The following is a 61673-nucleotide window of genomic DNA, read 5'->3' on the forward strand; positions in this document are numbered from 1 at the left end:
AAAATTTATCTAGTATATGCAAAACTCAAAGAAAGGATGAGTGATATCTGATGAATCAAATAGTAGATGCTAAATGACATGCTTGAGTGAACTGTTTAATTACTATAAATATTTAAATTGATCATTTAAAAATCATTTAGCACTTAATTCATGAGTTGGCCTAAATTAGTGATCAAGTATTTATAATTATTCTTTTAGACTAACCCCACTTGACTCTATGACTCAAGTGGAACGAATCTTACTTCTCTTTTAGAGTTTTTGACACTTTCAGGTTTAGATCTCATTTGAAGATTATTGGGCTAAAGAAAAGAGTTTCAAGAAGGCCCAACCACGTTCAGAGCTGTAGGAGTGGCCTAGAGTTACAGCTTGCATGACTTTAATGAGCCTTTAATGAGCCCTTAATCTCATTAAGGCCAAATATTCAAAAAAAGGCAAGCCAAGTGAGCGACCATAATGAGGAGCAATCAGAGGGCTCAAACCTGTTTGGAGAACACCTCTTTCACCAGGATTGAGGCTGCAGAAAAGATCTCGACCATTCAAGGCTTTGGGAGATCCAAGGGTCATCATTTCTCTCTCTTCCCTATATAGACCCCTCACAATCCAATGTAATACTCACTCTTGTTTCAATCTAAATCCAAGATTTAGTGGCATGTGTGCAATTTTTCTCTTATCCCTTTCTGTTCACCTTTGTTTGCAGGTTAGTCTTGGAGCAGCTAGCCAACATCCAGACGGTTATGACGCCTCCAATATCTAGATGGTTAAAATTTATTTTATTTATTTTATTTTATGTTAAATTTAAAATAATTTTCTAAAAATATTTAAAATGCCCAAAAATCAAAACTTTGTCTAAGATTTACTTCTAGCATTAATTTTCATTTGGACAAAAATTCATAATTATAATTTTATTAAATCTAGTTACTTTCCTTTATAGGTAATAAATTATAAGTATGAAACAAACTTACGCATATCTACCAAAAAAATATTTTTAAACTAAAAATTCACTAACTATTACTTTGCTCTCTGAGGATCGACCCTTACTCTCCCTAGGCTAGTAAGTTTTATAAATATTTTTGTTTTAATTCAGATTACCTAAACAATTATAATTAGTGATTACTTAATCATTAATCCAGACCAAAATCTGAGTTATCCATATCTAACAAATTGTAGAAGTAGATAATAAATCTCATTCCTTAAGGTTCAAGGTATTCCTTGCCCCTGAACTTGCACCTAAGATATTTTTCTCTATCTTATCTTCAAAACTCATACTTGAGATATGTGGGCTGCATGATGGCCCTGTCGGGCACAAATGATACCTTATCATTTGGATACCCTAGTACAACCAAAAAGAATTCTTCATGACCGAATCCTCTCCTCTACTTTCCTGCCCTAAAGTTTTCATTGAAAAAGTTTTGTTGGGGTTGGTTTATTTCATTTATTAGCATCACCACATGGGATGGGAGATCAGCAAACCAAATATGTTTTTGAAATTATTAAGCTGACCATATATATGCCCTAAAAGCAAGAGTTTAGAAAATGGGTTCCTGCTATTTGATTGAAACTTTGAATAAATTCAGTGACTACTCGGGCTTTTGATTACAAAGTTAATACATAGGGAAACTTAGGGAGCTGGCTCTGACTTCTCAAATAATTAAATTAAAAGTGGTTCAAGCTACTATTTGGAGATACTGTTTTTTGATATCATAACTAAATAATGTTCAGAATGAAAAAATATATCATGGGAATTAAATGATTATAATCTTCGACTTGACAAGCTACTTCATGTCTCTTTCTTGCTAATCTCTCTATCGTATCCCTAACAGGTTTTGCCTCCAATGAAACTAAGTTATGTCCCTCTTTCAATCCATCCAGCTGGTTAGTCTTGCAACTAATAGCTAATCATTCATCAAGGTTCTGAAATAACTTTGGTTAGTATTTTGTGCCTCCAAGATGATGAATTTTTTTTACTGTGTGACCTTAAAAATAAATCAAAGATTATTTTGTGGTTCAGAGCTAAGATAGTAAGGGAAGGTTTTGAAAGAACTGATCAGATGATTTACTGTGTAACCTTTCAATTATTTTCATTTTTGGATAACTCTCTTGCTCATTAACTTGAACCTTTTATCTGCTTTGTATTCAAAATAACCAAGTGATGCTTCATTGATAGCAGCTTGTCGTTGAAATAAATTTTATATGCTGCAGGCCAAGACCGTCAACTTTGTTTTGTGGATATTTAAAAATCTAACATTGAACTTTGAAAAGCTGAAGATGAACGATAAAAAATGATGGGAGTAGTCATAATCATAGACTTTCATGACCTCCTAATGGGTTGAGTATTACCTTCTTCCATTTCATCATAAAATAAGAGTTTCTTCTAATCTGTTTCATTTTTGTTTCTTTGCTTATCGACTCGCGCCTGAGACTGCAGATAATCTCTTCCTGACCTTAAAATCTGCTTCCAAATTGAGTTCAAATAAACTACTATGAATGGTAGGCTTGTAATGAATCTCTTGTTTCATTACATCCATTTTTAACGTGGGCCACTAAGGATCCGCGGTGCTTTTGTATTTATATAATGAATAGGTTGAATGGGATATGTAGTGAAAGTAAGATGCTATGTGTTTCGTCTATCCTTTGACTTTGACCCTTCTGGTCTTGTTCTTTATTTAATGAATTTGGAATCATTCTTTCGTCCTTTTGCATCATTTAACTTCTAGATAACTCGTATTCTGAAAATGAATCTGATTTAATTCTTAAAATTCATCTAAAGATTTTTTGAATTCCTCAGAACCTCATAAACTTATCCCTTAGAACCTTTAATAAAACTGAGCAAACTAAACTGAGTGAATTTATTAACAAAAATTATTGAACATTTTAAGTGCATCTCGAAGCAATCAAACATACTCAACCAGTCAAAGTTTTAATCATAATGCACCATGGAAGAAATAAAGAGGGAAATGATTTTATTAGAGAATATGATGTTAGAACTTTCTTGAGTTTCTCCTTAAGTAAATGAAAATTTGGGGAAAATATGAAATATGAAGGCACTTGGCCCGAATGAACAAGGTACAGGGTCGAGAATGGAAATTAGAAAAAAAGGAGAACATATGAATGACCATAGGAAACCGTATTGATGTACTAGATCTGATAATGCTCACATGTTGATGTGAATTATTCCACCAGTTGCTTGGAAACTTAATTATTGTCATATAGAATTGCCCGACACAAATTGAAATAAGAGCTGACTTGAGATGAAGGTTTTATAAACATTATTGACTCATGTAACTAAGGAATGAAATGAATACAAACATTAAATTAGCATCCTACACCCGAAAGGTACCCCACATAGGTCTTCCCTTAAACCACACAGCAACAAGTTAAGCAATGTAAAAATGTACCAATTTAGTTACCAAAAAATGAAGATAAATGGGGATGTTTTGTTATTGGGGACAAGGAATGGCCTATAGACATTACTACTCGTAAAATTATATTCATCCAAGCTGGAAAAACATGTGCATAAGACATTTTCCATCCTATTGAAATTATGGTGCTGCTACCCAAATGAATATACATTGCTGTAAAGAAAAACTGATTAAAAATTAAAATTTGTGCATATATTATGATACAGAGATGAAGGTTTGGTCCTTTAATCAGAAATGAAGAACTTATGGAAGCTACGTTATCCATTATTTCTTATACCTTTGGTTGAGGCGCTCTTTATTTTATCCTTCCCTATCCCGAGGTAGGCCGTCACTTAAGTAAAACGTTCCATTTAAGGCATCAGAGTGAGCCTCCTTTCTGTCATTATACCAAAGAAAGCGCAAGCTCAATTGGTTATTAATAAAGTCTACATGCAACAAATCGGGAAGGTCAGAACAGAATCTACATGCCATTCATACAATTGGTTGGGATGAATGTATACGTCAATGGAAAAAGGAATAAAAAATTGATGACAATCCCAACTGGTCTCACTCAATGGAGTGAGTGGACACCTAAAATGTGTTCCCCCATCTATTTATACTTATTTAGATACTTTTCATAAAGTCCTATAATTTTAAGTACATCCACCTACGTCCATTAATCTTATGTGTTTGATCCTCTAGGTCCATCTAATAGTTTACTTAATAACTTTAATGTACTTATAAAGGTTATTGACAAACCTTATCAATATACTATATCGACATATAAATATTAATTAATCAAGGATCAACTTAATCTAATCAATAGGTAAAGTTTCCACTTGTGGTGTTCCAAGTCACACCTCGTGCTTTGCAAGATAAAAAGTAGTGATTAAAATCTCTCATAGAACCTTCACCATCATCTGTTGTGATGAACGTTGCCGGAGACGAGGAATCCAAAGATTTTCTTTTAAGATCCTTTACCTTTAGAAGATTAAAATCTTGATCTTAGCATAATTAAGAGCTTCAGTTCACTTTTGAAAGTACTTGCATTTCTCCTAAGTAAAAAAAAAAACAGTTATTCTTTAGTTGGATTTTTGAGAAAAATAACCACATCTTATATAAGTGCCCTGTGGGGGCATGATTGGTGTCCATGCACCTCTCTTCTCTAGAGCCACCAATCACTTCTCCCTCTCTTAGTTACCTTTGAGATGGGTAATGCTGTAGAGATTGATGGGAATCTCAGTTACAATATCTGGTGCCTTGAATTGTGTGCAAGGATATGATAACTTTTACAAAGTGGCCCACGTGTAGGAACAACTTGCAACATTACACTTGAAGAATGCCAAGTCATAGATTTGACTATGCGTAAGGTCACATGATCAAATATTTGTGCCCTGTTTATTTTTCTCCTATGTAAAAGTCACAATTATCTTTAATTTGTTCTGATGTGCAATATTGGATTTCATCTGTCCCATTCCCCAAATGTCCTACTGAGTAGATATAGCATAATTTGTTATGATTCAAGTTATATCATTCCAGGGTCATGGCAGGTAATGCATCAATTACAAGCTCACATGTTTATCATCGAACTATTTTAACATATTAAAAGATCACATGGTATCTTCATAAATTTATGGATATGCATGAAAAATGACAATACATATTTAATGAATAAAAAATCCATTTATTATTTTCCCTAAAAATCCTTTGATTTTGGGTGAAATATTGGGGAAATTATTTAAAAAACCCTTAATTTTATGAGTTCCCCCCAAATTTTGACATATATTAAGTGTGTTTTAGTGTGAGAAAAAATAAATATGAGTTTTATTTTTTAAGGAAATTTATATAAAGAATTAGGTATTGATAGGCTAAATTAGGCCTGGAAAAACTATGTCAATATTGAAGACAACCAAATCATGTCCCACAATCAGGCGGTCACGGCCTTATAGCCAACCTTATGAACTTGCCATACCATTTCTGTGGTGCAGCAAGCCTGTCATGTCTACCATGCTAGTGGAAAGTGGAAAATTATCTAGGGATCAAGGTACTTTTAATGATTTGTTGTAGCAGTTTATTGGTTCTCAACCTTAATAACAGTTATGTATTTTTTTTGCTAGAGATTGGGCTAAACTTGTACATCATCACTTAAAATTCTATATTTTTGGATTTATGCTGAGTCAAGAGCAAAATGAGGTATTTTTAGTAGAAGTAAAAGACAAATCAAGTCAAACCTTTAGGAGAATCTCAAAAAATAAGTAATTGATAATCACATCTCCTAAGATGTAATCAAATATCCTAATGTTTGGTTCTTCATATAAGTTATTTGAAGCCACAAAACGCCCAATCTCCAGACGAATCACACACTGGATCTTATCATTTTCTTCCCTACCATTAATGATACAGATCTTAATTAACAAAAGAGGAGGGCATTCCAGGATAAATGAGGAGAAGAGTAGGTATGAAAGCCATATAATTTGATTGACATTATAAAATTGTCATCTTTCAGTTAGCTGCTAGTAGACATGGTTGTTCGGTTCCTTTCGTGCGAATTTTTGCAAATTCTTCATTCTGTTTGGTTTTCCAAACATAACAATATCAAATTCGAACTGATCATCGCACAGGCCTGTGTGCGGTTCTATTGTTCGCTTTGTGCGAATTTTGTTCAAATGTGCAAAATTTCGTTCATTTTTGCACGAAAAAAGAACAGAACGAAGAACTGAACAAAGAACAAGGGCCTGTGCGGTTCTTTTGTGCGAATTTTTTGTTCGATTCTAACTAACAGAACAGAACAACCATGTCTAGCTGCTAATGATTGGATTAAAATTCCAAAGGGTAAATGGGTAATTATTGAAATTTACCTCGAGTAATGAGTGAATATGTTCCAAGTGAAGATAAAGAAATTGCCCGTTGATGGGAATCGGGTTCTATTTTTGCAGCAGCTCGATCTAGTGGGAGCGTTCTATAGACGACGGATCACGTCTAAAAGGCGGAAGATTGGTGAAGACGATGCAGAGACTGGGAAGAGGAATTATGGGCTCAGCAGTGGCTTTAGTATTATCATTTTTTCTGGTATTTTGGGCCGGGGGAGCATTGGCGGAGGGTGTCACTCCGTCGGAAGCGTTAGAACTCAGAGAAGAGGTTTTTATGATCGATAATTTCATCAATTGTTTACCTTTTCTTCTAGGAATTGATAAAAATTGTGTTTTTGGATTTGCCGAGTCGTCGGTTGTGGTGGTGAATGCCGGACAGGGTAGAGTTGACTTTGGCAGAGGGGCAACCAGGGCATGGAGTGTTTCGTTGGGATTTTCTGGTTTCCGTGGTTCACTTTGTGGCTTCAAAGTTCTTTAAATTTTTTCAATTTTTTGTTTAGCTTCATATTTGTAAAATTTCTTATCAATTTTTTGTTTCTCTTAGACTTTGAGATATTCCATTGTTCAATATTTTATGTTTGGTTATCTTTTGATTTTAAGCAAGTATCCTGTTTCTAGCCGATAGTTCTTATTCTCTTTTTCTTTTAAATTTCTCCAATTGGAGGAAACACTTTGTCTTTTGCATTGTCATTAGAGGAGAAGTTTCTCACATTAGAGAATTTGATAATTTCCATGGACTTTGGAGGAAAATTGGATATAATTTTCAGTTTTGCATTGTCTATTTGTTTACTTGGACACATGCCCCCAAGTTCTTTGATTGTGTTACCAAGTATACACGTTTAGAATGGAAAATTTTGAAATCATGACACATATTGCCTTATGGATCCTGTGGATAGTAGTTCCTTATGTGGTTTTTTATTGTATTTTAAGTTTTGCTATACTGTGCGGTCAAAAACAGTTAATATTCTCTGAATAATTTGACCTCCATTTCGTTTCAGTGGTGAGACCAGACATTTAATTACTTCACTTCTTGAAAATTTTTGTTTAGCTGATTTTATCTCATATAATACCTCTGTTTAGAGTGTCATCAACAATTTTTACCAGGGCTAAATATTTGTCTTCTTGATTTTCATAGGTTCGCCAGATGTTCTACCATGGCTTTAATGGGTACCTGCGTTATGCTTTTCCCCTCGATGAACTGAAACCCTTTTCTTGCTCTGGGGAGGATACACTTGGTGGTTATGCCTTGACTCTGGTTGGCTTGGCTTTACCCTGTATTTTCTCCTGGTGAACGATATTTTTTGATTGATTTGTATTATTTTATCTTGTTTCGTCTTCCGACAGGTAGACTCTCTTGATACATTGGCTTTACTGGGAGATCAAGAGCAATTTTCCTGGTCTGTTGAATGGCTTGGAAAACATCTTCGTTTTGACATTGTAAGTGCCACATTTGCAGGATGAACAATTCACTGTCAACTTGTGTTTATTTTGCATATGTTGCAGAGCTGAAGTATATTTTGAATTAATTCTGCTATAATTTAGTCATGGATATGATATTTTTGAAGCTATATCACTCTTTTTTTTTGAAAGTAAAGGGGATGATCACCTGGAATTGGTGATCTACCCAATACTATATAGATATACATACATGTTTCAAGCATGACCAAACCCACCCCCCCTCATGTCTTTCTTAACCAGCATGCAACAAGACACTACACTTTGTGAATGATGCCACCCATTGAAGCTGTCCTCCCTTTAAAAACAATCTCATTATGGTGCAGCCATATAGTCCATAGCTCCGCAAATATTTTTCCCCGCTCAGTCTCTCTCCTCAATGTTCCACCATGGAGTGAGGTCCACAAGGTCCCATCTGAAGTAACGTTCATCCCTGGAGTCTGTATGCTGGCCCACATTTCCCAACAATATTCTTCACCTCATGTGCTCAGAACATACTTGGTAGGAGTGTCCAGGAATGGCTTCTTCCTGAAGATTTGCGTGACAAGTCTTCTCCTGAGTAACAACCAACCAAAAAGAATTCATCTTTAAGGGAATCTTTCACTTCTATATGATCCTGCATGCGCAAATGGTTGCCATGTCTTCCTCAGTCTGACCAACTTTGAACTTCGCACAAATTTCTCCGACAGAAAAAGATGCACCCTCCCACTCCCAGTTATCCTGCCCCTCTGTGGATAGGTCTAGTATGGTTAGAGAGTTTTGGATACAATATATATCTTCTACCCTCTGATCCAATGTAGCCCTCTCCATGATTGAATTCCATGTGGCATCCCATAAATCCCAAACTATGGCCATCGGGTCCTGTGTGAGGCCAAAAACCTGAGAAAAAATTTCTTGTAAAATCCCCCAAGCTGACCAATCCTTCAAAAGAATGCACCATCCCCGAATTTGGCATAAAAGAACTCCTCAACTTTGGGGATGACCTGGCTCAAACCCTACCAAAATGCCGATGCCTCTCTGACCAGAGCCACCTGCTTTTCCCAGTCTAGCCGCCTACCATAGATGTCCTTCAGGACTTTCAGTGCCACTTTGTCAGAAGTGCCAGGTTCATTTTTGTTACTGGAGGACACCCAATCCCCCTAGGTTGATAGGTCTGCAAATCACATCCCAAAAGACAAACACCATCCCCCTAACCTCTCCAGATCTTGAGTCTTTTCAGAAAAACCTTCGAATCAAACCTTCAAGCTGCTTTTGGAATTGTAGAGACCAAGAGATAGAATATAGGAATTTCAAAGAACACCAACCTCAGTAGCATCAGACGACCCCCCTCAACAGTACCCTGGCCTGCTACCCCTTCAGCCTCCTCTCCAACTTCGTGATCACTGGTTGCCAATCTGCGCTGGAATGACCTCCCCTCGTCAGTAGTAGAACCAAATAACGAATGGCAGATGCCCCGATTGGCGTCTTCAAGGCGTCAAAATATTGAGGTATATTGCTCTGTTAGGATGAACATACCAACATAACTCTTTTTGGATTCTGGTGGATATTTTTTGAGAATTTTGATGCATAACCTCCTTTAAATGATCCCGTGAAATTATTGTCTATGTACAAGAATCATAGAGAAACACAATAACCAATTGTGAAATCTCATTAATGAAGAAATTCTGTTCATTTTTGGCGTTTAAACCGTTTCAATGATTTTTTTGGCATTTAAACTTGGGAGCGCATCTAGGTTCTCTTCCTTATATTTTCTGGAAAATTTTCTGTCATCATGGAAGATTCATTTCGTTTCAATGCATGATTTCTCAGTTTTGAAGAACTTTTGATTCGTTCCAGTTGCAAGAAACGAATCTATGATGCTATCAAAGAACAATTGACATATCAAAAGATGTCTATTTATCAAAAGTTTTTTTACCGAATGAATATCACAGAGTTGTTAGATCTCTGGGTATATGTTCCGGGTTTCATCCCAGATGGATTTATAGGGTCTTGTGTTCATTTGTGATATTTTTTCAGGATAAAATTCTTTTCTCTGAATGTCTCCAATATGATTCTTATCCTTATCTGGACTTCTTAAATCCTCATAGTGATCCCCTGTTCTTGAGTATATTTTTTGCTGCATTAATCTTTATAACTAATGATGTTCATACCAGACGCTAAATTTTTCCTTCTTTTACAAAGCCTATAGTTTCTAGAAATATTTGGAACTCTTTGTGCTTAGGATTCCCAGTATTTTTGTCTTTCATTGACCTTTTTTTGTCCTATTCAATTTACAGAACAAGACAGTGTCTGTGTTTGAGACGACTATCAGAATCCTTGGTGGTTTGCTCTCTGCTCATCTTATTGCGAGTGATTATGCCACAGTAAGCTAATTTCACCTGTACTGCATAGAAAAAATATCTACTTGAATCCCTTCCCTTATTTTTAACGGGTGACCATTCCTTTCAATTTTTATCGATACTGTTTTGATGTGTATGGGCATGCCCATTGGGCCCTAGTCCACTACACTCTATCAAGTTTATATTACCATTTACTGTTACTGTTGAACTGAATAGAAATTTGTATTTGACTTGTAATTAGAACACAGAGTGGGTTCTTTAACATCAATAACCTCCACTGCGTTTTTCTCTGGCGTACTACAAAGTGTTTGTGACACTATCACTGTCCTCACCATCATCCACAACTGTTGTGTGCATTGTTTGTCTATTATGTGCGCCCTCTTCATCAATCAATTTTACTGCATCTGTTCAGTCAACCTTTGATGGTTCCAGTACCTTTTTGGAAACTACAGCTATTTGGTCTACTGTAATTTACTGTCTGATCCATCACAGTCCTGTCTGGCTGCAGATTGCTCTATCTGGGGCCTGCAGGAGGATCTGGTTCATTGGTTCCTGCCGGTGTAATCTGATTGGTCCTTGTCAAAGGTGTAGGTTCTGTTGTAGAGGACTGGTCAACTGATGAAGGACGGATCTGAGTCTGAATGAAGAGTTAGGATGTGGAGGAAGCAATCCCTTAGTTGAACGAGCCTGTTCCTTGTGTCTGACCTCATGAGATTCCCTTGTCATCCCATGGAACCTATCTCCCTAGGAGAGGAAAAATTTGCGTTTGGGAACCAAATGAGGTTTAGGAATCACTTCTTGAAGAGATTACATGTGAGGTCGACCAATCGATGAAGCTGGGAGATCATATAATATAGAATTTTTCTTATCTTAGCTTCAGGTCTGTGACCTTATCACGTTGCAAAGTATCAACCCCATCAAAGATTAGCTTTATACAGATATTTTTTGAAGAAAATTCTCTGTGCAGAGTTCAAGCTCACACATAAGCTTGGAACATGCAGGATATGGGTACACATTCCAATAGGTTCAATTTCAATACTACCAATACCAGCCACAGTTTGCAAGGTACCATCGGTGATTTTTACTTTCGTCATGCTACAACAGGGTTCCTAAGATGTAAACATTGTTTTTAATTTGGTCAACTGGTTGGTAGAACCGGAATCTAAAAATCCAAGGAGCAGAACAATGGTGGGGTTTTGTAGCTATTGACAGGCTAGGAAGAATACCTGACTGGACAATAGATTTTGATCCATAATATTCATATTTTTGACCAGGTAATGCACCGGTTGCAGTTGGAATGGTGCGCATCATTTTGTGTCTCTCACACTGTTATTTTTGCTGTCTGGGTTTGATACCCTGGCAGGTTGCCCATGGATCTTCCAAAAATTTTCCTTGGTATGCCAGTGATGTCTACAATAACTACTCCATAATTGGTCCTTGTCATCATTGCGTAAGATTTTTTCTGGCGTTGATTCCAGATGTGGACTTTGGGTGATGATTAGGGGATTTGAGAGTGCCATTCCTCCAGGCAAATGCTTGGACAAACAGGCAAACTTCTCCCTGGTTGTGACCTCCCAGGTATCTCTCTTCTTTGCGTTTCTGGATGACAGTTCTTGGTTTGAAATGAGCATGAAGATTTTCAAATTCTGGACATAGACCAGTGAGGTAGTGATAGAGATGATCTCCTTCCATAATGCCTGACGCTTGGTAGCATACACCAAGGCTGTACGATATTCCAATATATGACACATAGATCGATCTACCTAGGCAGCTATTGTTGATTCATCATCCCATTAGAATATTGCGTTTGAATGGTATCACATATTTCCTTGATATGATCATAGTCCATATATGACTGCCTGACGCTTACTAGCATAATCCATAGCTGTGTGAAAATTACATCTTCGCAGTGCCACTTGGTTTCGTAGGCAGAGGTGGTTTGTCTGTCAGATGATAGGCTTGGCGTCTAGGTCGGAGAGTAATTTGTACATACTACTCTACTGATAGAGGCTTTGTCCAGTAAAGAGATTTCTAAGGGTCACTTGGGAAAGATTTGTATACCTTGGCCATGGGTATAACCAGATAAAAAGGAACAATAAACGATTCTCATGAGGTAGAGTTCAGTAAGGGGTTGGAATGGTCACCCATGGCCACAACGGTGGTGGAAGTGGTGGGGAAAAGCAGCATTGTGCATTGGCTATAAGCAGTGCCGTCTAGAGGCAGGCAGGCCACACAAAGAAGCAGCATCAAGCATTGGGTAGAAACAACTTCTGCTAGAGGCCGGCAGGTCACCCAGAGAAGCCGAGATAAGTAGGCTGATGAGAACCAGAAAGAAGTAGGCCAATGTGCAGCATGCCAAGCATACCAAGATACCAGGAAGAATCATGCCAAGAATGTCAAGGACGTCAAGTCTCATCGTCTTGTGTGGTTTGTGCATCACTGTCGTCTTTAGGGCAGCATGATAGTTGGAGGGAGGCAGCGGCACCAAATGTTGACATTATTTAGGATAGACCGAATGTTATGGTAAAAGCCAAGACACAGAGGGTGTCACCGTTGTCCTTAGGGTAGACCAGAGATTCTGGCAAAGCAAAGGCACACCCCGATGGTTGGAGGACGGCAACATCGTCATCATCTTTGACCTCAGGAAGTGATTACCCATCTCACAGGAACTTGGAGGGCTCGGATACTATGACAAGTGACCTCAATCACACTGTCAGGAGAGATGGAGGAAGATGCGTAGATTGAACAAAGAAAAAACTTTTCACTACTCACTAAAGAAAGAAAATATATGACACAAGATAAAACAGAACTAAAATGGCTATATTTGCCTAAAAATGTGTACATTAATGTAGAACTGAGAACATGTTCATCTGTTCATCTCCCTCATCTTGGTGGCAGTCTTACCATTGGCATATCTCTCTTATTCTCTCCTGTCTCAGCAACAATCTAACCAAAGGACATTGCTCTCCTGCCTCTCTCTTTTTGTCGTGAAGGGTCCTAGACCTATAATTCTCTTCCTCGTTGACACATTGTTTTCATCTGAGTCTATAACTTATTTTTTCCAAAGCTGACACATTGTTTTCTGAAACTATTTTAAGTTTGATATACTTTCAGGGAATGATGGTTCAGAATTATGATGATCAATTACTTCATCTTGCAGAGGATCTTGCACAGAGATTACTTCCTGCATTTAACACCCCTACTGGTGCGAGTTTGACCATGTTTTTTCTAAACTAAAAGTTTAAGATTGGAATTTTTAATGTTTGGAGCAACATGAGACTTTGAGAGATCTTATAACGACCTGAAATATTTGCAGTTCAAAATTCGATACATTTAGACAATTGTAACATGCATATTCTCATTTCTTACATTACTTTTGCAAAATCACTAGGAGAATTAGTGTGATTCATTATATAAGTATCTATCTTCTATTGCATTTGTCACAAGTGTCAAAAGCTCTTGGGTTGGTATCAGCCATCACTAGTGGATTGTTGACCTTGGTGTGAAGCAACCACACAGTCACAGCTTTGTCGTGATATGACTACAACATTGCTAAGATACTGCTGTAAACCCTTCAATCAATGATTGAAGCTATCCAACCATGCCTTTTTGCAGCGGTGGAAATATGATCTCATATCAAGTTGACTCCTACTAGAATGCCATCAACCAGGACAATCTCTTGTCTACCATGTCCACATTAGTTTCTGGAAAGCATTCAATTGGTTGTTTGACTGATCAGCTATAGTTAAAAAATTATCCCTCTTCGATCCTGGGGGTTGGTTTGAATGACTAACTTGTATCCTCAACACTGGACATTGTAGGTTATCTGTGTTAATCTTTGACACAATCACAAGATGGAGACTTGGAGGAATTGACAAACGTGGGCTGATATATGTGGACGATGGTGCTGACACTGGACTGATTGTGGAAGGAGTTATACCACCTCCAGTTTTGAAGAGGAAGCTGGGTAAAATCCTGAAGATCTACAGTTGCCTTAGACACCCTGGCTTAATATTTTTGGTGCGATTATCCCGGTTTCTATTAAAGATGTTGATCTATCAACTATTGTATGTGATGTTTGTTGTATTGCTAAACACAAACAATTGTCTTTCACATTCAAAAATACTAAAAGTCCATCAGCGGTTTTTTATTATCCATAGTGATGTCAGGGGTCCTTTTCCTATTGCCTGTATAACGGGCTATATATGGTTTATGGTTACAGTTAATACTTGTACAAGGATGAATTGGGTCCATTTTACACCGGGAAAATCAGGAATCTCAGAAATAATATTCAATTTTAATATCATCCAGCAACAGTTGTATGTTTGAAAGAAGAAGCAGCGCCCTCATAAGAATTGCACGGCTCACTGAGTTGGAGGTTTAATCCCAACAGATATCCAATTTGGAGTAGAATTGAAATTAAACTTCCCAAGTAGTACTCTCCATTGTCAGTTCGGCAAATTCATGAAGACATAGACTAATGAATCCAGGTGTCCTTCAGGCGGACCATGGAACTGAACAGAGAACAGACTCGTATTTAGAACAAGAAGAAGAAATAGAGGAAAGTAAGATGGAGATTGAGAGAAAACAAAGATCCTCTCCTTCCTTCTGGTTGCAGGTGTCTTCTGCTCCCAGTCCTCAACACAGCTACTCTGAATAATAGAATCTTGAAAAAGGTCTCCTTCCTGCCTCTTCTCTGCTTCAGTTTATTTGTTGGATCTCCATGGGCTGTGTGCCCATGAGCGAGATTTCACACGTGGCCTGACTTATCGGGCTCTCTTGTTGGTATGACGCCTAAACATCTTAGAAAAGAACGTATCAGGGTTCTATGCCTAGTGGAACCAACAACGAACCCTTGTCTAAATGAATAAAGAGGTTCATAATCATATTGTGAGTTTCCTCTGCCTCATCTATCATCATCCCACCATGACCTTATTGTGGAGTCCCTCTCTCTTCTCTGGGTAAAGTTCCAGAGATACTCTCCTTCCTGGCAACCTTTCCTAGGGCGACGCTGCCCATATCATGTTCTCTCCTGGAAACCGTTTCTCTCTACCTGCCATCGAGAAATTAGAGCCCTCGAAAAGGCATTTCGGAAATCTTTCTTCTTGTTTCTTGTGGGGATTCAAGATTACAATGGGAAGACCACATTTCTGGGCTGGTTTTCAGTATCCAATTTGTGCAATATGTTACAGACCCAGTTTGATGATCGATGGTGAAAGCGTTCCGATTTGAGAACGCAAGAGATTTCTTTCACAAACAGCTGTCATCTTTCCTCAACGGCTGACATTTTGCAATATTGCATGCAGGGTGAGAGGCCCCTAAGACTTCGAAGAGATCAAGAGAAGGCTACAGAGGAATTTCCCGCAGCTGGGAGATGCAGAACTTTGGAGACTAGACACCAGAGATCTCTTCTTATGGGGTTTGTCCATGACAGCATAAGTGCAGTGTGTAGATGGAAGCAGAACTGGACTAATAAGATAGCGCCAGGTGCAGTCAAGTGATGGGACATCGTAGATTGAGGCATAGACAGCCATCTTGGAGTTTTGTAGGATGCCGATGGGATCCTGGATATGGGCTGTACTAGCCCCCCAGTTAGACCCTTCGGCCGACTCTGCCATATTATATTGACAGGGCTGGACTCGGGGGGGCCCAAATCTTGTAGTATTGGAGGTTATGGTGGCCAATGGTCTCACCACCACCATGGCCCTCACTACGATGATCGGAAGATACATGCAGGGTGAGGGTGTCAAAATGCCATCCTCCATCAGCGCTATCACCTGATACACAAGGGAAAGCGGCAAGGAGAGGCCAGGGAAAGGCAGTCGTTGCAGTTGAGGCGCGGCATATAAATGCTGGGTCCTCTGCTTTCTAGATCAACTTCGCTTCCTCTATCCTTATTCTGCCGCTCCTCCTAGCTTTCACACATGCCCTTCCTTTCACCCATCCCTCAGTATCAGTTTTCCCCTTTTATAGACCACTCCTTTATATTGCATGATACCTCCTGGTGTGAGCCTCCTGAACCTCTGGTGTGCCTGTGCTCCTTTGAGCTTCTTGCCTCCTTTGGTCACACTTGCTGTCACATCATGGTTCTTGTCTGTGTCTCCTTGGAGCTTCCTTCCGTTATCAACCTCACCGACTGTGTGTCTCTGTTTTGTTACCTAGCTTCCTTCAGTTAGTGAATGGGTTTCCCTGTTTTACCTCCAGTGGCATCAGTGCTCTGTATGGTATCGGCTGCCTGCTTTTCTCCTGTAGCTTTGGGCTTTTGTTGTCACCCTCCTTAGTCTTTACCTCTTGCCGGCCATGGCCCAGTGCTAGGCTCCGGCATCTGGTGAATATCTGCTATATTGTGACCCATGTTTGGTGCAGCTGCTTGCCGACTCGATTCTTGGCTGATTCACCTCTTGACATATATATGTCTTGAGCCATTGTTCGTCTGAAGCACGTGGAGTGACCCCCATCTACCTCTCCTGTCTCCCTTTGTTGGTTGATTTGTATAATCTGTCTCATGCAACGCCCCCTGATGATGGTGGTGCTGGCAGAGGAGGTTGCACCATCAGTCTTGACATTGAACTGACCTTCTAGGCTGCTAAGCTAGGCCAGGCCTGACAGCTGAAATCCACCATAACTTCTGTCTCTTGCAGCGAGTCTTGGATGGTCCTTGCATCAGTATGGTGTTAACAGGAGGTTCACCAATCCTGGGTTATCTTCCTCGGATTTTTCAAAAAAATTAGTATTTTTTTTTGAACTATAACAAGGATGAACACCCGATGAATCAGTGAACTTCCCATTTGGACCATAGAGGCCCTATACCATCCTTCCAATCATCTTCAATATTTCCCTTCACCTCCTGTCGCTTGGGAGGACCATGCTACCATAATTCCTTCTGCTTCATGTATTACTCCATCTGTAGAAGCCCTTCTTCCTCTGAACAGCACCTCGTTTCTATGTAACCAGATGGCCCACAACACCGCTAGAGCTCGATCACCGTCCTTGTTTCCTCTTCTCGCGCAATTTTGTGCCGAGTCCCAAAAAGCCAATTCAGATGTCACCTTCATCCTTGAAAGTGGCTGGCTGGCCCAAACCGTAGGAGCAAAGGAGCATTCAAAGAAAAGATGGTTGCAATCTTCCTCCCCATTCGTACATAGCACGCATTGTGACGAAGTATCTGGATATAGCCTTTTGCGAAAAACTCTTGTCATTAATCATTTCCTTGCTAGCAGCCATCCAAAAAATCTCGCCTTCAATGCGACTCTTTGGCGCCTTATGAACCTGCATGCGCTGACTAATGCCCTGTCTTCCTCTTGCCCCTGTCGGATCATCATATAAGCGTTCCGAACCGAGAAGGGGCCATTGTCCACTCCCACCTGTCTTTTTCTCCATCCTCTGGTCGTAACTGTAGGGATTGCTGCATATCTATGAACTCGGACACACGCTGGTCAGATAAGGCCCAATGTATGATCGGGTTCCACGTGCCCTCCTAGCAGTTACACACGTGGGCATTTTGATCCTGGGCAAGTGCATACAGTTGGGGGAATATCTCACCAAAAATACCCCGTGGCGATAATGCATCTCTCCAGTATCGGAATGCCGTCGCATCGCCTAACTTGGCCAAAAAAAACCTTCTACTCTTGGAAAAACCTGCCTGAGCCCTTGACAGAACGGGGATGCTCCATGATATGGATCTGCCATTCTGTCCCAATTCAGTCCCCTAACATAGATGCCACACAATAAATTGATAACCAAATCCTCTCGTGGATACATTATTCTCTCCACCCATTTGGTTAGGAGTGCCGTGTTCTTTCTCTGCATGTGTAGGACCCCCAGACTGCCTCTCTCTTTGGGACGACATACCTTATCCCATGCCACCATGCCAAGATCGAAAAAACTTAGTATTAACTACCAAATGCCAGGAGGCCAATAGGATTGGGGACTTTCGATCTATATCATTGTCCAACTCTGTCTACCTTATATTGGTGAAAGTGTTGGCTAATCGACTCCGACAAGTGATTGGAGATTTGGTTGGACCTTTCAGTCTGCATTCATCCCCGGTCCACAATTAGTAGAGAGCGCAGTCGTAGCAGGGGACATCATAGGGGCGTGGCACAAAGAGGGGAAGAAAGACTTTATGTGGAAAGTTGACTTTGCGAAGGCATATGACACTCTGGATTGGGACTTCCTGTGGGCTTCAATGAGGAAGAGAGACTTCTTGAGAGAATGGGTGAATTGGGTGAGGTGTGTGACATCACATTCTTTCTCGATCTTAGTGAATGGCAAACCAGAGCGTGGGTGGATCCATCCTCAAAGAGGTGCTAGGCAGTGATGTCCTTTGGCGCCCTTATTATTTGTCTTAGCAGTGGATGCTTTGGTCACATGTACAGTCAAGGTATGCGCACACGGTCAGCTGAAGAGATTCTAGTCTGCGAGTTTCCCAATGGGTATCCCCCCACTTCAGTATGCTGACGACACGTCCTTCTTTATCAAAGGCTCGGCAGAGGAAGCTGGCAATCTCTCAACGCTTCTAGACCTTTTTGCGGACTTCTTAGGACTACAAATTCACCGAACCAAATCTGTTTTTGTGGGTTTTGGTCTGACACTAGAAGAGGAATCTCGATGTTCAGAGGCGTTGGGGACTCCCATTGGGATGCTACCCTTGCCATACCTTGGACTGCCCTTGAGGAAGGGGCGGACATCAAGCACGGATTGGGCGCCGGTGATTGAGAAGGTGGAGAGGCGATTGGAGGGATGGCAGAGCCGTGTGCTGACGAGAGCTGGTCTGCTGATTCTATTAAGATCATACTCTCTACAATACCAATATTTTACCTCTCCGTCTATAAGATGCCCAAGGGAGGCTGTGAAATTCTATAGATTAAAGGTATTCAAACAGAACTGAAGATTGGTATGGAGATGTCAACAGCACCTTATTGTTACTGCACCGTAGTAGAACTATTTTCCAGTTTCTGTGGGTTACATTCTATAAAGTCTATAGATTATCCCCACTTAACAGGCCCATCATTTTAGGCCCACTAAGCATCTTGTACAAAGGTGTTCTCTCCAACTTAATCAAGCTAGGAAATCTTTTGCATACCGTATCCCTTATACTGATAAGAAGATGATGACAAATGGTGATCTCTGTACCTTGACAGTTAGGTCTTGATGTAATTTTGGCATACTACTACTATCACTGCTGTGACTTTGTTGGACACTTTTGTGATATTCTTAGAACGAAAACTCCTAATCCTGGACCCCCTTTTTCTTTAATGAAGAATGACTTGGCTACCCTTCTCTGATGGGTATCACATCGTGTATTGGGTTTCTGGTGGTAAATTTCCTGGAGTGAGTTAGAACCTTGCAAACAATGGCTGATCAAACATAAGTCAGTGGAAAAGAAAAGTGATTAAGTTTTGCTAAATTTGTTGACTAAATGTAGCCATTCACTGCATGGACAGCTATCTATCAAGCATCTGCTAGTGGTGGATAGGGAGTGGATGTGTGAGAAGGAGAGAGAAGGAGAGAATGGAGGCAAGAGCAGGGCAGCAGGAGGAGACCTGACACCCTGGGAATCAGGCAAAGCTGGACAACTTAAACCCTAACTCCATTACATGCTGGGGGTTCCCGATCCTTTTATGGAAGAGGGAACCCTTAGCATATATTACTTATAAACCGTGTCTTCAACAGAAAAGAACATCATTTGGGGAATTTTTTTTTTTGAAGAAAATAGGGCAGACCACCCGAAACCGGTGGCCCACCTGATACTATTAAAAAAAAACAAAGTCATGTACACATCATTTATAGATATGACCGCACATCCTCCTTTTATCCCCCTGCCCCCCAAAAAGATATTAGCGCCTCAACGTCAAATATGGCACTCTTGACTGAAGCCTTTCCTCCCTTGAACACCACTTGGTTTCGGTGCAACCATACTGCCCACAGTATTGCGAGAATTCTCCCCCACTCCATTGTGCTCCAGTATCCACCCGTCGTGACTGATGCCCAAAAATCGTCGCCTGAGGAGATATTCACCCCTGAAATCTGTTGCGAGGCCCATACTCCTTGAGTGAGGTGACATGTGAAGAAAAGGTGTGAGCAGTTTTCCTCGCCCCCAGCGCACAAGAGGCAGTCGACGGGCTCCGCTGGTGCCCACCTCTGCCGATAGACCCGTGTGACGAGTTTCCGTCTCCTCAACAACCAGCTGAAAATTCTCACTTTAAGAGGAATCTTTAGTTTCAGCATTATGTGACATGCCTACTTCTGGGTCATCTCTCGCCATCCCTGGAATTTTCAAGTATGCATCCTTCACCGAGAAAGGTGGCCCCTGCCATACCCATCCGTCTCGATAATCTGCTGATGGGATGAGAGGTAGGAGGATCTCCTGCATTCCCAACAACTCCTCAAACCAAAGGTCTGATAATGTCTCAGAGAGGGTTGGGACCCAAGCCCCATCCCAACATTCCCTGACTGTGGCAGTTGGGTTCCTTGTTAGAGCAAATAGTCTGGGAAACTTCAACTTCAAGGGACCTTGTTTTGACCAATTATCATGCCAGAAACGAAAGCCTTCCCAATCTCCCAGTTTGGCATCAAATAACTCACGGATGTGAGGGATGATTTGACGTAGGCTGTGCCAAAAAGGGGACTCCCCCCTACTTCTCACCCATCGCCTTTCCCAATCCATATCACGGCCATATATGTCTCTTAGGACATTGAAAACAAGACCCTCCGCTGGTGTCATAACTCGTTCGACCCATTTAGCCAGCAATGCCAAATTCATGGATTCCAAGTGGAGAACCCCCAGCCCTCCTTGTTTCAGAGGTCTACAGACCACATCCCACATCCCACGCTACTAGGGGTATCCCCCTAGGATCCCCCTCTCCCCCACCTCCCCAAAAGAACCGCCTCATTAATCCCTCTAGCGCTTTGTCACAACTGCCGCTGCTTTATATACCGATAGGTAGAATATAGCAATCGCTGAGAGCACCGACCTCAAAAGTACCAGGCGACCCCCTCGTGATTACTCCTTGTTCTGCCAGCCCTCCAACCTGCGGGCCACCTTGTCAATCACTGGCTGCCAGTCTGCAGCTAGGATGCGTCTCCCTGTTAGTGGAAGACCCAAATACTTCATTGGTAGCGAACCTCGGGGTGTGCCTAACTGTTTCATTTGGGGAAAATAATTGGCCCAACGAAGGAGTTGATTGGGAATGTACCCATTGCATCCTGATTTGTACAAACTAAAGAAAAAAAATATGCACTCATACACTCATGCTTCCTTGCCTTGTAGTGTTTCTCTTCAAAATAAAATGTCTACCCCTGTGGCTTTCATTATCTTGTTTCAGTTAGATCATGTGTTTGTTTTATAGGGAGCTGCCTCTTTTCTGTTATAATCCATTTTTGAATGTCAATGAGTTGATTATTCTGCAGGTATTCCATTTGGATCTGTTAACCTGATGTATGGAGTTGACAAGGATGAAAGCAAGGTATTCCATCTACTACAAACTTAGTTACTGAAACGGTTAATTTTAATCTATAGATAAACTGGAAATGCGGTTTTCCAGTTGAGTGATTCCTCTCCTCAATGTCTGTAGTTGTTATCTGCAAACCTGCAATGTCAACACTGATTGACTAGGAACAAGCATGAATTGTGCAATCATCAAATGCTCCGATAAAGTATTACAGAAACAAATCCTTTTCATATGCGTGTGTTTCACAATAAATTATCAAGGATAAAACCCTTTGAAATCTTTGGCCTTTAGACTCTGAAATATGACATACCAAAAGGCTTTTCCATACCGTAAAATTTTGATATTTATTTGCCTGGCTACAGGGAAATCTGTCAATAGTGTTAATTTTATGCTAGCTGAATTTTATTTCCTCGTGTTCAACTTTTTTGTTGAGTATATTTTTAAGAACTTGATAACGATTTTATAGACTGTCTTTCAACTATGATTTTTTTTTGTTAATTAAAGAGGCCACGTAAATGATAAAACCATCATAGCTTATCGCACCAGAGGAGCTCTCTACATGTCTTGTTCTCCATCTAATTTGACGGATCTATAAGCTTTATTGGTTTCAATTTCTACTTGGAAAATTGATACGACTCCGACGCATCTAGGCTCTTTTCATCCTTTAGCCCAGTAGGGGCATTTAAGTCATTTGGAATTCTGTAATTCCTTTAAATAGAGCAGCCCTCCCTTGAGGAGGGCAGCCAAGAAGTATCATCGAGAATGAGTCTGGCTCCCTCGGCGACGTCCATTCTGCCGGACCCCTCACATAGGCGACGTCCATTCGGCCTGCCCCTACTTGCCGTAGTCCATCCCGGCACGCCGACGACCATCCCGGCGCCTTCTTCCTCTCTTCCCGTCTTCTCCTAATACGAACCAACAAGGTTCGTAACAAAAATTGTTGGTTTGAACGTATTTCATCATGAGCTATGATTAACCTGTTTTTACCTAGAAGGTTTTTGGGGCTGATCACTGCCATCGCAGCCGAAGTCCATGCGTGATGGTGCCGTGGTCGGCGCACTGCCTGCATAGTAGAGAGTTGAAGGAGATGTCGCCACCCTTCGGCACATTGTCCGTCGCGTGTCGGCAGTCGCACCGAACATGGCGATAGAAAGACATCGATCGCGAGCGACACTTTCCGGAGGGAGGAAGGAACGAAGAGGATGGTGGGGTGGAGCCAGGATTTTTGGCCGGACGGACAATACGAGGTTGGCCGTTATGACTAAAAAGTTGGTCGGAAGGGGTTCTGGGAGGAGTTTTTCTGACACGATGACCTTGGACGGCAAAGCGCTAGCTGAGGGACCTTCCGCATGAGGGCTTCCAGCAGGAGGGCTTCCGGGTTGAGGTTTCCCGCCACGCTGGTCTCCACCGCAACTGGCTTCAGCATGAAGACATCAGAAACTTTGGCACGCCGAGATGGCGGCAAGATGGTCGCGACGAAACCCGTGAAGATGGCGGCAAGTAACCTCAAGGGGCTTCCGTCCAGGGATCTTCTGCCATGCCACTCTAGCAAGAGGACCCTGAACAGGAGTCACCCCATCATGGAGGGCGTGTGAGCAGAGCTGGCTTGCAGAGAAGAGATGAAGACAGAGGAAGGAGACCCATTCACTGTCAGCCAAGGGGAGGGCCAGACGCATGCTATTGGAGGGGTCAGGACAGTGATCAGGGGAAGGCTGGCAAAGGCCCCACAGTGTAAGGAAGGGGGTAGAGCGGGACCCAGGCCGGAGAGCGCGGACCCCTCAGGCACACAAGTGACACTCGGAGAATGGGGGGGGTACCTTGTAATCCACTTGGGGGGCAGAGGCACAGATGATGCAAACAGGCAGGGGACGTCATCACTAGCGCAAGGCCACGGAGAGAGGTGCTCACTTGAGGAAGCTGTAGTGTGTGTGCGTGAAGCCACGCACGAAGCGGCGGATGAAGCTAAAGGGTGTGTGACGGTGAGATCCCGTCACGCAAAGAGGGCACAGCCCGTTAACATCTCCACACATCGACATCACTCCTGCAAGGAGAATAAGTGCTTCACGTGTTTAGGGCACAGCCCGTTAACATCACTCCACACATCTCCACGCACGAGATTGTTGAGAGCCTCTGATCTGCCAAAGGTGCAGAGGAGAAAGTCACTGCCAGTTGAATTGTCGACAAGGGGGAAGGGAAACTAATAGAAGCTGTAAGCAGATGGGACACTCAATCCAGAGCCAAGGACAATGAGCGGCCGAAGTAGTTGCAGAAGGGGAAGATGCAGGCTAAAACATCCTCCAAAGATGCTTGGTGGGAGATGTGCTCGGGGACACTCTAGAGATCGAGGTGGTCCGCCAGCCTATGGCAGAAATTTGCAAAGTTAGAGCAGGCAGAGCTACAATGGATAGATACTAACACCGTATTTCTTCGGGGGGGGAGGGGGGTATTGATGGCCACCTATGTTGTGGTATGTGGCTAGACGCAGCGTATCACTGACACCACAGAAGTGAGATGGAGGCGGGTGCTCCCCATAGATGCGGCCGATGGAGGAAAAAAGGTGGGGATCGTGGTGGAGATGCATTGGACCCAAGGGTGCATTGCAGAAAGTCAATGGTAGAAAATATGGTTGCTTCATTTGGGCAACTTAAAAGTATCATCTCGATGGGGTTGGAGTTCGGGGACCAAAACATTGTGATATTAGAAGTCAAAGTGATAGAAGGGGAGCCTATACCAGGATCGGCCAGGTACCATGGATACACGGAAGCCTTCAAAGCCAGGATAAGACCCAGGACCCCTCCGCTAGCACCTTGTGTAACCAGGGGCCGTGGGGATCAATAAGATGAGGTGGAGGGGGCTCTCCCACTAGATTACTATCGGGGCGACATGCCATGGAGGAGGAAGTAGTACAAGGAGGAGATAGCCGGGACAAGGTCCACGGGGAGAGCGCATCATTGGCCATTTCGTTGTCATTGACCAAGGGGGACATTGCCCAAGAAGACCAAAGCCCAAGGAGGAGGAAGATAAGGGCACTTCAAAGAATGCAGTGGGTCACTAATGAGGACTTTCGTCGGTTTAAGGGTGTGGTTTACCGGAGGGGGGAACTGGTTTTGACAGATACAGATCGTGAGGAGGGAGACATGGGTGGTGAAAGGGCAAAACAGTCACTTGCGATTAGTCGCAGACGGAAGATCAAGGAAAGTGGTATCCAGAGAAGAGTCGAATGGGGTTGCACCGAGAGGTCTGAGCACCAAGGAGAAAGAGATCGGAGAGACATTGAGCCACATAGGGGAAAATGCGATAGAGGAAGTCCAAGTTTCCCATCCGTTGATGCTAGAGTTGGCAGAGAGAGTGGAGGTGGTGCCGTAGAGGCTACACGGGCATCCATCGGTTCAATGAAGTGTGTATCATGGAACGTACATGGTCTCTGGGACAAAGGACGATGGGGAGTGGTGGGAAGCTATTTGCGGCAATGGGGGGCCGATGTGGTCTGCTTGCAAGAGACGATGCTGGAGAGATTTGAAGTAAAGGAATGGAACCTGGTGGGGCGAGGTTTTCATGAGGGCTTCGTGGTGGTCAATGCAACTGGTAGATCTGGGGGACTACTGGTGGTGTGGAATATGGCAACCTATGCTAAAGAGGAGTCATGGACGGGACAAAATGTTGCGGCTGTAAAAGTGAAAAGGAGTGTTGGTTGTCAATGCATGGTGGCTTTGGTCTATGGCCCAGTTATTGCGGCACGTCGACACTGGCTGTGGGAGGAACTGGAAGGAGTAGCCTTGCTATTTCATGGGACTCTAAATCTGTTTGGAGGGGATTTCAATGTGACGCTGGAGTTGAGCGATAGACCCAATGGGATGGGAGGCAGGACCCAGGTTCAGAGGCTTTCTGGTCTTTCATCTCTATGACTGGCTTGCAAGAAATGGGCTGACCAATTTTGTATCTACAGATGGCGAAGTACGAGAGGTCCTACCACATTCTCCCGCGTAGACAGATTTCTCTGTTTGGTGGATCTGCTGGAAGAGTACCCATTGGCAGATGTGCGAGCAATCCCCAGACCGTTATCGGACCATGTCCCAATTATCTGCCAGAATAATGTCGGCCAGAACTGACCCACTTATTTTAAGTTGGATCGCTTGTTGCTACATGCGAAGGGGTTCAAGGAAGAGGTGATATCATGTTGGACAAGCCAACCTGCACAGGGCACAGCCACGACATGATTGGACACCAAACTGACGGGTCTATGACAACATTTTATCAGGGTGAAGAAAAAGATCCGAGAAGGTCAGCATAGCCAAAGAGATGAAGCCATGTCATGGGTCCAGCAATTGGACGCCATAGAAGAAGCAAGGTGTTTAGTAGATGCCGAACTCAAGGAAAAGGAAAATGTGCAGAGCGGTGGTGGAGGAAGAAGATAAGAAACTCGAGCTGGATTGGAGGCAGCGATCGTGGCAACTTTGGCTGAAGGAGGGGGACGCCAACACTTTGTTTTTCCATATGGTGGCGAATGGAAAGCGGCAGTTGAACAACATACTACTAGTGCAAGTGGAGGACCGAGAATTTGTGGGGATGCAAGCTGTTGGAGAAGCGCAAGCAGATCACTTCAGAGTGAGAACTAAGGGGGGGTGCTCGGAACCAATGGAGATGAAGTGATAGAAGTGTATCCAAGATGACACAAGCACAGCAAGACAAGCTAGTAAAACCATTTCTCGTGGAAGAGTTGTAGAAATCAATCCAAGGGTTGAATGGGGAAGAAGCTCCGAGCCCCGACGGCCACCCAGTCTTCTTCTTTAGCGAATTCTGGAATGTTGTAAGCTCGGAGGTGATGGAGACATTGGAGGAGTTCGGGCGTGGTAACTTTGGCTTGGAAAGACTTAACCAGTTACATTTATTTTTGTTGTCTAAGCGCCGGGGGGCAGAGAACGTGGGAGATTTTCGACCCATTGCCTTATCTAACTCTATCTATCTTATCATCGGCAAGGTGCTGGCTAATCAGTTGAGGGAGGTAATTGGGGGCCTAATCGAACCATTCCAATCGACATTCATTCTAGGTAGGTTGTTGGTAGACAGTGCGGTGGTTTCGGGTGAGATTGTATCAACATGGAAAATAAATAGAACGGAGGGCTTCATTTGGAAGGTAGACTTCGCGACAGCCTATGATTCACTCGACTGGAGATTTTTGTGGTCCGTTATTCGAAAGAGAGGGTTCCCCGAGGAGTGGGTGGTCTGGGTGCAACGATGTATTGCATCCCACTCTTTCTCGGTCTTTATCAATGGTCAGGCAGAAAGAGGATGAATCCACCCACAGAGAGGAGTCAGGCAAGATTGCCTGTTAGCCCCATTACTGTTTGTACTTGCAGCGGACACCTTGGCCACGTGCACCCTTAAGTCGTACGAACATGACCTATTAAGGGGCTATCATATGGCGAGCTACCTTGAGGGCATTCCACTACTCCACTATGCGGACAACACTGCATTATTCATGCAAGGATGGGTGACAGAAGCGCGTACGATATCTTCATTTTAGACTTATTCGCTGACTTCTCATGGTTTGTGGGCTTTACCGAGCCAAGTCAGCTTTTGTGGGCTTTGGCCTTTCTTCGGAGGAGGAGGTACAATGCCTCAGGGTTCACTACCGATGAGTTACCTGGGTCTTCCACTGACAGGGAGACATTCTATCAGCAGAATGACAGCCAGTGATCGATAAGGTGGAGAGGAGGTTAGAGGGCTGGCAGAACAAAGTGCTTTCAAAGGGGGGTCGCTTGGTGTTTCTGAGATCAGTACTCTCAGCAATCCCAATGTTCTACTTATCAGTATTTAAAGTACCAATAGTCGTAGCAAAACTACTAGAGGGATTAATAAGACAGTTTATTAGGGGAGGAAATGGAGAGGAGCGTAGGGGGGTACCCCTGGTCGCATGGGATGTAATCTGCAGACCTGTGAAGCAAGGAGGACTAGGGATTCTCCTCCAGGACTCCATGAACTTGGCATTGTTGACCAAATGGGTGGAAAGAAATGTGACATCAGCGGAGGGTCCAGTTTTCTATTTCCTAAGGGACATATATGGCTCGGAGACGGATTGGGAGAGGTGTTGGGAGAGAATTGGGGGGAGTCCCCTTTTTGGCACAGCCTGCGTCAAACCATACCTCGCATCCACGAGTTCTTTGACCCTAGTCTGGGGGATAGGGCAGGTTTTCGATCCTGGACTGATGACTGGTCCAACCAAGGCACGATGAAGTTGAAGTTTCCCAGACTATTTGCTCTGGCAAAGAACCCAAATGCTACAGTCGGTGAATGCTGGGACGGGGCTTGGGTCCCTATCCTAACTGGGGTATTATCAGACCCATGGTTCGAGGAGTTGCTGAGGATGCAAGGGAAACTCCTACACCGCAGCCCGTTGACAGATTCCCTAGATGGTTGGGTATGGGGGGGGGTCATCTTTCTCGGTGAAAGACTCATATTTGAAGATTCGAGGGGAAGCGAGGGATCACCGGACAACCAATAATGCATGCCACATATTGATGAAGCAAAAGTTTCCACTCAAAGTGAGGCTCTTCTGTTGGATCCTTTTTTTTGGATCTTGAGATGACGAAGATTGGTCACGTGGGCCTATTGTCTGAAGTGGGCAGTGATGGAGTTCGTTGATTGTCCTTTGTGTGCCAGGGGCGAGGAAGACTGGGCCCACCTATTCTTCATGTGTCATTTCACTCAGGGAGTATGGGCATCGCAGCAGATTCCAGGGTTGAATATTCTCTCCGACGAGGCTTTTTGGGCCTCAGTCACGAGGGGTAGTTGCAGGAGCGGGGTGAAATGGGGGAGAATACTCGCAGTGCTCTGGGCGTTGTGGCTGCACTGAAACAAGGGGATGTTCAACGGAAAGACAGCTTCAGTTGAGAGCGTCAGGCACGACGTTGAGGCGCTAGAATCCTTTTGGGTTGTAGGAGGACGAAAAGTTGACCATCTTGGTCATATGTGTATATGATGCGTATATATATTTTTATTTATAGTAGTAGCAGGTGGGCCACCAGTTTCGGGTGGTCTGCCCTATTTTCTTAAAAAAAACTTTTTTCCTTGACAAAAAAAATCATCTGTCTTCATGGTTCTGGAAATTATACATTTATAGACACATAATTTAACTTCTATTGGAACTGTTGTCTCGCTAATCCTTTTTTACCTGTTTTTTTCTTTCTTTTTAGCTGACATCTACTGCTGGTGGAGGCACCTTGACTTTAGAATTTGGGGTTCTAAGCCGCTTGACAAATAATCCGAGTGTGTTTTCTTTCAACCTGTTCAACAACTTCACTATCTTTTTCTATTCCTACGTTTGTATTGTCAAAGAAATGAACTTGAAAAATATTCTTCAATGTACCATTTTGTATTCTATATCGTTGAAATGTCACTGTCTTGGCATATTCAGCAATCATATTCGAGAACAGTTTTTTTTTTGGAAGAAAATATTCAATAACAATTACTGGCACCCTTCTAAAGAAAGGTGAAATATGTTTTATCCGGAGGGCCATTAGTAGGCACAATTTTTAGGCCAATACTTAGACCCACTAAAATGCTTCACTTAAGATTTCGAAGGAAGCTATTGAAAACAAAATGTTGTATCCTTGCCCTTTGGTTTTGATATTGTTATGTTATTAATCAAACCTTTTGATATGAAGTGTATGCCACAATTTCAGTATATGAAGAGGTCGCAAAGAAAGCAGTACATGGATTATGGGCCCGGAAATCAAGACTTAATCTAGTTGGTGCTCACATCAATGTTTTCACCAGTCAATGGACACAGAGGGTATTTCACCCGTGGTTTTGCAATGAGTGCATAAATTTAATGACATTTTCTGATGTCGGATCCTACTGATTTGCTGTTCCCTTGGAATCTTGCTCAATCATACTTTTACATATATCATTGCAAAATTGCCAAACTTTTAATGCAAACCAATTCCAGCATAAGATATGCATTGCATGCTTGTAGATCAATATTTTTTTGTAATTTTGTCTTCACATCTGCCATGTTTTATTAATGGCAATCCTTGTATGTCACACAATCTTATCTAATAAATAATATTTACAAATTTATCTTCATTAATTTCCTGAAATTCTGATGGATAAAGTGGGTATCAGATCTGCTGATGAAAGTCAAAGCAGAGGTGCAAAAGAAGATAATTTTTCCCTCCAAGGCTCAAAAGGTCCAGTACATGATAATAATAAAGAGTGAATTAGGAGAGAGGGAAAGAAGATAATGTTTCATTCCGTTGAGAGAAAGGTTCAATATGTGAGTATTTATAAAACACATAGATTAAGGACAGAGATAGACTAATGTATGTGTTGGCTTTTGGACCTTCAAATACAATTATGATTCACATTGGACCTCTAAGTCACCAAATTCTGGTAAAGCATTGTTATGATTGTATTTAATGCAACACAACATATTCAAGCCAGGTGCCAGATGTCTAATGTGGAGATTACCCAATTATTGACTTTCAGACTGGTAGCAAATTATGTGCCCGAAGGAATGATGGTAAGGTAGTTTATCTTGCCTGCCAGCCTACATTACAGACCATGATTCTGTTGGGAACCCCAGATTAGGCTCTTAATCTAATTCGGCAAAGGGGAGTGGCAGTGCCATAGGACACAGGTGGGACGAACCAAGGGGACCCCCCGCAACCAGCCCTATATGTAGAGGGGGGTAATAAAGGAAAGCAGTCAGGAAGGAGACAGCGTGAGAGGTGGGTGATCTCTCAGTCAAGCGCCCGTGTTTCCTCTTACTTGATTCCAGTCTAGTTTGATTTATGACTCTTGTCAGACCCTCCTTTCCCAATGATCTTAGTTCCTTATGGATTCTCCAGTTGGTGGCCCTTAGAGGTTGCTTGGTTTGTACTTGAACCCAACAGGCCTGCCTCTTGAAGGATATCCAATACATATTTCTTATGATTGGAATCAAACACTTAGATGACCAAGATTATTCTGATACAACCTTTAATTGAATCGGTAAATCTTGACAATGTCACAGATTTTTGACAATGGAAATTTCAATCGACTGAGTGGTGTGACTGGAAGGAGAAGAGGATAAGAGTGAGCTAGCAAGAGAGAGAAGAAGGAGACAATTGCCCTGGTTGCTCTCTTGATGCCAACGTCCACTGTTCGACAACAGGAACTGTAGCAACGCCAAGAGAGAGGCAGAGAGGAGGAGGTCAAGAGGGAAAAAGAGGAGCAAGAATGGTAAATGGAAATGAGGAAGGAAAACTCATGATGACTTCTGGTGCTTTCACTTCTCTATATTTAGACTTTTCCCAAGTCATGGGCCTGGGCTTCCTTGGGCTGATAGAATGGCCTTGATATGGTACCGAGACGCCGTTTAGCGTAATACCGGGATGGTATCAAATCATATTCAGGACCCAAGATATAAATATGCTGCTCCAGATCCTTGGTGGCATATCAGTATTGAAGAAATGACTTGAATTCGGAGATGCCAGTGCAATCATCACCTGTAATGATGACACGATCAAATAAACCACCAATAAAATTGAAGGAGATATATATCTACAATGCAAAAGCACAAAGTCCAAGTTAGCATTTTTAAAACAACAAAACCATGCACAATAGGATTGCTTTTTACTCTGAAGATATTTCTAAAATCAACCAACAAAGATCTGACCATACATATGAGAGGAAAATCAGTGGTTTCTCCATATGTACCTCCTCGTCCATGTCACTGTATTTGAGGAATTGCTAGGAAAACAGAGCTTTACATAATAGAATAGTCTGAAAAGGTGAAACTTTGGACACCAAAGAGGTTTCAAAATTGTCTTTTTGTGTAGTTTGACTTAGGCCTCCTGAAGCCAAATGTGCCACGGGCCAGTCGACTGATTTGATGAGCCCAATTTGGTATCCTACATCTACTTGCAGCTCACAACATAGATGAAGGCCGGGAACAAAATTTAAGGAACATAGATCAATTTGCAAAATTTAAGGAACAAGTTGTTACAGATTTTTCTGTTGAAGAGGATGCATATTCTCTTCTCAGGTCCAGTACATGCATATTCTCCTCCCACATATACTAAATGACATATTTGTAACAGAGAGCATGGCATCATCCTGTGGCCTTGATAAATTTATTTTACATCGCAGTCTAGCGGTTTACTTAGGCTTTCTTTTTGCTGCGTTGTTGCCAGATAGAAAATCGGATCATTGCCATGATCTGATTTTCGCTTATCTCTTTGCTGTCCATTGCCTATATTTTTATGCAGATCTCATTGACCTGCAAAACTATAATTAGTATTCAATGGATTATGCGGATGACTTGATATTCTTTGATTGAATTCCCTTCAACATTTTATTCCATATTTTGAAAACAATTTTCTTATTATTCTTTGCCCTTCTTGTAGGATGCTGGAATTGGGACTAGTGTTGATTCTTTCTATGAGTACCTTCTAAAAGTAAGCTGTTATCCTTTTCTTTGCATGAATCTGTCGACCTGTAATGTTTAGGTTTTGAAAGAAGCCAAAGAAACCAAGCTTTTGTCCAATACAGTGTATTGATGATAAGGGACAGACATGTGGTTAGGGAATCACAAAGGACAAAAACCTTACTGAATGGACAGGGTTTTCGACTCTCCTTTCATCTCCTGCTTGCCACTCGTCTTAGACAGTGTTAATTTTCTTGTAAATTTAACATCAGGTCAAAGTTCTTAAGCTGATGCATGGAAATAGAAGCTAAACTCTTTTAGGTTGATACAAATGAAGTGCATTAGGAAATCATCCTATCCAAAACCATTATATATTCATTTGATTTTTTCCATTTAGCATACGGATACATGGAGCAAAGAGCTGCGTTTTTTGCCTCTTCCATGTCCTTTAAATTTACTGCATAATCCATTGCGTAACTCATATTGATTCATTCAATATAACACTATTAATTAGATTTTGTACAGTTTTAACAATTTAAAATGCAGATGCAAGGTTTGGGAATACTTTTGCACTTTGATACCAAAACCGTATCAAGATGATGGTTTCTTGATTCTTGGAAATCTTGTGGCGAATTGTTTCTTGACTCTTGAAGATCTCTTGGCAAAGTGTTTCTTGATTCTTGGAGGAGAGGAAGCTAGAGCTTCTTGATTCTTGGAGGTCTCTTGGTGAAGTGGCTCTTGATTCTTGGCGGAGAAGGGAGCTATGAATTTTTGATTCTCGGAGATCTCTTGCCAAAATGTTTCTTGATTCTTGGAGGAGAGGGAGCTTGGGCTTCTTAAGCATAGGAGTGGAGATTCTTCGCCGTATCGAATCAAAGATTGTCAGCTGGCTGTGGGTTGAACTGTTTTGAGGGAGAAATCAATGGCAAATTCATCCTGGAATTTGGAGTTGGCTAGCGATTTTTCCACTAGCATCTCTGAAGCTCTGCCAGCCGTATATCTCTTGAAGGAGAGCGAATCTTGGAGATGGGGACCAGTATTTCTTGATTCTTGTTCTTCGGGTCCTGTTCTTAAGCCGGCTGCCAGTGCTGCGTGGCAAAGGCTCTCTTACCACCTCCGTCTGGCTGAAGGTCACTAATCCAAATCCAGTCAAAGAAACAATTGAAGAACAAGAGATTTCTCGTCAGAAAGGATTTCCAGAATTCAAAGGACGCTTGAGAACCTTAGCCGGCACCTGTCAAGAATCAACAGCCATGGTGACAAGGTGACTGGCTGGGCAAAGTCAAGAGGAATCTGCTGTCTAGGGCACTGATGGGAGGAGTACACTCTGTTGTTGCGCTGATCGAGCTGGCGAAGCTGCTGCTGCAGAACAAGGAGAGGAACATCGCCATCGTCAGGCTCAGTGGGCTGTCCAGGAAATGGTCTTTTGGGGGGATGACTGACTGCTTCTAGTGCATGGTGAAGGAAGAAGACATGCTCGCTCTCTGGAGCAGCAAAGGGATCAGTGTCATCAGTTTAGGTGTTCTGGTCATGCAGCTCCAGTTTGATGTAGCATCGGCTAGCTAACAGCCTCTAGACGCAAGGTCATGCTAATTGAGGATGAGGAAGACGGCTGTGTGAGGGTTGAACCACGCCGGAAGAGAGCGATACAAAGTTAGTCCATCACAACCATCAATTGGAGGGACATGGCATGCTTTAGATGTTTCCAGCAAGGACACCATGTAAAGAATGTCGAGGCTCTATAGTATGCCATAAGTGCTGAGGGACTGGCCACTGCCAAGAGAATTTTCTCATTAGAGTAAGGAAAGATAACAGCTCGAGGGCTCCTACAGCTGGCAAGACAAAACATGGGGTGTTCCGGAGGCAGGTGAACAACCTAGAGAGGAAGAGCGATACTGAGGCACACAATGATGTTCTCGAAGGGTGCCCATTGGAGAGGTCACAAGTGGAACCCCTGAGATGGAGGAGGTGAGACAAGGCATAAGGGGAAAATTTCAGATTCTAGAGAAGGCAGAAATATGACCTCCGGAAAGGGTCTATATGGCGGCCTATATTGCTGTCAATGGCTGGACGCAAGCGGTCAATGGTCCTATAAAAGGATGGGCAATCAGAGGGGGTGCATGCTTCGCTCAAACTGGAAGCATTTGACATCCCAATGGGCAACAGGATCAGTCCAATATTGGAGGCTTTGATCAAGCCATTTGGAACTCTCCAACCAACAGGCCAGATACAATTCTTTTCCTCTGGACTTGTATCTGGTGACCCCAACATTGTGGTAATGGATGCAGAGGGGCTCAAGGAGCCAAAATTCCACCTATGATCTGACAGCTCAGCCCAGAGGGTACTTTTGAAGTTAGGCTGTTCACACGATGATCGCCGCCAACTTCAAAAGCGAGAAGGGTAGAGGTTGAAGTGGGTAGTGAGACGGATATCATACATGATGCGGAGGCCTCACCATCAATGTCTGAAACCCCACAATACAAGTGCAGACAACATAGTGGGAATCTAGTTAATCAGACACACCACTAGGGGGGGGGGGGCGCAAAAAGGCAAGATCCAACATCACTTGCACAATCCATGTGTAGCGTTCAGTCAAAGGAACGCAGAGTGAGACCATGGAATACAACATCCAAGGAGATGCACCATCAGAGGGGGAAGCACAACTGGAATTGGAGAAGGTAGAGGGAGAACATCATCCAGCCCTCAGGCATTCCAATAACTAAAAGAATCGATGCCCCCGAGGAAAACAGAAGTTGAGGGATGTTTGAAAATCGTTGGCCAGTGTCCGAGACAATACAAAAACGGAGAAATCCAGGGGACAATATAGTGTATTAAAGTAAGAAACTGGGAGTTAAACAGGAGAGGGATTTTGGAGTGGGCAATGGACGGGAAAAGCAATTGTTTGATGTTAGCGGTTTGGGGACGGAGAAGTGGTAACATGGTGGATCTTGACCAACCGTCCACCACCTCTTGGGCACCATACATGGAGATTGCCACCATGGATATGACAGCCAGTGGGGTTGCCGAATGGGGAGGACAAAGACTCTCCCTTTATTGCCAAGTAAAGGAGATTGCTGCCGCAATGGGACTTCAGCGGGCACAGAACAGGAATGGGAAGCCAATGTTAAAACATGAAGTGTCTCATGGAGCGGTGGAGGCCTCTGAGATTAGCAGAGGAGAGGGATAATAGGAAGATACTTCAGAGAATGGGCAGTTACGGTGCGTTGTTTGCAAGAAACTTTTGTTAGTGAGATATATCTTGTATGGGTAATTGGCCGCTATGTTTAGCCCATTACCCTCTTATTCTCGTTTCTCTCTCCTAGGGTATATATACCCAACTCATGTACCTTCACTATTATGGGATTATTCTTCTTCTCTCAATCTCATCTTCTTCCTCCTAACCTAGGTTAGGGTTTCACATGGTATCAGAGCAAAGCTCTTGATCCAGACCTTCCTCCTTGCTTCGGCTGCCACTGTCTGCCTTGCAGACTCACCAGCCTTGCTTCTCCCTTCTTTCCCCTTTCTGGCGATCCGTCTCGCAGCCGCCGCAGCCCTAGGCTGCCGCCCACAGACGCCGACCGCTCTCCACAGGCAGCAGCCGCCAGCCGCAGCCCTAGGCCGCCGCCCGCAGCCGCCGCTCGCTCTCCGCAGGCAGCAGCCGCCAGCCGCAGCCCTAGGCCGCCGCCCGCAGCCGCCGCCCGCTCTCCGCAGGCAGCAGCCGCCAGCCGCAGCCCTAGGCCGCCGCCCGCAGCCGCCGCCCGCTCTCCGCAGGCAGCAGCCGTTAGCCACAGCCCTAGGCCGCCGCCCGCAGCCGCCGCCCGCTCTCCGCAGGCAGCAGCCGCCGCCCGCTCTCCGCAGCCACAGCCCTAGGCTGCCGCCTGCAGCCGCCGCCCGCTCTCCGCGAGCAGCAGCCGTCAGCCGCAGCCCTAGGCGCCGCCCGCCGCCGCCCGCCCTCCACAGGCAGCAGCCGCCAGCCGCAGCCCTAGGCCACCGCCCGTAGCCGCCGCCCGCTCTCCGCAGGCAGCAGCCGCCAGCCGCAGCCCTCGGCCGCCGCCCGCCGCCGTCGCCCGCTCTCCGCAGGCAGCAGCCGCCAGCCTGCCCCTCATGTCTACCGTCAACTCAGGGTCCTCGTCTGACGAGAACCCCCCGGTGCAGGCTCCCGTCTTCACCGCGGCCGACTTCGGGAGAGACCTCCCTTCTCCGAAGATCGGTCTCCCTCTTCCTCCTGCTCCAGAGTGCTGTCGCTTGAGCGCTCCTCAATTGTTGGCCTGGATCAAGTTCGTGGAGTCGACACTCAAAGGCCGGCTTCTCCACAAACATTTGATATGCCCGCCGCTTGCCCCGACCGACCCGCACTATGGTGCCTTTGATGCTGAGCAAAATTTCATCCACTCCTGGCTGCTGAATCACACGCTGTCTACTTCGGTCTACGATAAGTTCCTCCACTTGACTACCCCGAAGGAGATTTGGGATTATGCCCACAAGTACTGTGGCCATGATGCCGACCACTGGCGCATCTTCTCGCTTGTGGAGCGTGCGAATGCTCTCCGCCAAGGGACGCTGTCCATCATGGACTACAGCTTGGCTCACAATGCCCTGTGGCGGGAGGTTGACTACTACATGCGGTTGGTGACCGCGCAGAGTGGACCGGCGTCATGCTCTTCGTCTCCGCTTCTTGTCCTTCCTCGATCGCCTCAACCCGGAGTATGCCGAGGTGCGTCGCCGCACCTTGCACACCCGGGGCACTCTCCCGGAGTTTGATGCCGTGGTCAAGGACCTGATTGAGCTGGAGAGCAGTCTTCGCCGTGATCGTCCCGACATGGCGAACCCGGCCGACTCCACTGCATTAGTCTCCCGCTCTGGGGACTCGCCTGGGTTACTGCGGCGTCCACCGGTGCCTTCCCACTCTGCTCCCCCGGACTCGGTTGCCGACCCGCGAGACAAACTGGTTTGTACTTACTGCGGCAAGCGCCGCCACACGGCGAAGCGGTGCAGGAAGAAGCAGTTTGATCTCCAAGCTGCCAAAGATGCCAAAGCTCATGTTGCGGCTGTCCCTGCCCCGGCTCTCTCCTCGACTGGCAGTGCCACCGTCACCATGGAGCAGTTACAGGCGGATCTTGCTCGGTTGTCTGCGCAGATGACCGCCCTCCAGACTCAGCCTATGGCTTCCTTCGGGACGTTCGGTGCGCCTCTTGCCTCTACTTCTGATTCGTGGTATTGCGGACATACGGCTCTCACCGCTCCTCTCCTGTCGGATACCACTTGGGTGCTTGATACGGGGGCCACGGAACACATGACCCCGTTCAATCACCGGTTCGTATCTTATGAGAGGCATGGTGGGAACCGGGCTGTCCTCACTGCCGGGCGGGCGTCTTGAGTGGCTGATATCGGGACTATCCACGTGGATGGTCTTGGTTTCATCCCCAACGTTCTCCATGTTCCGTCTCTTCGAGCTTTGCTTCTATCACCGCAACGCCTTGTTGATGCGGTTCAGTGTTCCTTCCACATCCAACCTGATGGGATCTTCTTGTCTAACAAGGTGCGGAAGATTACACCGATTAGACGGGATCGGGGATTGCTGCTGTTCGAGGATGGGGGCCGATCGTGTATCATGGTGCAGCGCAGCCTTCACACCACGGCTGACTCGCGCGACCGCCTTCAGCTCACTCATCAGCGCCTCGGCCACCCGCGTTTTCTACTTTACAGCGTTGCTTCCGTCCTTATGTATGGGCTTGGACCTTCAGACCGTTGTTTGCGAGGCATGTCAGTTAGCCAAACATCGACGTTCGTCATTTTCTCCATCTACTTCCCATACGACGGTGCCGCTGTATCGTGTTCACAGTGATGTGTGGGGCCCGGCTCCGCGGCCTAGTCTGAAGGGGCACCGCTGGTTTCTCCTCTTTGTTGATGAAGCCACCCGCTACATGTGGACTTACTTGCTGCCTACCAAGTCCGCTGTCGCGCCACCGTTCAGCAGTTCTGCACAATGGTTCAGACTCAGTTTGGCCACCCAATTCAACGTTTCCGCTCGGACAACGCTCGCGACTACGTCAACCAGGAGCTGACCTCGTACTTTGCTACATGTGGTGTTCTCCATGAGACGTCCTGCGTTGCCACCCCGGAGCAGAATGGCATGGCAGAACGTCGGATTGGTTACGTGACATCTACCGCCCGCACTCTGCTCGTGAACTACTCCGTCCCTTGGACATACTGGGGCGAAGCTGTCTTGACGGCCACCCACCTCGTCAACCGGCTACCGTCTCAGACTCTTCAGTTCTGTAGTCCGCTCGATCGTATGTCGACCGCCTTTCCAGCTGTGACATTACGAACGGGCCTCCTTCCTCGTGTCTTCGGGTGCACGGCATACGTCCACGACACGGCGCCCACTTTGACGAAGCTTGACGCCCGTGCCCTCAAGTGCGTCTTCGTCGGCTACTCCTCTCTCCAAAAGGGGTACAAATGCTATCACCCTCCCACTCGTCGTTTCTTCGTGTCTGCCAACGTCACCTTCGCTGAGTTTCAACCTTTCTTCGCCGCCTCCTCTTCCGGCCTTCCGCTTGGCGAGGTTTCCTCATCCCCTTTGTTAGATCCCTTTCCTCCTGCTGCGTCCCCAGCCAGTCATTCCCCTACGGACGTGATTCCTCCCTCGTCGTCCCCTCCTCAGCTGTCTTCCACTTTGGACCCGAGTAACCCCTCTCCTTTGCTTCCCACTCCACCCGAGTCCTTTCTTCCTGCCCGGCCGTCCTCTCCCACTTCCATTGCTTCCGCTCCTACTCCCGTTGGTTCTCCCTCTCCGTCGGCCCCCTCTAGTGCTGACGATGACTCTCTTGACTGGCCGATCGCTCTTCGCAAAGGCGTCCGCCAGTGCACCCGCACACCTCTCTACCCCCTCTCTCATTACCTCTCCTACGACCGCTTGAGTCCCTCATACCGTCTCTTCTTGACCCGCATTACTTCGGTCTCTGTCCCACGCCGCCTGGCCGATGCCCTTGCCTGTCCTCATTGGAAGGCGGCTATGGACGAAGAAATGCGGGCTCTGGAAAAAAACCATACTTGGGACGTCGTTCCTCTCCCCCCGGGAAAGAAGGCCGTGGGGTGCAAGTGGGTTCACACCCCGAAGCACCGTGCGGATGGCTCCCTTGAGCGTCGCAAGTCTCGGCTTGTCGCTCGGGGCTTTACGCAGTCCTACGGCATCGACTATTTCGAGACCTTCTCTCCCGTGGCGAAGATGGAATCCGTCCGTCTCCTTTTGGCACTCGCCGCTCATCATGGGTGGTTGATCCGGCAGTTTGACGTGAAGAACGCCTTTCTCCACGGTGATCTTGAGGAGGAGGTCTACATGAGCCACCCGGGTATCCTCGGTCCTCCGGGCACAGTCTGCAGATTGCGGAAGTCCTTGTATGGACTGAAGCAGTCTCCGCGGATGTGGTTCGGACGCTTCTCTTCCGTCATGCGCGCTGAAGGTTACACTCAGAGTAACGGTGATGCTACGATCTTCTTCCGTCACGGGCCGGCCGGGGTTGCCATCCTGGTGGTCTACGTCGACGACATGCTGATTACTGGCTCCGACACTGCTGAAGCCTCTCGCCTCGGTCTCGCTCTTGCTCGGGAGTTTGAGATTAAGGCACTCGGCCCTCTCCGCTATTTTTTGGGCCTTGAGGTTGCCTACTCGTCTCGCGGCATCTTCCTATCTCAGCAGAAGTATGCTGTTGATCTCCTGGCACTGATGGGCATGACTGATTGCTCTCCTCTCCGGACGCCCATTGATCCCAACGTGAAGTTGGGCGAAGGGGGCGATTCTCCACCGGTCAACCCCTACCAGTACCAGCAGCTGGTGGGGAAGCTTCTGTATTTGACCCACACTCGGCCGGACATCAGCTTCGCCGTCAACCTTCTCAGCCAGTTCATGCACGCTCCGCATGAGATTCATCGCCAGGCCGCCAATCGGGTCCTTGCATACCTGAAAGGCTGCCCCGGGAAGGGCCTACTCTTCCCACGGAGCAATGACCTGACTGTGAAGGTTTATACGGATGCTGATTTTGCTGGGTCCGTCGTCGACTGCCGATCCACCACCGGGTATTGCGCCTTGTCAGCTGGAAAAGCAGTAAGCAGGACAAGGTGTCCCGCTCCAGCGCCGAGGCAGAATTCCGTGCCCTTGCCGATGGGGCGTCGGAAGGCCAGTGGATCTACAGGATCTTGTGCGAACTTCGCGTCAAGTATACCGGCCCGATTCACTTCTACTGCGACAACAAGTCGGCTATTGCCTTGGCCAAGAACCCTGGCCAGACTGGTCGGATCAAGCATATGGAGCGTGACCGCTACTTCTTCAAGGAGCGAATGGATGAGGGCATCTTTGACCTCCAGTTTGTTCCTTCCGCCGACCAGGCTGCAGATGTTCTGACCAAAGGCCTCTCCAACCCCCTCCTGCTACGTGCTGTCTCCAAGCTCGGCATGGACGACATCCACACCTCGCTTGCGGGGGGCTGTTAGTGAGATATATCTTGTATGGGTAATGGGCCTCTATGTTTAGCCCATTACCCTCTTATTCTCGTTTCTCTCTCCTAGGGTATATATACCCAACTCATGTACCTTCACTATTATGGGATTATTCTTCTTCTCTCAATCTCATCTTCTTCCTCCTAACCTAGGTTAGGGTTTCACAACTTTGCTGGAAAAAAGTGAGACACAAGATTTAAACATAGTGGGCAATAGGTCTCCTCGAAGGACTCCTTGCAGTCAATGTGGTCAGATGTTGGGGGGAGTAATGGTAGCTTGGCATGAAGCAGTATTCTCTAAAGTAGACACTTGGACGGGTCAATTGGTCGCTGTATTCACACTTTGACGGAAAAGCAATGATTTTGAGATGGTAGTAGTCTCTGTCTATGGCTCAACGAACGCCACCAGGAGGATTGACCTATGGAGGGAGTTGGCAGGATTGGTGTCCAACTTCCAAGGGTCTTTGATGTTGTTTGGGGGAGACTTCAATATGACTCTGGAGGCGAGACACGGACCCAATGGCAAGGGAGGGTAAGACCAAGACTCGGAAGAAGCTTTTTGGGGCTCAATCCAGTGCTGCAGGTGTTTTTTTTCTGAAATATAAATGGGATGAACACCTGACTCGTCGGAGAACCTCCCATCAGGACCTCACGGTCCCATCCTTTACATTCTGATCAATCAAAGTCTTTTGTTTCTCTCCGGAGCCGTGCGCTGCAGGTATAGAAGGAAGAAGGTGGATGGGTACTTGGACCACTTTGGGCAATATAGCTGCTTAAAAATGGGGTGCTGTTCAGGGAAGGGGCGGCTTCTATCGATGGGGCTTTCAATAAGTGGAAGGGACTTACGGCAGCCCGGTCTCCTGGGATCCTGGATAAATAGAGGAGGGTTTGAACATGTTTGGATGGACAGAGATGGGTCTGTAAGGTTGTACAGGGAGGGAGACTGACTTGTGAGGTGATCATCCCTTTTAATGTTAAACAAAAACAATGCTGAAACTAGGAGAAAAGACACTTTTTTCACCCAGAAACCCATGACCTTATGTCTCAAAATCGGTTAATGATTAGAAGATGAGTAGGTTAATTCAATATTGAGAGAACAAATAAAAGGAGAATGAAGCTCTCTGTATCTTAATTCACTTTAACTTTTAAAGTGTAATAACTGAAATCTCTTTAAATAAAGACCTAAGAACAAAAAGAATCGATGAGTTGCACCTCAATAGAGATGAGCAGTATCAGGGTGCCTTGGGCCCATTTATGACATCCCAAAGTTTTTGTATTATTTGGCTTTCTTTTATCCGCCGTAAATACTGTTATTTTGTGTGCGAAGAAAACAGTGAATAAAATTAACCTGTCAGTTCATTCTTCCTGTGCCACTAGTCAGTCAACATTAGACCCAGAAAAAAAACTGTTGGGAGGAGCATTCCTGATATGTTTCTGTCAGGATCCCCGACCCCTATCAGGGATATTCTGGTGATGTTGGCTCTATTATATTTCACGTTTGTTAGGCTGCTGGTTAAAATATCACGCCCCAGATTATCAGGGGGTCTCTTTGTCTGTTTGAGGTTGTTAGAATGAAGTAGAATATGAGTATTCTATCAATTTTAAAAAATGAGTATGTTCCCAGGGTGGCCGGCTCTTCTTGCGCCCTACCTCTCTCTCTCTCGCCTCTGATCATCCCAAGAGTTGACATCCCTGTCCGGGCCTGATGTCATTTTGTTCCTTCTATCTTTTTCCATCTTTCTTTCTCCCTCTCTCTCTCTCTACCCTTCCAATATCATCCTTGACGGAGACCCTCCGGTGGCCTCCATCAGTATCCTTCTAAGATTTTTTGAAAAATATCTTTCCTGACAAAAACTGGGCCATTTCAAAACAGGCATATTTATTGTTTGGAGAAGAGGAGTATCTCTTCATGTTCCGGGAGGCCTATGAAAGCGTCATGCACTTTCTTCACCTGGATCCATGGTACCTTTTGTCGATTAGTCTTTATATTTTGACGTGTTCCTCACACATACCATTTCTGCTTTTCAGGTACGTTGAAGTAAACATGGATTCAGCTGCCACAGTCTGGCCAGTTTTTAACAGTCTGCAAGCCTTCTGGCCTGGTCTTCAGGTAATTTTACAGCTTTCCTCCTGTATCCCCATTAAAGATTATGTGATTACTTATTAAAGCGACAAATGATGCCATCTTTATCAGGTTTTAGCTGGGGATGTTGATCCTGCAATCAGGACTCATGCAGCCTTCATTAGTGTTTGGAGAAAATATGGATTCACCCCCGAGGGCTTTAATCTTGCAACATTTAACGTTCAGGTATTTCATTCCCGAGGGAAGAAGCCTTTTCAATTTTAAACTTTCTCAAAGTTCTATGTTTGTGAGTTGAGCTTTCTTGACTTATCCAAAAATTTACTCAGTACGGCCAGAGAAGCTACCCACTGCGCCCAGAATTAGCGGAGAGCACTTATTGGTTGTTCAAAGCAACACGAGATCCTTGGTATTTGTTTCTAACAGTCATTTTTTATCACCTTTTTTTGGAAAAAAATTCATGACTCAGGATAAGATTGAAATAATGTATTTGAAGAATGTTAATTTCTGATTAATTTTTTTGAAAGAATTTATGTTTAAAGTTATAGATAATTAAGTTGGATACTGAAAGTGAATAGCTTTGTCTCTCTTGGGACGGTTTCAAGAGTCTTAATCAGGCATAAAAAACTCATCGTCTTAGCCATGAATCCAGGAAAACAAGGAATCCTCTAGTTTTTGTCCTTTCATTCAATATAGTTAATTCACTTCAGGCCCCTGAGCATCTCCCATAGATCTAAACGAGTTCTGTCTTGTTTACGAATCATGTTTCAACTTTGCCTCTATAATATCTTCTTAGATCATTTTAATTTCATACCAAAATATTCTCGCATATATGTTTAGTAATCTATGGGAGTTTTTTGAAATAAAACTATATGATTGGCTAAATGGCAAGATTATGAGATCATCTCATGATCCAAATGTAACGTGCTGGGCTATTTGTCTCATGGGAGCTCGGTCTTTTGTATTTTAATAATGTTCAAGGTATCTTGATGTTGGCCGGGACATTGTTGCAAGCCTGCAAAATAGTGCTCGGTGTCCTTGTGGATACTGCCATATTGCCGACGTTGAGTCTCATGCTCAGGAGGACCGAATGGAAAGTTTCTTTCTTGCTGAAACAGTAAGGTTTTATCCACCATCTTCTCCATCCCACTTGCTTCTTGGTTTTATGATTAAACATAACTCCTAATGAAATCTTCTAAACTTATTTTCTTGACGTTGACTTTTTTCTTTATGTTTGTTATTGTACATATATCCTATTTGTTCTCTTCTGTTTGTTCTCTTCGTCTCTTCTATTTATAATACTTTTTTTTTCTAGTTTACCTTTATTTTCCCATTGTAAATTACTGGCCTATCGGCCACATCAATGTGGTGGTTAACATTTCTCTCTCTCTCTCTCTCTCTCTCTCTCTCTCTCCCCTGTAGCAGGTCATTTTCTTCTGCCAAATTCTACAGTATGCTATATTCATTAAGTAAGTTCTTTTTCTTATCAAAATGCAGGTGAAATATCTCTGGCTGCTTTTTGATTTGGCTGTGGGTCCAGACAATTTAGTCGAAAATGGACCGTATAAGTATGAGAGATACCATCATCTTTTCAGTCACTATTTCCTGTTTCTGGTGAAAACAAGTCCTATATTTTATTTCCTCTTGTTTCCGTTTCACTTCAGGTATATCTTCAACACAGAAGGCCATTTGCTACCTGTCTCTCCTCAAATATCTCTTTCTCACGAACATTGCTCCTACCTTGGAGCGTTTTGTCCTAACGCTGCTGAAAAGACATACGATGAACTGCCCTCTGGTCATCATGAAATAAATATGTCCAGGATATTGGGCACTGACACTAGTGATGGGACGAGTTTTCTGTCTCATCTCAAATCACTAGAGTCTTCTTTTGAAACTGGCTTCGTTAAGGCAAGTTGGAAAATAAAGTGTATCTATCTGTTTAAAATTCTTTTGTATTGATTGAGCTATGACCAAAAATCAACTTTTGATCTGCTTTGGAAGTCTAAATAGGAGGTAGATTTGTAGGATGGGGGCAAAATATCTTTTTCATTAAACTAATACCTGCCTTGACCAAGGATTAGCACATTTTGGACATTATTCTTTATCTTTCTTTTTAGGATTAAATTCCCTTACGTGTCATCTGCTGAATCAGCAAAAACTCATGAGATACTTGGCATTTTTCGAAAATATTATCACGCTCTCACCTTAAATTATTTACAGGGCTCTTGCCCCGGTCTGCACCATGGCCAGAAATTCGGAGTATCTTATAGTCCGAAAATGGAAAGAACTCAGGAGAGTGAGGATATCAGTCACAGGAAGAATGCTGATTCTCAGCAGAGACCTGTTATCATAGTTTCGAATCTTAATGTGGAGCAGACACAAAATGATGCCGATGAAGAATAAGGTACTCTTATTTTCACGTCTCCTTTCAGTTTATGTTTTATTAGTCTCGATTAATACTCTGATTATTTTTCATATTTTCAGAATTTTTTTCCTTCAAAGTGAGGCCAGAAGATTCCTCATGTCTTAAACAGTAGTTTCTACGAAGATAAAATTCTAGGGATTAGGAATCTTGTTCTTCATTTATTCGTTGGTGTGTGGAGAGATGCAATGTAAATGTTGATGACTTTGTTACATTATTTTGGAAGCACAAGCTCTGACATGGCATGTAAATGTTGTTCTCTCTTGATCGTTGGGTTTATTTATTCTTAAAATGAGTTTCAGAACTGATCGACAAGACAGAAGAAACTTCTTGATATTTTATTAATCAGAGGAAGTGGTATTCCTTGGTTGCGATCTTCAAATTAAATGAGGATGCACAACCTTAATCCACTATGCTAAGCCTCCAAGTATTCTTATTTAATATTCCTGGTTTGAGCTTCACATTTCATTGAATCTTTACATACTTGGGTGATATTTAGAAGATAAACAATGAAAATCTGGCCTCTGTATTTTCACAATCCATTTTTTTCATCACATGCATCCTGTTGGGGTTCATCATCATCTTTCATTTCCATGAGAATCGATTTTCTTCATCTTCCAACAGATGTTTCGTATGCCTATACTTGATTACCCTTGATAAAGAAAAATAGGTGGAATTGGATTTGTTATTTTGATAAATATTTATATAATTATTTTCCATAACCGCATCATAATTCTACATTTTGAGATAAACTTCAATATTTAGATAACTGTGACTGAATATTATGAACACTACATTCTATCTTCGTATCAATACGGAATTTTAAGCAAACAAAAGCCGAAGGTGGTAATTGTGGGAAAATATCGAGATTTTACAACAAAAAGCTTCTTAAAGTTTCTCAAAAATCAGGAGAAAACATACTTGACACATAAATTCCAGAGTAAAAAACATGCGTTTGGGTTGTAACATTTTTCTCATACTTATTGCAGAAAAGCTCTGGTTTAAAACCAGCCACAGAAGAAAAAAGGGAAAGTGAAGATATGAAAGGATGATAAGTACCCATTAGAAACTAGCCCACTATCAATTACAAAGTGACATATTTTCTAACATTATGCATTAGGCTTTCTATATACTTACATGATCATAAATTGTTCTATCTAAAAATAAAAACTTTAAAGCTGGTATAATTTATTTATATGGAATTTATTTATATTTTTACGAAACCTTGGTATTACAAAGACATGTTTAAGAAAACATTTTCTGTTTTTAATGAAAGTTAGGCAAGAATACCCATATTTTCCATAAAACCCACATAATATCTCTTTTTTGTCATTATGGCATTGATGATTTGCCATGAAAACCTTTATAAAACTGGAACCTTTCCAAGGCTCCAATTAACTGTGGTAGAAAATTTCAATCGTCTTTAAACGCTAATTCCCTTGCACTAAGTATATCACTTAGTATTGAACAAATTCTACTTGGCTAATGGTGTGTTATATGTTGAATTTTTTAGTTTCATCGTAGGGTTTGAAGCCAAGTAAAGATAGGGACAACTGAGCACTAATCACATTATCATACAAACAAGAAAATACGTTTTTGGACCAAGGGAAAGACTGTTGGCCTGTGAAGTGAATTTATAGATGCAATATCTGTGAACATTTTGAAATAGATTTATTTTTTAAGATGTTGGCGCTTCTTAATTTTCATTTTTTCTAAATATCTAAATAATAAATAAGTGAATAATATAAGATATACATTGCCATAGGATAATAATTCATGACAAATAAGGATAAGAGGACAATCAATTTAAGCACACTTTGACCTGAAGATAAGTTTTTGAAAGGAACCAAAACAAGTATTAAATTTTTATACGTTCTAAGCAGGTTTAACAAGATATTAATGAGATTGATAATTTAGATAAATAAATTATTTAACATCTAGTTGTACAAGAAAATTCTGGGTCTTATATCTTAAAGGGATTGTCGTTATATTGAAATCATGTATGCAAAAGATATGATGGAAACCCTTGTGTATAATATTAGGATCTTTAGACACATTAGATACCAGGTAAAGGTAGAAGGAACGAACAAAATGGAAGTACATATAATTTGAATGGTCCAAACTATATCAATCGTAATTAGATTGTGAAGACTTGATTATGATATCTTCTTAGATAGCATGAATTCTATACTCTGTGTTGCAGTTTATTATTTGTGTGCCACAGGGTCTAACATGAAGAAAATTAAGACACGCATGAGGACAAGATGAATGAAGCGTTGAAAGCCACAGGGTCTAACAAGCTGGACACTTCTAGCCTCTGATTTGGGTGGCCATGATTCCAATAAATTGCTTATAAAATTGTGGCAACATTATAAAAGAATATGTACTTAATTATATTTTTAGTATAAAGACCATGACTACTAGATAGTTAAGAAAAATGTAGGTTGTCCCCTCATTGTGTGTTTGATGAGATGGAAGTTATGTATGTATAACGGTTTTATAGATGGAAGAAAACTAAGAGGGGGATGATATGGTTTTGGAAATTCTCTTAGAACTAGCCTTGAATAAATAGTCTATTTGTCTAATTTAGGAATGAGGCAGATGATAATGATCTAAAAATGATATTTTACACATATTTCTTATTCCAGTTATAAATTCTTGGGTACTCTATAATCCCCATAAAAAATAGATAATCTCTTTCAAATAGTAATCTGGGATTATCTAATACGACACCTGCGAGACCTTCACTACGGAGTCAAACTAAGATACGTAACGGAGATGGCCTCAGAAGAAACTTAACAGTCATGGCCTCTAAAATCTGTATCGCTTCCTATATTGTATGACCCCAGGGGAGAGAAAGAAGGAGAGGGACAAAGAGAGAGAGGGAGAGAGAGAGGGGCAGAGAGAGGGAGAGAAAGAGAGTTAGGGAGAAGTGAGAGAAGCAGAGAGTGGGAGAGAGAAACAGTTAGAGAGGGAGAGAGAGATAGATTGGGAGATGATAGATCCGCAGGAAGCTTGCGCCGAACCTTAAGGATGTTGAAGATCGTATGAGAATAGAAATCAATGTAAAACACACCTCTATCCATTGCATCTTCTCTTAGTCGAATCGAACAAGTTTGAGGGGAGGCCTTTTGGATCAATACCAGATGACTTCCTGAAGTCTCTGTGAGTAATGGGATGCTCAGGAGAAAAGTCAATATACCTTATGACCCAAGGACCTGGCCCCTATTTTTAGGAATAAGTGATACTTAATCCTCTTTAGTCTATCTTAGTTAATCCCATCATTATAATTAAGACAGGCTTAGCCTCTATTCGTTTAATAAACATACTTGTTGTTATACATGTCTTCATCCGGTCATTAAGTGAATCACATATAAATTGGGATTTGTAACTGATAGCTTAAAAATATGCAATTATATACATACATATATATAATTGTCCATATATTAAGAAATTAATCTAACAGGAGCTAGAAAGAGAGAGAGAGGGAGAGAAGCATAGAGAGTGGGAGAGAGTGGGAGAGAAACAGAGAGAGAGAGTGAGTGGGAGAGAAACAGAGAAAGAAACAGAGAGAGAGAGAGTGGGAGAGAAACAGGTAGAGGAAGTGGGAGAGAGGGGAAAACTGAGAGAGATATATAAACAGAGAGGAAGAGAGAGAGACACACACAGAGAGAATGGCAAAGCTTGAGCGGCTGAGTACGCTCTTTCTTGGCTTGGCGGAGCTCTGATAAGATCAGCAACTAGGGGGAAATTTCCGGATGAAAAGAGAACAAAGATTTGAGAAAATACCTGCATTAGACGGAAGATTACAGCATAAAAGCCGCGATATAGCCATGGCCTTATTTATAAATTTTACAAGTCTCTCTAAGCAGGTAATGCCACAGGATAAATGAGCTTGTGCATAGTGATGAGACAGGTGATTAAAGATTTTAAGTCAACAAAAAGACACTTCTAGATAATGATCAGTCTTCTGTCACCCAGTCATATGTTGCTGCATTTCGGTTTATTCATTCCCTTGGTAGGATATGTTGTTGAGTTCATACATGATCGATGATCCGAGCCAAATTGAGTCAGACTGTTAAAACTAAAGCCAAAACCTACGGATGATCAAATCACCTTGTGTAGAGTTGAACACACTAATCCTTTGGTTCCTTGAACAACTCATCTCATAGTGAACAGATGTCTGGACTCTGGGCATATCCACACAATCCTCAACAATTCAGAACTCATTGTCACCCAAGGAGGGTATCGCCTTAGATCTGAGAAGAACTTACTGACATTCCAGTCACATCAGAAGGGGAAGGTGATCAAGTTGTAAGGGATAAAAATGGGACAACTAAGGAGAATGTTTCATGCATAATTCTATCTTAGGACTTAAGTTCTTTTTATACTTGAAATAATTTTTTTAAAAAATCCCTTATACTTTAATTATATCACCTCACTTCCAATAAAACTGTAGTGCGTAACCCTCTATATCCATGTATAGGGTTTGATGGTCTCGGTCCGGTCTGGTTAGCGAGGACCTAAACCTTACCTAAGGATCGGTCCGGCCTTGTCCGGTCCGGTCTGGTCTCGGTCCAAAATGGTATGGACTTCTCGTCAAATGGGGAATTTTTTGCAAAGTCACTTGTAAAACCCATTGTGAAAAATGAAAAGAAAGAAAAATAAAAAGAGCAAAAAGAGAAGGAGATGGGAAAATTAAACAATAAAAGAAGTTTTAAAGAATAAGAGAGGAAGATGAAACTGAAGAAGGTAAAGAAACATAATGAGAAACAAGAAAATCAGGAGAAAGAGGAAGAAGGAAAATAGGAAAAAGGTAACGAAGAAGAAAAAGTAAAAGAGTACTAGAAAAGTAGAAGACTGAGATAGTGGGAGAGAGAGAGAGAGAGAGAGAGAGAGAGAGAGAGAGAGAGAGAGAGAGAGAGAGAGAGAGAGAGAGAGAGAGAGAGAGAGAGAGAGAGAGAGAGAGAGAGAGAGGGGGAGAGAGAGAGAGAGAGAGAGAGAGAGAGAGAGAGAGAGAGAGAGAGAGAGAGAGAGAAAGAGAAGAGAGTGGGGGAGAGAGAGAGAAGAGAGTGAGAGAGAACGGGAGAGAGAGGAGAGCTTGAGAGAGAGAAAACAGGAGAGAGAGGAGAGTGTTAGATCTGCATGAGGCTGGCATCGATTCTAAAGGATGATGAAGATCGTACATGAATGTAAATCAATGTAAAACATACCTCGATCCATCGCGTCTTCTCTAGTTGAATCGAACAAGCTTGAGGGGAGGCCTTTTGGATCAATACCGGATGACTTCCTGAAGTCTCTCTCTGAGTAATGGGATGCTCACGAGAAAAGCCAATTGCCTTATGACCCAAGGACCTGGCCCCTATTTATAGGAAGAGGAGATACATAAGCCTCTTTAGCCTATCTTAATTAATCCCATCATTATAATTAAGACAGGCTTAGCCTCTTCACAATTTATAACCATACTTATTGTCATAAGTGTCTTAATCCCATCATTAAGTGAATCACTTATAAATTGGGATTTGTAACTGATAGCTTAAAAATATGCAATTATATACATACATATATATAATTGTCCATAGATTAAGAAATTAATCTTATAGAGAGAGTAAGGGAGAGAGGACAGGAGAGAGAGAAGAGAGTGTGTGAGAGAGAGTGAATGGCAGAGAAGAAAGCGTGAGAGAGAGAGAGAACGGCAGCAAAGAGAGCGTGAGGGATAGAAAGAACGGGAGAGAGAAGAGAGCGTGCGAGCTAGAGAGAGAACAGCAGAAAAGAAAGCGTGCGAGAGAGAGACAGAGAGAGAGAGATTGAGAGAGAGAGGGAGAGAGAGAGAGAATGGGAGAGAAGAGCATACGAGAGCGAGAGAGAGAACGGGAGAGAAGAGCGTGCAATAGAGAGAGTGAATGGGAGGGAGAGCTTGCAAGAGAGAAGAAGTGAGAGAGAGAGAGAGCACGACCGGAGAAGGGGGGAGAGGGGACCACGACCAGGGGACGGGAAGGGGGATCAAAAAATATATTATTTTTTATTAAATATTTAGTCCGGTCCCTGTCCGGTTTGACCATCAGACCGGATCCGGCCCCACCAACCGGTCCACCCTAAAATGGTGGATCAGCAGTCCCGGTTTGGTCTGGTCTGACCGATCCCTGGTCCAAAATGTCAAACCCTATCCATGTACTAGTCTAGTTAATGTATCATTAAGCCCAATTTATCTTTACCAGCTAATATATTTAAGTATATATATATTATTTATGTATAATTCCTCATCCAGGTGTCAGTATTATGATGACTTTTTCCTAGGTTATCATCACTAGAAGCCTAGGTTTCCACTCTGATGCACACCACCCTCAACTCCGCTACTTGTTGGCGCGCATCCGCCTCCGTCTCCATTCCACCAGTGGCGATAAAATCATCATTAGTCACTATCGCTCCATCGTTCGTCGGCACATATCCGACATAATCTCCATTGCAAACAGCATGGGATCTCTTTCATACTCTCAACTCCACTTATGCCCATCTCCTTCTAGCATCACCTGGTGCTTGTAAAGTGTCGACAAAGGTGCTTTAAATTACAATTAATTACTATTTTCTACTATAAAGTTATATTATAATTCTCCAAATTATTCTATAAAATATGAATAAATTAGGTTAAATAGGATTAATATTTTTGACCTTCCTATTATTATTTTAATTACTTTCTCTAGTTTTATTTATTTAAATTAAACTTAATTCTTACAATAAATTATAAATTCCAAAAAATAGAAAAATAAAGATAATTTTTGCTTATTCAATACCTGCTCCTTGTGGATTCGACCCTTACTTGCTCTATGCTCGTAAGGAAATTTGTATAATCCAGAATTTTTAAAATACATTTAATCCTAATTTATGGTTCATCAAATTTATATAGATCGATTGACTTAAATATATCCCAAAAGTGTATCAACCACTTGATAAAATTATATACTTACATGTCTTAGCATAAGATGCAAGTTATAATAGGTCCCCTTTTGTTTGTATAGATAATTAATTTTTTTGTGTGGTTATATCTTAAACTCACGAATATTAGATAATTTAATTCCCAATTGTACATAGAGCGGAATGATAAGCTATCCACATACCTGAACTCATATTATTAATATATTTTTCACTCCAAGGAGTTTTTTAAAAGAGCGCTCATTTATTTTTATTAATTTTTTCAAACTATAAGAATATACATTTCATTAGCTTTAAAATATTTTTATGTGGATGGTATATATCTTACTGGAAAATTTTTTAAAGCTTAGGGGATATTAGTATGTGTACCTGAAATTTTCAATGAATTGTTTATTATAATGAGTTATTCCTTATGTCTCTTTATGTAAAACCCCCTCATGTGGAAATATAATATTTGAATCTCCAGAATCATTATAAATTAAATTAAATAAAAAATGGAAATTTTTTAGGCCAATATATGTGGACAAATACTATTCATTGAATAGTGCCATAACTCATTTATTTAGACGTGTTTTTAGGCCAATATATGTGGAAAAATACTGTTTATTGGTAGTTTGTACATTTGAATTATTTTTTAGGTGCGTGTCAAGAGAATTAGTCAAATTATCATCAAGTAAACTCACGTTTTGATAGAAAGAATTTTATTTGATTTGAACATAAAAATATCATATTTTATGATCATTGTTTTCAATCTAATGATAACTTATTGGTCATGAAGATTGGAAGTTACTTAAATATGTTTATTTTGAGCTCTTTTCCTTGAATAACATAAGCACATGTAGTTGAGTATTTGATTTTCACTTTCAAGAATTTATGAGGGTAAGAACAGAGGGGAGAATCTCCAAAATCTAGAAAAATATAGCTGATAAATGTGATTACACACTTCTACTAATGGGTGGTAGCCTTAGATCATAAATATATTAATAATATAATAACATATATGCTCTTACACATGTATCAGAGAATAAATCACTCTAGGATATATTTTCATACGAAAAAGGTTTTAAAAATTCAATGACATTTCCATATTGTTTAATGCAAAAGTGGGAATATTTAAATAGTAAATCAAAGATGCCACATTTTGCTCTTGTAAAAGTAAGATAGCACATTTTTCTCTTGTTTAGCGTATTGATGGTCTATGATACCAAGTATTCTATTTGAGTGTTGATAATGAAATGATGTAACTTTGAATTTTATCACATGGATCTGGTGAGATTTATATTTTTATGCCTCCCTTGTAACCCTAAATTTTCCTGCATTGTTGATAATCTTTTGGCATTAGCACAAGTTTTTCTCAACACCAACACAAGCTTTTCAGAAATTTGGGGTGTGGAAGAATATGCTAATTGCTTCTACCAAACGAATCATTACCCCAAATTGATGAAAGGCTTCTCCAAGTTGGTCTTCATTCTCCATGAACTTGCTTTTGGTCTGTTCAACATTTTAGGGAAGGCTTTCATGAATCGAAACACATGATGATGACACTGTGTGGTGAGGTTTTTCATCCACTTCCAAGCTTCATGAAGTATTTATCCCGGTCCTTGTGTGAACTCTTAAATGAGCTTCTGCTCTGTGCTAGTCTTCTAGGGAGATTATTATTTTCTCTAGAAACAGTTGTTCCATTTCACCCCAATTGTTAAAGTCAGGAGCCAAGTTCCTACACCAGTCCTTGTGTTTCTCTTTTGAGGGTGAATGGAACTGAATTGGAGAAATTCATATCAGCACGGATCGTCAGCAGACAGTCCATTATAGGAATGTAAGAGACTAACTATGTGAGATTCAATTTTAACATTTGTACTTCGTAGAAGAGTGTTAACTCTAGTACTTGTCCTACATGTTAAAAGGTTTGCGTAATAACTAAGCCTCATTTTCCTTTCTCCGTGCTGCTCTTGTGCCTTGGTGATGTGCAGGTACCACTCCAAAACTCAAACAGATCTTTGATAGCCCTCCATGTTTCCTTGAGAAGTATATATAGGTATTATCAGAGATGAGGATCTATCCTCTGAAAGCAGAAGTGGTTGGAGGCCATTTAAAGTCTAGACCACCTCCCATTTTAAAGAGCATAGAAGAGAAAGGCTCTATAATGTCAAACTAATCATATAAAATATGCAAATTAACAGTATAACTTGAAAAGAAAAAGATGTGACTGATGTCGTCAGCCTTAGAATTGAAATATCCTCTTCGAACTAGGTATATGAATACAAATTACTGAAATTGAAGGAAAAAGGAGTGTTAGGGTCAACCTTGTCCAATGATTGCTAACATGAGGAACCAAATATTTGGGAAGGCTGGAAATTTTCTTATCCAATGATTTTTTTCAATGTAAGTTCAAAATAACAGAATAAGATCTTTCAAAATTTCATAAAATATGATCATGAGCAGAATGTAGAAATCATTGTCTAATAATGTGCTGAACTGCTTGGCAACTGAGCATATCACCAAATGTCAAAAAATAATATTACTTTTGAACAAATAATATCTCAACTCACTTAAATCACAAGAAATCTAGTCTAAGGATGAGTGGAGGTCAAATCCATGAGGATTATGCATAGAACCAATGATTTCATGCACTCTTTAGTAATTTTGAAAGCTGAAAGAGGATTTGAGATCAGAAAGTTATAAACATATAGATGTGGGAAAAGAGAGAGAGAAAAATGATTCCAACGAGTGATTGAACAAAAAACGGGAACAAGAATGAAGAAAATATCAGCAATCGAGCCAACTCAAGAATCTCTAGTTGAGACAAGAGAGAAAACCACACTTTCTATCCTAATTCTTCATCCCACCTATTCGATAAATCTTAATTATGCATTGTTTTGATGGAAGTTTTTGTCTCTAACCTGAATGCAATGAAGAATGAATCCAATTGTTTCCGAATGAAGGTTTTTGATCGAGAAATTTATTATTGAAGCTTCAAAGTTCAATCGTGATGTTCTTTATTCAAAATTTGAAGTTCCCAGGGTTGAATGTAACATAATCAAGGAGGTTTTTCATCCTACCAGAGGAGAGAAAGCACCAAGATTACCAAAAACTAAAGAAGAAATGCAAAATGATGATTCCAGTTGAAAATCGTTATAAACTAACACAAGTAGACAAAATGTGTATATAAACGATGGCAACCCTCTCTTGGTCATCCTTGGAAACCTTCATCAAGAGTTAACAACCAAGATAAAGCCACACAACGCACTTGCTAGAACCACTTGCCAGCACACTCTATGCCTCTCCTTTTATTTCTTGCCAAACCAGAGAGTGGCACAACCCCTCTCCACTTAAGTGAATATCAACAGTGTGTATTTAATCATGCATGGCCCATTTATTCCAAAATAAATCAAGAAAAATATGGAAAATTTTCGAATCACCTCCGATTTTTTCCTAATTTTCAAAACACTATATCTTTTGATCTATATATAGCATACTTGGGTGAAATTTTCACCAAACTCGTTCTATTTATTGCCGTCTTATCTTCATTCGTCCTGAAATTACAAAATATATGTGAGGAAGTAATTTAAAAAATCATTCCAATGATGGCACATTTGTCTCAGATTCTTTGGCTCAACCATCATCATGTGTACAGCTTTCTTCGTGAATTTTTTTATTTAAGCCCCTTAAAAGTTTCTAACATAAAAATATGATTAGGTGATGATAGTTTGATGTTACAAGAGGTAAAAAACAAACGTTTCACCATTTTCACTCTAAATTAAACAAAGGGGGTTAATGAGTGAAAAAATTGGATGAATGCAAAAATAATAGAAGTTGATGATAAGATGCAGTAAGTTCATGTTAATTATACACGAGAATTGTTAAAAAGTGATGAAATCATGAAAATATACCATACTAACAATGGTATCCCCAAGAAAGATGTAAAAAAGTTTTTTGAATTACCATAATTTTTCTCTGACCTTTATCCCAAGAGTTGAAGCTTAATAATGTTATCCATCCTTTTTTGTGATCCAACACATACATTTCGTATAATAGAACTTTATTGATTTCATAAATTATACTGGTAATGTTAAACTATAGCTTCCTGTCTTTTATCCACAAGATTCAGAAAATATCAAGATATAATATTAGTGGATGTGTAATAGGCTCACCTAATTTTTTTCCAAATGTTAGCATTTGATTGATAGGCTCACCTGAATCTCAGTCAAAATTTTCAATGGACCCTTATTTTCAACCTCTATTTCACTAATTATCTGTTGTAGTCTGGTATTGGAGGTTTCCTTTAGGGAAAGGACGGTGTACTGCTCTATGGAAGATGGGGAGGAAGATATGAGGACGTATACTGTGCAACAGGGAAGAAACCTTTCTCCCATAGAATATTAATAATACAAGATTAAATTTTATCATTATATAAAGTAATTTCACTTTATCATTATTTTCACCATTTTTAAGTATCCATTATATTCATCAATACATAAATACCTTAGTAGGATACGGAGTTTATAATATGGCTGATTTCAAATAAAGGTACACTAGGAAAGTGTCCGCAAAAACATATTCCTTGAGCGTATGAATTCATAGCAATGACTGTTAATGGGGATATTTTACGTACACGATGAAGAAGGAAAAGTGAATGATGTTCTCGTGTACTTAATGTTCCCTAGTGTAGTAAACAAGAAGTGACCCAAGAGATCCATTTGAAAAATACCCTTACATTGGACCATTGCAATTAAGGGCGGAAAACTAAAACTGCTGGAAGGTACACATTTTTTGGCATAGTGTTCTAGATTTGGGAGGCTCTGTTTTAGTAGATGAATGCACATGTCATTATTGTGTACATTCCTCTTTTAACAGAAATTCAAAATTTTATGAATAAAAACCTAACATGGTCAAATATTTTCAGTGTACCAAGGAAAAAAAGTGACTAATTAAGCCTCTTTAATATACTACTGGAGTTTTTCGGGTTGCCGTCTAGTTATTTAATTGCAAATACTTAGAGCTTTACCTGTTTTTTGCTTTTCGAGAAGTTTTCTGAGCAGATCCTTAGTGCCTTAACTATTGCGTTTGTTTTCCATATGACATTTAAAAATTTATAAATTATACTGGAGCGTCATAAGAATGAAACACTATTTATGTGCACAAAATTAACAATGTAAAAGAGATTAAGTTTTCTTAAGTTACAATGGAAGTCTTTCATGTTATTTTAACAAGATTTCAAGTAATATTTGAAGGAAACCTTGTTGTTAAATCTCACCCAACCATGAAAACCAAATTATTTTGTGACCTCTGCATCCAATCATTAAGATAGGGTTTGACGGTCCCGGTCCAGTCCGGTCCGTACTTTTTGCGAGGACCTAAACCTTACCTAAGGATCGGTCTGGTTCCGGTCCGGTCTTGTCCGGTGGTCCGGTCCGGTCCGGTCCGGTCCAAAATGGTATGGACTTCTAGTCAAATGGGGAATTTTTTGCAAAGTCACTTGTAAAATCCATCTGGAACAATGAAAAGAACAATAAAATAAAAAGAGCAAAAAGAGAAGGAGATGGGAAAATTGAACAATAAAAGAAGTTTTAAAGAAGAAGACAGGAAGATGAAACTGAAGAAGGTAAAGAAACATAATGAGAAACAAGAAAATCAGGAGAAAGAAGCATAAGGAAAATAGTAGGAAAAAGGTAACGAAGAAGAATAAGTAAAAGAATAATAAAAAATTAGAAGACTGAGATAGTGGGACAGAGAAGAGAGTGTGCGAGAGACAAATAACGGGAGAGGGCGAGAAGAGAGTGAGAGAGAACGGGAGAGAGAGGAGAGCGTGTGAGAGAGAGAGAAAACGGGAGAGAGAAGAGAGAGCGTGAGAGAGAGAGTGAACGGCAGAGAAGAGAGCGTGTGAGAGAGAGAGAGAGAGAGAGAGAGGGGGAGAGAGAGAGGGGGGAGGGGGGGAGAGAGAGAGAGAGAGAGAGAGAGAGAGAGAGAGAGAGAGAGAGAGAGAGAGAGAGAGAGAACGGCAGAGAAGAGAGCGTGAGAGAGAGAAAGAACGGTAGAGAGAAGAGAGCGTGCGAGAGAGAGAGAGAACGGCAGAGAAGAGAGCGTGAGAGAGAGAAAGAACGGTAGAGAGAAGAGAGCGTGCGAGAGAGAGAGAGAACGGCAGAGAAGAGAGCGTGAGAGAGAGAAAGAACGGTAGAGAGAAGAGAGCGTGCGAGAGAGAGAGAGAACGGCAGAGAAGAGAGCGTGAGAGAGAGAAAGAACGGTAGAGAGAAGAGAGCGTGCGAGAGAGAGAGAGAACGGCAGAGAAGAGAGCGTGAGAAAGAGAGTGAGAGAGAACGGGAGAGAGAGGAGAGCGTGTGAGAGAGAGAGAAAACGGGAGAGAGAAGAGAGAGCGTGAGAGAGAGAGTGAACGGCAGAGAAGAGAGCGTGTGTGAGAGAGAGAGAGAGAGAGAACGGCAGAGAAGAGAGCGAGAGAGAGAGAGAGAGAGAGAGAGAGAGAGAGAGAGAGAGAGAGAACGGCAGAGAAGAGAGCGGGAGAGAGAGAGAGAACGGGAGAGAGAAGAGAGCGTGCGAGAGAGAGAGAGAACGGCAGAGAAGAGAGCGTGAGAGAGAGAAAGAACGGTAGAGAGAAGAGAGCGTGCGAGAGAGAGAGAGAACGGCAGAGAAGAGAGCGTGAGAAAGAGAGTGAGAGAGAACGGGAGAGAGAGGAGAGGGTGAGAGAGAGAGAGAAAACGGGAGAGAGAAGAGAGAGCGTGAGAGAGAGAGTGAACGGCAGAGAAGAGAGCGTGTGAGAGAGAGAGAGAGAGAGAGAGAGAGAACGGCAGAGAAGAGAGCGTGAGAGAGAGAAAGAGAACGGCAGAGAAGAGAGCGTGAGAGAGAGAGAGAGAGCTTGCAAGAGAGAATAAGTGAGAGAGAGAGAGCTTGCAAGAGAGAACAAGTGAGAGAGAGAGCGCATGAGAGAGAACAAGAAAGAGAGCACGAGAGAGAGAGCACGAGCGTGAGAGAGAGCACGACAGGAGAAGAGGAGAGAGGGGACCGGAGGAAGGGGGATCCAAAAATATATTATATTTTATTAAATATTTAGTCCGGTTTGACCATCGGACCGGATCCGGCCCGACCAACCGGTCCATCCTAAAATGGTGGACCGGCGGTCCCGGTTCGGTCCGGTCCGACCGGTCCCCGGTCCAAAATGTCAAACCCTAATTACAGATATAACAAGTGAAGCACCAAATGTAAATTAATGGCTTGTCAGGACACAACATACACACACATCCTCGGGTGAAAACGCAATTACTCAGATTTATGGTTAGTGTTGGCCTGTTCGATAACTGTCTAATATCCACTATTGGACAATTGATATCCAATATCCAGATAAAGTCCAGACAATTTCAGATACCAGATATCACTATCTAACTGAAACCTAATATCCACACGATACTAAATATGGGGACAGATATCATAAAGGGTCGGACTGTGGCGGGTCAGATATCTGGATATCGGATCTGACTAGAAAAATGTATAAATACTTTCAAAGGGAGTCTATTCCCAAATAAACTGCTCTCTATGAATCATATGGAGAGGGCGAGAAAAAACGATAGAGAGAGAGAGAGGGCGAGCAAGAGAGAACGAGACAGGGCGAGCGAGAAAAAACGACAGAGAGAGACGGAGAGCACGAGGGAAGGAGAGAAAGAAAGAACCATAGAGAGATAGAGAGAGAGGGTGAGCGAGCAAAACGACAGAGAGAGAGAGGGCGAGCAAGAGAGAAGGAGAGAAAGATAGAGAGAAAGGGCGAGCGAGAAAAAACGACAGAGAGGGAGGGAGAGCAAGAGAGAACGGGAGAGAGAGAGAGGGCAATCGAGAGGGAACGAGAGAGAGAGAACCATAGAGAGATAGAGAGAGAGGGCGAGTGAGAGAGAGAGCCAAAGGGGGAGAGAGAGAGGGCCAAAAGGGGGAGAGAGAGAGAGAGCCAAAGGGAGAGAGAGAGACAACCAGAGGGAGAGAGAGAGAAAGAGAGAGACAGACAGACAGACAGACAGACAGAGGGAGAGAGAGAGTCCGAGGGAGAGAGAGAAAGACTGCTAGATGGAGAGAGAGAGAGAGAGAGAGAGAGAGACAGCCAGATGGAGAGAGAGAGAGAGAGACAGACAGACAGCCAGAGGGAGAGAGAGAGGGAGAAAGAGAGAGGCAAAGGGGGAGAGAGAGAGACAGCCAAAGGCGGAGAGAGAGAGAGCGAGAGCGAGAGAGACAGCCAAAGGCGGAGAGAGAGAGAGAGCCGAGAGCGAGAGAGACAGCCAAAGGGGGGGGGAGAGAGAGAGCGAGAGAGGGAGAGAGACAGCCAAAGGGAGAGCGAGGGCAAGACAATCAAAGGGGGAGCGAGAGCGAATTGAGAGAGAGAGAGAGACAATCTAAGGGAGAGCAAGAGCGAGATAGAGAGAGAGAGACAAATAAAGGGAGAGCGAGCGCGAGTGAGAGAGAGAGAGAGAGAACGAGAGACAGCCAGAGGGCGAGATAAAACGAGAGAACGAGAGAGACCGAGAGAAAGAGAGAAAACGGGAGAGAGAGCCGCAAGAAAAAAAGAGAGGACGAGAGAGAGAGAGAGAGAGCAAGATGGAGAAAACGAGAGAGAGAGGGCGAGGAAGATAGCGAGAACGAGAAAGGGAGAGAGCGAGCAAGACAGAGAACGAGAGAGATAGAGAGAGGGCAAGACGGAGAACGAGTGAGAGAGAGAGAGAGCAAGACGGAGAAAACGAGAGAGAGAGGGCGAGGAAGATAGCGAGAACGAGAGAGGGAGAGAGCGAGCAAGACAGAGAACGAGAGAGATAGAGAGAGGGCAAGGCGGAGAACGAGAGAGAGAGAGAGAGAGAGCAAGACGGAGAAAACGAGAGAGAGAGGGCTAGGAAGATAGCGAGAACGAGAGAGGGAGAGAGCGAGCAAGACAGAAAACGAGAGAGATAGAGCGAGGGCAAGACGGAGAACGAGAGGGAGAGAGAGCGAGCAAGACGGAGAGAACAACAGAGACAGAGAGCGAGCAAGAGAGAGGACGAGAGAGAGAGAGAGAGAGCGAGCAAGAAAGAGAGAGAGAGAGAACCACGGAGTGAGAATGAGCGAGAGACCATGAGTGAGAGGAAGAGAGAGAGAGAGAAACCGAGGGAGAATGAGAGAAAGGGAGTTCTCGTTTTTTTCTCGAATATTTAGATTTTGATCGAAAGATTCGAACCCCTATCGAAGATCCATACCTATAAGCAATATTCTTGTAGCTCAGTTTTGTATTTATATGTTTCATAATAAAATGACAAATTCAAATTAGATTCCGATTTATAAGTGGGATATAAAAAGAAACCTATACCCGCATTGATATTTACGTATTTAAAGAATAGAAATTAGTATTGTATGAGACAATCAGCCGTATCTGTCACCATCCGATATAAGGATATTGGTAAAAAAGGAAGTCGGATGTCCACAATCAATCATGAAAATATTTACCTAAACTCTCCATCCAGACGCCAAAGCATAAAAAAAAAAAAGTGAAGCTCCAAATTGAGACGAGTGGCCGGAGATCACTCTAACTTGGACCGTCGCCTGGCAGCGTGGATTCCAAACCAAGCGAATGGGAATCAGCATCGCATTTGAATCTAGGAGAAAATGTGCAACGAACGATTATTTAGCTTGGCGGATCTTCTTGAGGTTCACAGTGGCGTGTCGATCCCGCCATCTCTAGGCCTCTTTAATACTGAATTCTTCTTAAAACCGGCGCCGCTACAGATGTCGTAGAAGGAAGATAGAGCCATACGTCGTCCCTAGGCTTCGTCGTTTCCGAGATCTCTGTTAAATGCAGACCTTTCGT

The 61673-nt window shown here is 42.6% G+C and overlaps 2 protein-coding genes across 3 annotated transcripts; both read left to right on the forward strand.

Moving 5' to 3' along the window:
• The first annotated feature begins 6322 nt into the window (after nt 1-6322).
• LOC144701902 (Glycosyl hydrolase family 47 protein) lies at nt 6323-45228 on the forward strand. Of its 2 annotated transcripts, XM_078573714.1 has the most exons (18): nt 6323-6536; nt 7404-7523; nt 7613-7705; nt 10000-10086; nt 13177-13267; nt 21475-21530; nt 28709-28781; nt 29198-29307; nt 31904-31954; nt 42292-42380; nt 42447-42528; nt 42613-42726; nt 42828-42907; nt 43480-43615; nt 43996-44066; nt 44163-44406; nt 44719-44902; nt 44983-45228. In XM_078573714.1, the coding sequence occupies exons 1-17, from the start codon at nt 6405-6407 to the stop codon at nt 44899-44901; spliced, it is 1812 nt and encodes a 603-aa protein (XP_078429840.1). In that variant the 5' UTR covers nt 6323-6404; the 3' UTR covers nt 44902; nt 44983-45228. The 2 variants fall into 2 exon arrangements, 1 of the variants encoding a protein (XP_078429840.1); XR_013581145.1 differs by lacking the exons at nt 44719-44902; nt 44983-45228 and having other exon boundaries at nt 43480-43620; nt 44163-44214.
• Nucleotides 36028-37496, forward strand: LOC144701819 (uncharacterized). Its single transcript, XM_078573590.1, has 3 exons — nt 36028-36521; nt 36565-37106; nt 37463-37496. Exons 1-3 carry the CDS (start codon nt 36028-36030, stop codon nt 37483-37485), a joined length of 1059 nt encoding a protein of 352 aa, XP_078429716.1. The 3' UTR covers nt 37486-37496.
• Nucleotides 45229-61673: the final 16445 nt, after the last annotated feature.

Source organism: Wolffia australiana, chromosome 4, assembly GCF_029677425.1.
Source record: "Wolffia australiana isolate 7733 chromosome 4, ASM2967742v1".
Classification (NCBI taxonomy): domain Eukaryota; kingdom Viridiplantae; phylum Streptophyta; class Magnoliopsida; order Alismatales; family Araceae; genus Wolffia; species Wolffia australiana.

Bases quoted from the DNA above. Each gene is read 5' to 3' on its own strand.
- LOC144701902 (XM_078573714.1), top strand. From the start codon at position 6,405: ATGCAGAGACTGGGAAGAGGAATTATGGGCTCAGCAGTGGCTTTAGTA. The intron at 6,537-7,403 runs GTTTTTATGATC...TGATTTTCATAG, and splicing joins CGTTAGAACTCAGAGAAGAG to GTTCGCCAGATGTTCTACCA. The intron at 43,616-43,995 runs GTAAGGTTTTAT...ATCAAAATGCAG, and splicing joins GTTTCTTTCTTGCTGAAACA to GTGAAATATCTCTGGCTGCT.
- LOC144701819 (XM_078573590.1), top strand. From the start codon at position 36,028: ATGTCTACCGTCAACTCAGGGTCCTCGTCTGACGAGAACCCCCCGGTG. The intron at 36,522-36,564 runs GTGGCGGGAGGT...GTGACCGCGCAG, and splicing joins AGCTTGGCTCACAATGCCCT to AGTGGACCGGCGTCATGCTC. The intron at 37,107-37,462 runs GTGCGCCTCTTG...TTGTCTAACAAG, and splicing joins GGCTTCCTTCGGGACGTTCG to GTGCGGAAGATTACACCGAT.